Source organism: Aegilops tauschii, chromosome 5 (genome assembly GCF_002575655.3).
Source record: "Aegilops tauschii subsp. strangulata cultivar AL8/78 chromosome 5, Aet v6.0, whole genome shotgun sequence".
Lineage (NCBI taxonomy): Eukaryota > Viridiplantae > Streptophyta > Magnoliopsida > Poales > Poaceae > Aegilops > Aegilops tauschii.
The window spans coordinates 303,313,293-303,385,381 of NC_053039.3; the positions used below are offsets into that span (position 1 = coordinate 303,313,293).

Sequence of the window (72,089 nt, forward strand, 5' to 3'; positions counted from 1 at the left end):
CAGCGGCCGACACCTGAACCGGTGGTGCGTCTTCATCAGTTGTAGGCTTTGCCACTGGCTGCTTTGGGTCGGAGGATGACATGGCCTGTATGCCACAAAGTCGGGCCGGTTGATCACAGGTTGATGCATCAGTCCGTTAGAGCTGCTGTGGCAAGGAGAGCCTCATCGGTTGAGGGGCGACAGTGGTTGCTCTTGGCGGGGCTTCAGGGATCTCATCAATGAACTCTATTTCCTTTCGTGGCCACTGGATGTGATGTAACATTGTTTCTCCCAAGGTCCTTTGCTCATCGAAGTCTCCTAGGACATTGTTCAGGGCAAATTCATTAAATCCAGGCTTTACTTCAGTCACGTAGCACTTCACACAACCCGACTTCAATGGCACATTGTCCAACAAGAGGCCATCTTCCAAGAAGGGTGGGCAAACCCAAGTTGTTGCACATTTTAATGTACCTTCATAATGTGTAAGCACGCCCTTCAGTCTGTCTTTCATTCCAGATAGATCAGATATAGCATCATCACGAGCAGCTGCAGTCTCAGTGTCGCTGGGGTCAATTGATGCACAGCTACTCTTGTGCAGTGTTGTCGCGCAATAAGCAACATCCTCCATGCCCGCCTCCCCTCCCATCTGTTGGCTATCTGTTAGTGTTAGAGTCTTCCGCATCATCATTGACTCCTCAACATCCTTTCGAACAGCCGGATAAATCTCCTTCCTCAACCTTTCATACAATGCATTCTGCTTCATTTCACTCCTCGCTTTTTTCATGCCGAGCCTCTCTTCTTTGTTGAGTGTGAAAGCCCTCTTGTGCGGGACATTAACACCTATACCCCTTGCACGACCAGGGGGCTCTTTTGTTTCGAGAGCAACGGACAAAATGTCACATGGCCCTAAGTTCCTGTAGAATCTTCCAGGGATCGTGGAAGCCTCTGACATCACTTGATACAGTTCGGCGTCACGTGAGTTTTCAAAGTAATAAGTTCCGTCATCACGCCTCTTTGCACGTGCCCGCAAGTAGTCTCTGGCGAGTTGGCCCCAGATTTCACTAAAGGCCGAATTCCCACCCGCCGCTACTGCTTCTTTGTCCTCCTGGTCCCATATCAGTTTCATGCCCTAGTATCCTGCCACACCCATACGGTGGGGGTGTATGTTCTTCTTCTGAACTTCCGATTGCTTGAAACTCTTCTCAGCAAACTCTTTAGTTGCCCTGACCCTTTTGAATTATGCCCAGTCTGCCTTTGTAATTTGGGGGTATGCAGGGATTGGGTCCTTGCCTTCACTCAAGTACTTCTTGTACAACACGTGCTTCCAGTTTCTCCAAGCATCCCTAGCCTTCTTCAGTGCAGCGTGTTCCACCTGCATTCTCCACTGCTCTAGAACATTGAAGTGATCCATGACCTCCCGGACTATCCTTCAGCGTGTTTCTGTGTCAGCCTTCCAAAACCCCGGCAGATTAATGTTGAGCCTTGCCCTGCCAACAAATCCACACACACTCCTGAACCTTGTTCGTGCTTTATCTGGTTTAGTTGGAGCCCAAGACTTTAAATCAATCTCGGTTACTTCATATACACCTTCAGGCTGGTGTGTGGGCTTCCTTGGAGCATTCCTCCATGTCCTGACCGGAAGGGTAATTACTGCAGCTCTATCCCATTCAAGATTACTTGATCCCTCACAATCTGCTGAAGACCTAGGTTGTCCGAATCAGATGAAGATACATCACCTGAAGCATGAGTGTTGTCGCTGCTACTCGGCATCTACAGAGAACACATGCGAAACTCAGGAAAGGAGGATACGCATAAAACTAACAACTTGGTATCAAGCTTTCTAAACATGCCATGCGATAATTTAGAAAATGTACGGCTAATTTGTTAAGTTTGTGTGAGTCGGGCACCCGCGATCTATAAATAGGCAGTAACTTATTGGAACAAATACAGCTTATATGTAGTAAGGATGGTAGATAATGAACATATATACGCTCTCCGTTATTTTATAGCCAATTTGGGAACATACGGAACGAAATAGGAAGGGGATTGCGAGGAAATATGCCTCACCGCGATGGAGAGCAGTAAGCTTCTTAATGCAAACCCGGCCGGACCACAGGAGAGGCGAGGGTTACTGCATCGATATGCTCGAGGGTGGCTGATACGTCTCCAATGTATCTATAATTGTTTCTTGTTCCATGCTGTTATATTATCAATCTTGGATGTTTTATAATCATTTTATAGTCATTTTATATCATTTTTGGTACTAACCTATTGACATAGTGCCAAGTGTCAGTTGCTATTTTCTGCATGTTTTTACATCGCAGGAAATCAATATCAGACGGAGTCCAAACACAACGAAACTTTACGGACAATTTTTTTGGACCAGAAGGAACGTAATGGGCCATGGCTGCGCCTGGGGGGTGCCCCGAGGGAGGCACAACCCACCAGGGCGCGCAGGAGGCCCAGGCGCGCCCTGGTGGGATGTGCCCACCTCAGGTGCCCCCCGGACCGCCTCTTTGCTCTATAAATACCCCAATATTTCTAGAACCCTAAAGGCATCGATGAAATATTCATCCAGCCACCGCAGAGTCCAAAATCACCAGATCCAATCTAGACACCATCTCGGATGGGATTCACCACCTCCATTGGCGCCCCTCCGATGATGCGTGAGTAGTTCTTTGTAGACCTTCGGGTCCGTAGTTAGTAGCTAGATGGCTTCATCTCTCTCTCTCTCTGAATTCTCAATACAATGGTCTCTTGGAGATCCATATGATGTAACTCTTTTGCGGAGTGTTTCTTGGGATCGATGAACTTTGAGTTTATGATCAGATCTATCTTTTTATATCCATGAAAGTATTTGAGTTTCTTTGATCTCTTTTATGCATGATGTCTTATAGCCTCATATTTCTTCTCCGATATTTGGGTTTTGTTTGTCCAACTCGATCTATTTATCTTGCAATGGGAAGATGTGCTTTGTAGTGGGTTCGATCTTATGGTGCTTGATCCCAATGATAGAAAGGGAACCGACGCGTATGTATCGTTGCTACTAAGGATAAAATAATGGGGCCTATCTCTACATAGATAGATCTTGTCTACATCATGTCATCGTTCTTATTGCATTACTCCGTTTCTCCATGAACTTAATACACTAGATGCATGCTGGATAGCGGTCGATATGTGGAGTAATAGTAGTAGATGCAGGCAGGAGTCGGTCTACTAATCTTGGACGTGATGCCTATATAATGATCATTGCCTGGATATCATCATGAGTATTTGAAGTTTTGTCAATTGCCCAATAGTAGTTTGTTCACCCACCGTCTGTTATTTTTCTCGAGAGAAGCCACTAGTGAAACCTACGACCCCCGGGTCTCTTTCTCTTATATTTGCCTTTGCGATCTACTTTTTCCTTGCATTTATTTTTAGATCTATTAAACCAAAAATACCTTGCTGCATATTTTCCTTATTTATTTTCTTTGGCGTTCGATCTATCAATCTACTACAAATTTATCTCACGTCTGTTTGCCTACTTGAGGCGCCGTACCCCGGAAGGGATTGACAACCCCTTTAACACGTCAGTTGCGAGGATTTGTTATCTGTGTGTAGGGGCTATTTACGTTGTGTTGCTTGGTTCTCCTACTAGTTCGATAACCTTGGTTTCATATCTGAGGGAAATACCTACCGCCATTGTGCTGCATCATCCCTCCCTCTTTGGGGAAAAACTGACGTAGCTTCAAGCGACATCAGTGGCTGGAGAGCAAACGAAGACGGCGAGGCGCGGGCCGCCGCGTGTTGGGAACGGCAGTGGAGGTAGGCTTGACGCTGAAGAGCGGGCACATGGTCGGGGTGAGCACGGCGGCGCCGGAGAGGGTTCTGATGTGGATCTGGGGGAGAGGGGAGCTAGCGATGGAGATTGGGTGGACTAGTTGAGTGAAACGCGGGCGGGCGGTGGGGGCGTTGGCGGCCTAGGTGAAAGGGTGAAAAATATCCCCGGTCGCCACGCGGAAAGGCCTATGCCAACGGCTACCTCTAAGCGCTCATGTGCACAAAGAGAATAATTTCGTTTGAAATGAAGACGTGAGTTCATCGTTTCGCCTCTAAATTTTTCCCATGTAAAGCAATCACAATTATACCACGGGTTTGATTTGCTGGCGCATTTCAGGTCTCGTGTGCTATATGTAAGACATTTTTTGGCATTTAGTGTGCATTTTGGCATATAAATCAATTCCTAGCCGGACTGCATTTCCTGTCAAAAGGGATGAGGATTGCCGTTTGATCTGAGAGCATCCAACAGTGCAGACGTACGATCCGTGGGGTTTGGGTTCTGCCCAATCAGAACGCATGACTTAGATCGCGCACGCAGCAAGGGGGGCATCGGCCACGGTTTGGTAGGCACACGGCTTGTGAGTGAACCGTGTGCTATTTGAAAACATTTTTTTGCGAGGGGCTATTTTAAAACATGTACATGTGCTGTTGAAAGGGATGAGGATCACCGTTCGATCAAGGAGAATCCAACGGTGCAGACATACGATCCGTGGGGTTTGGGTTCTGGCCAATCAGAACGCATGACTCAGATCGCGCGCGTGGCAGAGGGGGGCATCGACCACGATTTAGTGGACACACGGCTTTCGTGAGTGAACCGTGTGCTATTTGAAAACATTTACATTACCTAACATCATATTTTTGTTTGAATGAAAACATGAATTCATCGTTTCGCCTCCAATTTTTTGCCACGGTAAGAAATCATGATTGTACCCTATGGTTTGATTTTCTGGTACATTTTACCAGGCAGCAGGCCTCGCTAGCAATCTCAAACTTTGAATATGCAAAAAAAGAGATCTCGTTTATATATATATATATATATATATATATATATATATATATATTCGCAACTAGACGTGCGTGTTAGCACGATCATTTGTGTGTCGCATTGCGAGTTTTCATTCATTGTGCGAGAAACGAGAAAAAACTTCAAATAGTTCGGCCTCAGGGTGCGGCCAGAGGCGTAGGCCTTGTTGGTATTTTAATTTCAGGAAATGCATATAGAGTCCGAAAAATAACAAAAATCATTGTGTCACTGTCGCGTGCTCTCACGATCGCATGGAAAAAATTTGGTAAAGTTTGGCACAAGTTTTGGTGCTCGCACCTTCCATACCGTGGCATCTCACAAGAAGGATCATAGTTTTCAAAAGGAGATGCGGCACTTCGGACTACAAATCGCCAATTACTAGCTACATCGTTCCGGCCCATTTCAGGTCGTCTGCTATGTTTAAGTCATTCTTTGCACTTACCTTGCATTGCATTTTGGTGCATGTAATTAATTAAAGTCAAAAACCCTACTACAACTACATGTGGGTGTTTTAGTTAGCCTATATATACTTAGGCTACACATAGTGGAGTGTGTCATATACTAGTATCATGCATATATATATGATACTAGTGTATGATACTACTACCTTTAATTAATTATAGCGCATAGTATAATACATAGAGTATAGTATCATAGATCATATTTATTGCCATGCATGACACAAATTAGCATCGCATTTCACATGATACGGTATCTACCTATATGTTACTCTAACCCTCTATATATATTTAATTCTTTGCCACATCAGCATACTTGCTATTTCCGAGTGCATGATATCATCGGCTATGATACCACCACTATGGCCAGCCTTATATAGTGGGGAGTATCATATACTATATATAGTATCATGCATATGATACTAGTGTATGATACTACGTACGTACCTTCATAGTGCATATATAGTATCATAGAGTAGTATGTATCATAGATGACCATATTTATGGCCATGCATGACACAAAGTAGTATAGCATTTATTATATATGTTACGATATCTACGTATGTTACTGCTTCTTTGCCACATCATCATATTTGCTATTCCCGAGTGCATGATACTGGCTATGATACCCCCACTATGGCCACCCTAAGGCTGGTCGTAATATGGGAGTATTAAGCGGTATCATGCATGCCAACTAGACTTTTTGGATGATGTGGCACACAGTTAAATGAGGAAAGAGAGGGTGTGGTATCATATCATGATAACGTATCATATTAAATGTTGTACTACTTTGTGTCATGCATGGTAATTAATAAGGCAACCTAAGATACTAACTTATGATAATATGCATGCACGCATTACGGAGGTATTACCGATCATATACTAGTATCATGCATATATATATACTCCCTCCTTTCCGGTTTATCTTATCCCAAAATTTTAGTTTTTTCATTTTATAAGGCTCAATTTGGTTGTTCCCCATCACATGTTCAGATTCCAAGGTGCATTAAATCATTGCATGCAAGTATTAAGAGAAAATTGACCAATGCATGTACTTTATGCATGCATGTATTGCAATTAATACATTGGTAAATGTCGTGGAATTGTCATGGCAGATGTCCTCGAGCTAGGACTTAGTCGTGGAGCCATCGCTACTAGGAAGCTTGAAGGGGTTAAGCGGAACAAGGAACACGAGGGTTTATACTGGTTCGGCCCCTTATGGTGAAGGTAAAAGCCTACGTCCAGTTTGCGGTGGTATTGATTAGGGTTTCGATGACCAAGGAGCTTAACTGCTATGCCTGGCTCTCGACGAGATTGTTCTTGTTTCTAAACCGCTGCCGGGTCGTCCCTTTATATAGGGAGGCTGACGCCCTGCAGCTCTCAGAGTCCCGGCCGTCTCATAAGAGTGTCCGGCTCGGACTCTTAACTATTCTTGCCTTACACTACAAGTTCTACCATAATAATGATTGTAACTACGGGCCTTAAGCTATATCCGGGTCTTAAGCCCATCTTCGGCCCACCGTCTTTAAGCTTGGCGTCGGGCTTCTGGCAATGACCATTAGAGTAACCCGGCCCCTCCTGGCGGGTGACTCTAAGGTCTATATCCTCAACATTAGGCCCCCGATTGATTTGAGCCGGCTCATGTCAATCTTCAATCCTTTTGACAGAAAATCGCTGGCTTACAATTGTGTGAAGGCCATAACCCGGCGTGACGTCATCCTCTGGACTCCGGATAATCCGCCGTGACATCATCTTCCATTAAGCCCGTTTTTTACTCCGCCAGATCCGCAACGGATCTTTACCTTTACTGTCATCCCGAAAATCGAGGCGTTTTGTGGGGAGATAATCACGCCGTGGTCTCCTTGATTCTCGCGCCCACTTATGAGCTCGCCCTTATAAATAGGCCGGCCCGACGGGCCTTCAGCCACGCTTCTTCCTCCTTGCGCCGCTGTTCCTCTACTCGAGCTCGAACTCCGCCGCCGCCGCGCCCCCGGTCTTCATCAACCTTGGCCGCTGCATCACCCTGACTTGGTCCAGACAAACGGCGGCCATCTCCGCATCTCTCCTGCACCAGTAAGTCCTCGATACTCCATTGGGCTGATCCACATTAGGGTTCCGTAGTTCATCCTCTGTTCTTCGTAGTTCGTTGCGGCCCTTGGTAGATTTGGTTTTTACTGCCCTTTTTTGATCTTAGCTCTGTATAGAATCACTGCGGTAGATGTTTAAGACCCATTTCACATGCAAATAGCCCTCTTTTCACTGCATAAGAGCCTTGTTCGAGCTCAAGAACTTCCTCGCGTCTGTTTCTAGGTCTAGAAACTTTTCTTTTGCCCGACCATTTTGATCCAAAATAGTTACTGCAATGTGTGAAACCTGTTTTACCACACTTAGTAAAAAATTGCAATTATTGAATCACGGCGGTTTATGTTTCCGGTTTAAAGAAACCACGCGCCGTAGAACCTTCCGGCTTAAAGAAAACCATGCGCCATAAAATTTTCCGGCTCAGCTGTGATAAGGCCGTAGACAATCAAATTACTCTCAATCCCTCTGCGGCTTAAATAACCCGATGCACTTAGGTGTATACCATTAGTCCCCTTCATAAGCCGCCACTTTGACATTGAACTGTAGATTTCCTCCGGCTTATAATTAATCCGGACGTTTTCCTTTTATCATAGACTGCCGACTTTCACCATGCCTCCCAAAGCTCCTAAAGCCTCCATCACTTGCAACTGGATGAGGTCCAACGCCACCAATGAGACCCTAGCAGATTTTGTCAAGTCAGGATATCTGCCCAAGAAGGACGTCATGTCCTACTGTGCCCCTGACCCGTCAGAAGAGAGACCACAGCCAAAAGACGGGGAGGTAGTGATTTTTGCGGATCATATGAGCCGGGGCTTCGCACCGCCCGGCTCAAAGTTTTTCAGAGACGTTCTGAATTTCTTCGATCTGCGGCCTCAGGACATAGGACCCAACTCAGTGTCCAATATCTGCAATTTCCAAGTGTTCTGCGAGGTTTACCTTGGAGAAGAACCTAGTCTGCTGCTCTTCAGAGAGCTTTTTTACTTGAACCGTCAGAATGAGTGCACCAATGGGCCAAGTCTGGAGTTAGGTGGCATCTCCATCCAGCGGCGAAGGGACTGCCTTTGCCCATACGCAGAGCCGCCAAGCCACCCCAAAGATTGGAATCTGACGTGGTTCTACTGCCAAGACACGTCGCCGGCTGATGAAAGTCCGTTGCCCGGCTTTCGCCCCTCTCGTCTGGAGTCAACACACCCACTGTCTGACAAACTGACGCAAGCGGAGCGCCAGCCTTTGCTCCCCACCATAAACAAGATCAAGGCTCTTTTGGGCAATGGTCTCAACGGAATCGATCTGGTCCGGGTCTAGATCTCCTGGCGGGTGATCCCATTAAGCCGCCGCCCCGCCTTAATGTGCGAGTACACGGGACGAAAGGATGACCCCCAGAGACACAGCCGCAACGATCTTCCGGAAGATGTTGCAGAGGAGATGACCAAGGCTCTCTTGAACGAGAGCCTGGCAGACTGCGGGAGGACCGGGTTAGCCCCCTTTTGCAGGACCAACCCAGCCCCAGCGGTAAGTCACTGATTTAAACATTTTATCTTTGTCCACAGATAACCTTCATCTGACTCTTTAAGAAATCATCATTGTATTTTTCAGGCTGACGACAAGTTCTGGCGGGTCAAGTATGACCATGACGCGGCCAAGAAGGCCAGAAAGGCAAAGAAAGCCGCTCCCCGTAAGAAGGGAAGTAGGCCCACTGCTTCGGAGCTGTTGCAGCTAAGTGACAGCTCCGAGTCTGAGGTAATTCCTAAACCTGTAAGCTCTTGTTATACTTGTTGTTTATTTCTGTCCGCCTTATCAATGCTGTTTATCAACAGGAGGACACCGGAGCCAGTAAACCGGTGGTTGAAGAGGTAACAATACTTTCCTCCGACTCGGAGCCCTTGCCAAGGCTGAAAACCCGAAGAGTAACTCGGAAAGTAAGCTTTTCCCATCCTTTAGCTTACCAAGATCCTCAATTTATTTTGAAGCGACAGGTTCATGAGAGCCGGCGGCATACCCGGACCAACAAGGACACTGACCTCTCCTCCGGGTTACCTGATGCATCAAGGAAACGCCGGACCGAGGTGATCGCAAAATTGTACCCTTTTCATCCTTTTGCGGGTGTTATACGCCAACCGCTTAATTCTTCTGACTCAAATTATCAGGAGACTTCCCCTTCTTCCGGCGATTCTATGCAGTCGAATCTGCTGGCTTTCAAGACCGTGCCCGGGTAATGATAATCATCTCATGTTGTTCTGATCTTTACCCATACTTTTTGTACTAACCTTTGTTGTTCTTTCAGTGCCCAGGCAAAGCTCACCAAGAGGGCGAAGAAAACCAAGTCGGCCGGAGAGCCGGATTTGCCTGAACCGGAGGTGGCGGTTCAAGAACCGCCAGCTGCCTCCGCCCCCGAAGCCACTGCTCCAATCGACAAGGCACCTGTAGAAGCTTCTGCTGACCCGGAGGCCTCCGGCTCGGCTCAGCCAGCAAATGACCCGGACGTGGAAATCACCCGGACGGAATTTGTTGAGCCGGGGAGGCCTACGGCACTGGCCAAGTGCTCTGCCAAGGGGGAATTACTGCAGCCCCGCCGGGTCAGTCTGGATCTAACTGACTATGCCAACCTGAGCATCGGAGAGCTCGTCTCCGGCTATGTCAGCCAAGTGCACAAAAGCCGGGACACAGAGGTTGCCATGGTGACCCAGATCCAGCAGAAATCTGAGGTATTATCCTTCTGTCCTCTTACTTACTGCATAGTTACCTTTACCATGCTAGCCCCCAAGTCGACAACTTATGAGTGAATATGTTGTAGACTTAGATTCCGACTTGCTTCCATGAACCGGTAATTTGTAGATAGGAACAGTCGATACACATTAGCCCCCAAGTGCCAAGTATCTTTGCTTGGAAAACAGTTGGGACTTATCTTCCGGCTTACTCGCATGAACCGGAAATTGGTAAATAGAAAAGTTGAACATGCATTAGCCCCCAAGTGCCAAGTGTCTTTGCTTGGAAAACACTTGGGACTTTAAATTTGTATAGTAACTGTTCATGCCATAACCCGGACATTTATACAGGCTGCTGGCAAGAAGCTTGAGGCTGACCTCGCTGATCTCAAGAACCGGCTGAAGATGCAAGCGATGGAGACCCGGAAGGCAAATGCCAAGTTCGTGTCCAGCATCGCCGCGCAAGAGAAGCTGAAGACGGAGTTTGACGCTGAGCGGAAGGCGTGGGCCGAAGAAAAGGCCGCATTGGTGAACCGGGCTGAACAGGCGGAGAAGGCTCTCTCCGAGAAGACCGCCGAGCTCTCCAGCCTAAAGCGCCAAGTGTCTCAAATGGTTGCTGCAATCTTTGGTAAGTCATCCGCCGGCTTTCATCCAGTTTAAAATTTTGATGCCTCATAACTCACCCTTGTCGGCGGCTTATCCTGTTCTATGAAACAGGTTCCAAAAGTGCCAACCTCAACCAGAGTGTGGTAATCAAGCTAAAGGCCGTGTACACCCTGGTGGAGCAACTCTACACCGGGTCACAGCGTGCCTTAGCCGTGGTGGCCTTATCCAACGAGGTGCCGACTCACCTGGCGGAGGTTCTTCGCCGGCTCGCCGTTCTGCCTCAACGTATCCAAGAACTGCGACGGGCCTCTGCAAGATCCAGAGCGATCGCCGCGCTGAGCCGGGCCAAGGCTTTCTTGCCGGAGTTAGACCCGGCAGACATCGCCCTCGGCTATCCAAGTCTGAAGGAAGACGGCACGGCTTTCGACCAAAAAGACTTCGCCGCCTGCGTGAAGATCGTGCGCCCGGTGGCAACTCTTATTGGAAACGATACGGATCTGACCAAGTACCAGCCAGGTTATAATGCGGAAAATCAAAGGATCCCGACCCCTCGCTATGAAGCCCTGAGTTTAATCCCGCCGGCTCGTCAGCACACCTTCGCCCCGGAGATTGACCCGGCCGGGTTAATTGACGAGGAAGCCCAATTCGAAGCGCTGAGCGGCATCGACTGGAAGTCGTCGACCTTCCAGACCTTGGGAACAGCCGGAGGAGAAGAAAGAGATGAGCCAGAGACTTCCACCCAGCAAGCGTCTTAACTTCTGCAGCCGGCTTACCAAACAATGCTCCACCCTTTTGGACTCGATGAGTCTTGTAATAGAGTAGGTGCAACACTTTATCTTTGCCGTGCCATCATGCACGTATTGAATGCTAAAGTCTATTGAAGTTGTCTCTTGATATTTCTCCGGGTCATTCATTCTCCTTAGTCTCAAATAATTGCCTTGAACTATCCTGCATAAAAAGACAAATCGCAAGTCTCTAGGCGGCTTACCGCGCTGAGAATCATAGGTTTTAGATATATAACCCGGATATGAATCAAAAAAAATTGACCCTTAATCATGTCCTTAATATAGCCGTGATAACACACTTAGCGGCCCGCAAGCATATTTCCGGTTTAGATAACCCGGGTAATAAGGTTGGTACCTCAACTCCGGTGTACCTGTCTTAATGACACCCATTGTGTTCAACTAACACTGAAAATCAAAATTTAAACCGGCCAAGCGAGACCCGGCTGTACACACTTTGAAATGATCAGAAGAACTCTTCAATGAAGCAGAAGAACTTAGGGGCTTCCGGTTCGAATACAACCAGAGACCCGGCCCAAAGGGGTTAAGCAAAGGTTCGGATACGATCATATAGCCCCCAGCGGGTGTGGCGATGCCAATCAAGAGGGTACCGACAGCTATGTTCTCTTTGGTTCGAATACGACCCATGTTTGAACAGGAAGCCCCCAAGTGACTTTAAGAATTGTTTAACGATGCTGATTCGAATACGATCCACGTCGGTTCTCAAAGGGGTTAAACTATGATTCAAATATGATCAAAGAAAACCTCCCAATGAGCTCGGCACTTTGCCAATCAAATGGGTATCGACAGCTATGTTCTCTTTGGTTCGAATACGACCCATGTTTGAACAGGAAGCCCCCAAGTGACCTTATTACATGCGGCTAGATTTGAATATGATCATAAGACGGATCCTCCTTCAAGTTATCATGTTAGTCTTGCAAAGAAAACAAGCACGTGCACATTTGGAGGAGAAAAAGGACAGAGGTCCTGCTTTATTGCTTATCATAATATATACATGGCTGAGAGAAATATGTACATTATGAGAGCCGGTGGCTCAAGTGTAGTAAGACCGAAGCTGAGCTATGTTCCACGGTCGACAGGTCTCTTCCTCCGACTTACGTGAATCTTTGTGCTCCCGAATGTCAATGAGGTAATACGACCCGTTGTGCAAGTTCTTGCTGACCACAAAGGGCCCTTCCCAAGGCGGGGATAGCTTGTGCGCATCAGTTTGATCTTGGATGAGCCGGAGCACGAGATCCCCTTCCTGGAAGACCCGGGATTTAACCCGGCGGCTATGATAACGGCACAGGTCTTGTTGGTAAATCGCTGAACGGGCTGCTGCCACATCACGCTGTTCGTCCAACAAGTCAAGAGCATCTTGGCGCGCCTGTTCATTATCCGCCTCAACGTAAGCCGCCACTCGAGGTGAGTCATGACGGATGTCACTGGGGAGGACTGCTTCTGCCCCATAAACCATGAAGAAAGGTGTAAAACCTGTAGACCTGTTAGGAGTAGTGTTGATGCTCCATAACACGGAGGGCAACTCCTCCACCCAACAACCCGGCGTCCGTTGAAAAGGGACCAAAAGCCGGGGCTTGATGCCCTTCAGAATCTCCTGATTAGCTCTCTCAGCTTGACCATTGGATTGAGGATGAGCCACTGAGGAAACATCAAGTCGGATATGCTCTCGTTGACAGAACTCTTCCATGGCGCCTTTGGAGAGATTGGTGCCATTGTCAGTGATAATGCTGTGCGGAAAACCAAAGCGAAAGATCACCTTTTTCATAAACTGAACCGCCGTGGCTGCATCGCACTTGCTAACTGGCTCCGCTTCAACCCACTTGGTAAACTTGTCAACTGCCACCAAAAGGTGGGTCTTCTTATCCTTGGACCTTTTAAAAGGTCCAACCATATCAAGCCCCCAGACCGCAAAGGGCCAAGTAATTGGGATCATCCTCAGCTCTTGAGCCGGTACATGAGCCCGTCGCGAGAACCTCTGGCAACCATCACACTTACTGACCAAGTCCTCTGCATCAGCATGAGCTGTCAACCAATAAAAACCATGACGAAAAGCCTTGGCCACAAGAGACTTTGAGCCGGCGTGATGGCCACAATCCCCTTCATGGATCTCACGCAAGATCTCTTGACCTTCCTCAGGGGAAACACAATGCTGAAACGCTCCCGTAACACTGCGGTGATGCAACTCACCATTGATAACAATCATTGACTTAGCCCGCCGGGTTATTTGCCTGGCCAAAGTTTCGTCCTCGGGCAACTCGCCCCGGGTCATGTAAGCCAGATAGGGCATTGTCCAGTCCGGTATGATATGGAGCGCCGCCACCAGTCATGCCTCCGGGTCAGGGACAGCCAAGTCTTCCTCTGTAGGCAACTTAACAGAAGGGCTATACAGGACGTCCAGGAAAGTGTTGGGCGGCACCGGTTTTCGCTGAGAGCCCAGCCGGCTTAAAGCATCATCCGCCTCATTCTTCCTGCGATCAATGTGTTCCACTTGGTATCCCTGAAAGTGCCCAGCAATGGCATCAACTTCGCGGCGATAAGCCGCCATGAGAGGGTCCTTGGAATCCCACTTTCCTGATACTTGTTGAGCCACCAAGTCTGAGTCGCCGAAGCACCTTACCCGGCTTAAGCTCATCTCTTTAGCCAGCCGAAGACCATGGAGCAAGGCCTCGTACTCAGCCGCGTTGTTAGTGCAAGGAAACAGCAGCTGTAGCACATAATGGAATTTGTCACCTTTAGGGGAAGCCAACACAACTCCAGCCCCCGAGCCCTCCAACTGCCTGGACCCATCAAAGTGAATAGTCCAATATGTGTTATCCGGCTTCTGCTCGGGCACTTGTGACTCTGTCCAATCATTGATGAAATCCACCAGGGCCTGAGATTTAACAGTAGTGCGTGGCACGTACTTGAGACCATGAGGTCCAAGCTCTATAGCCCACTTAGCCACTCTCCCTGTGGCCTCTCTGTTTTGAATGATATCACCAAGAGGGGCAGAACTGACCACAGTGATGGGATGACCCTGAAAATAATGCTTAAGTTTCCGGCTCGCCATGAACACACCATACACAAGCTTCTGCCAATGCGGATACCGCTGCTTGGACTCAATGAGCACTTCACTTACATAATAAACCGGCCGCTGAACCGGATGCTCCTTACCCTCCTCCTTGCGCTCCACCACCATAGCCACACTGACGGCTCGTGTGTTCGCCGCCACATATAATAATAAGGGCTCCTTATCAACCGGAGCAGCAAGGACTGGAGGCTCTGCCAGCTGTTTCTTAAAATCCTCAAAGGCAGTATTAGCTGCATCATTCCAGACAAAGCTATCAGTTTTCTTCATCAACTGGTATAATGGCATGGCCTTCTCATCCAAACGGCTTATAAACCGGCTTAAAGCAGCGATGCGACTCGCCAAGCGCTGAACATCATTTATACACGCCGGCTTAGCCAGGGAGGTGATGGCCTTGATCTTCTCTGGGTTAGCTTCAATGCCTCTGTCAGAAACCAAAATACCCAAGAGTTTGCCTGCAGGAACACCAAAGACACACTTGGCCGGGTTAAGCATCATCTTGTAGACCCGGAGATTATCAAAGGTTTCTCTCAAATCATCTATCAGGGTTTCCTCCTTTATGGACTTAACCACAATATCATACACATAAGCATGAACATTGCGCCCAATCTGTTTATGAAGGCAGTTCTGCACGCAACGCTGATAAGTCGCCTGTGCACACTTGAGTCCAAAGGGCATGGACACATAGCAGAAGGCTCCAAAGGGAGTGATGAACGCCGTCTTCTCCTGGTCCTTAACTGCCATCTTAATCTGATGATATCCGGAATAAGCGTCCAGGAAACTTAAACGCGCACAACCGGCCGTAGCATCAATAATTTGATCAATACGGGGAAGGGCAAAAGGATAAGCCAGACACGCTTTGTTCAAGTCCGTGTAGTCTACACACATCCGCCAAGTGCCGTTCTTCTTGAGTACGAGCACCGGGTTAGCTAACCACTCTGGGTGAAAGACTTCAACAATAAACCCGGCCGCCAAGAGCCGGGCCACCTCTTCACCAATAGCTTTCCGCCTCTCTTCATTAAACCGCCGAAGGAACTGCCTGACCGGCTTAAATTTCGGATCAACATTGAGAGTGTGCTCAGCGAGTTCCCTAGGTACACCTGGCATGTCAGAAGGTTTCCACACGAAGATGTCCCTATTCTCACGGATGAACTCGATGAGCGCGCCTTCCTATTTTGGATCCAGATTTGCACTGATGCTAAACTGCTGAGATGAATCTCCTGGAACAAAATCAACAAGTTTAGTTTCATCAGCCGACTTAAATTTCATCGCCGGATCATTTTCCGTAGTCGGCTTTTTCAGAGAGGTCATATCTGTTGGGTCAACATTGTCTTTGTAAAACTTCAACTCCTCTGTTGCACAAACAGATTCTGCATAAGCTGCATCGCCTTCCTCACATTCCAAGGCCACCTTCCGGCTGCCGTGAACCGTAATGGTCACATTGTGACCTGGCATCTTGAGCTGTAAGTACACATAACACGGCCGTGCCATGAACTTGGCGAAAGCCGGCCGTCCAAATATAGCATGGTATGGGCTTCTTATCTTGACCACCTCAAAGGTCAATTTCTCCACCCTGTAGTTGTTCTCATCTCCAAAGGCCACTTCCAATTCAATCTTGCCGACTGGATAAGCCGACTTACCAGGTACCACACCGTGGAAAATAGTGTTGGACTGGCTGAGGTTTTTATCAATCAACCCCATACGACGGAAAGTCTCATAATAGAGGATGTTGATGCTGCTGCCTCCATCCATGAGCACCTTAGTGAACTTATATCCTCCCACCTGAGGAGCCACCACTAGGGCCAAGTGACCCGGATTATCCACCCGTGGAGGGTGATCCTCCCTACTCCACACTATAGGATGCTCAGACCACCGCAAGTAGCGTGGAACCGCCGGCTCAACAGCATTCACAGCCCTCTTATGAAGCTTCTGATCTCGCTTACACAAACTGGTGGTAAACACATGATATTGTCCACCGCTAAGCTGCTTTGGATTGGTCCGATAACCCCCCTGCTGCTGTTGATGACCCTGGCCGGACTGTTGATGAAAGCCCCCTTGACCGTTCTGAGGACCAGGATTTGAGCCGCCACCCGGGCCATGAAAGCCGCCGGCGCCTGAGCCGCCGCCCGGGCCATTGTAGTTCTTAAAGGCCTTCATGATTGCACAATCCTTCCATAGATGAGTCGCTGGCTTCTCTCTAGAGCCATGCCTTGGACAAGGCTCATTCAACAGCTGCTCCAGTGTCGGTCCTGACCCGCCGCCTCAGGGAGGGGGCCTCCCCTTGCGTCGCTGGTTATTACCTTGTGCGTTGGCGTTGGCTACAAACTCTAGGCTGCCATCAGCCTTGCGCTTGCCTCCTCCTTGGTTCCCCGGGTTATGCTGAGGACCCTTGCCATTGCCATTCTTCTTTCCCTTCCCTGCCCTTTCATCATCTGAAGGGGGATCCTTGGTACCATCAGAATCGGCGTACTTGACAAGAGCCGCCATTAGTGTACCCATATCACTGCAGTCGCGCTTAAGCTGCCCGAGTTTCATCTTCAGGGGCACAAAACGACAATTCTGCTCCAGCATTAAAACTGCTGAGCCGGCATCCATCTTTTCTGACGAGTGTATGATCTCCTTAACCCGGCGAACCCAATGTGTCGTAGACTCACCCTCCTGCTGCTTACAGTTAGTCAAATCCACAATTGACATAGACTGCCTATAGGTATCTTTGAAGTTTTGGATGAACCGGGCTTTCAGCTCAGCCCAAGACCTGATGGAATTCGGCGGTAGCCCTTTTAACCAAGTGCGGGCAGTCCCATCCAACATCATGGTGAAGTACTTGGCCATTGCCGCCTCACTGACCTCCAGTAGTTCCATGGCCATCTCATAACTCTCGATCCAGGCTGCGGGTTGTAAGTCAGCCGTGTAGTTGGGCACCTTCCTAGGGCCTTTGAAGTCCTTGGGTAAACGTTCATTGCGGATAGCTGGCACTAAACAGGGGACACCTCCCGTCCTGGTAGGGATACCCACGTCGACGGAAGTCGTCGGATAAGCCGGGGGGGTCTGGTAAGCCGTCAATTGAGGCACCTGCTCTGCCTCTTGCCACGCTCTATCTTGGTCTGCTGCGTGACAGGCTCCGTTATAAGCCAGGCCATGGCCAGGGGGCGGGTCATGGCGTCGGACGTTACTTGAGCCGGTCGCTGAGACCATGTGCCTGCTGTAACTCGGGCTCCGGCCCGGACGAGGGGTCGAGTGGATCCTATCCCGGCTGTAGGAGTACGCCTCTTGCTGCGCCAGTGCCGTCTGAAGGAGTTCCCTGACCCGGCGGGTTTCAATAGCCGTCGGAGAGTCGCCAGCCGTGCTGCCGCAGCGACCATGTTCTCCAGCGGGTTATTATAATGACCCGGGGGTGTTAGCACATACTGAGGCGGGGCAGGGGGCACCTGGGGAGGCCCCATCACTCGTGGCTGAATAGGGGCCCCAGACTCGGGTGCTATGACCCCTGGCGGGTTACTAGACCCTGCACCTGGCGTGTTGAAGAGGTTGCGTGGATCGTAAACCGGCGGGAGCCGAGATTGGGTCTTTTGATGCCTCCTTCTCATGACCTCATTAGACGCGTTCTGATCCATCGTGAGTTGGAAGGACTGTGCCTGGATCAACTGAGTTTGGGCATCGAGAGCCGCCCTCTCCGCAGCCATCCTGATCCCTTCCGCTGCAAGGTCCTCCTTAGCTTTCACTAGATCCAATTTTAACTGTGCCACCTCCGCATCATGCTGAGCTTGATCCGCCGGGTCAACCGTGGCGGTTAACAGGGCCGTCATCTTGTCCGTGAGATCCATCAGTACCTCAGCCGGAGAAGGCACCTGGTTTCCCGCTCTAGCAGCGGGGTTCTGAACAGGCTGTGCACCGGCCATAAAGATTCCCACCCGGCTTGGCGGCTCAAATAGGTCCGGAATACTGTCACCATCGGAACAACCCATGAGCTTGCCATCTTGAAGTTGATACAACGAGTTTGACTCATCGGTGGCCGACTCGCCATCAGAGCCGGCGGCCGTCTCATCACCAGATCCAGATCGATCAGAGAGTCCTCCGTGGATACACCCCACAAAAGCATGCCTTAAGGCAGGCCGGGCCCGGGCGGGTCGTGCACGCTGAGCCGTCTCGATGGGATCGGCGCAGAGATCCGGCTCAGGGCCCGGCTCACCAATCTTGCCAATGAAGACATGAATTCCGCCGAAGGGGACCCGGTACCCGTACTCAATTGAGCCGGCGTCGGGGCCCCAGTTTGCATCGTCGATGTAGATCTTGCCGTGACAACTCTTGGTCATCCGGCCCACTGCGTATCCCTTGAGCCCTTCGAAGCTGCCCTTCAAGAACTCAAATCCACCGTGCGCGAGCCCCACGGTGGGCGCCAACTGTCGTGGAATTGTCACGACAGATGTCCTCGAGCTAGGACATAGTCGTGGAGCCATCGCTACTAGGAAGCTTGAAGGGGTTAAGCGGGACAAGGAACACGAGGGTTTATACTGGTTCGGCCCCTTACGGTGAAGGTAAAAGCCTACATCCAGTTTGCGGTGGTATTGATTAGGGTTTCGATGACCAAGGAGCTTAACTGCTATGCCTGGCTCTCGACGAGATTGTTCTTGTTTCTAAACCGCTGCCGGGTCGTCCCTTTATATAGGGAGGCTGACGCCCTGCAGCTCTCAGAGTCCCGGCCGGCTCATAAGAGTGTCCGGCTCGGACTCTTAACTATTCTTGCCTTACACTACAAGTTCTACCATAATAATGATTGTAACTACGGGCCTTAAGCTATATCCGGGTCTTAAGCCCATCTTCGGCCCACCGTCTTTAAGCTTGGCATCGGGCTTCTGGCAATGACCATTAGAGTAACCCGGCCCCTCCTGGCGGGTGACTCTAAGGTCTATATCCTCAACAGTAAACATAATTTTTTGAGGAAAACAAAAGCATTAATTTGGTGTTTTTGCAAACAACAAAAAGTATTCCACCATTCACCATCTACCTTGGTTGGTGAGATTTTTGAATTGAGCCATATAAACAGGAAAGGAGGGAGTATGATACTAGATAGTCTATGATATACTAGCTACCTCACTAAGAGCATGGTTAATAATACAGCCAATGGTCGGCTATAAGAAGTTGCCATGTCATATACAGCCAACCTCTTAGCCGGCATGTATAATAATAAGTTTTAAATACATACTAGTTTATCAATTGTTGGCCCACCTTACATCCTCACAAAGTATCTTCGATCTCGTGTTGCAGCTCGCTCTACTAACCAAGAGCCCGCTTCTCTTCTCTCTCCTCTTCTCTTTCTTCCAACTAATAAGAACATATATATTATTCTATTCCTTATAGCCTGCTTATGTCACTCTATTGTACTTGCTCTAAGACTAGCCACAATGAAGAGTAACATACACATATCGCTGGACTATGTTACTACCTTTCATAGTGGGTAGTAACATAAGTATGGTAACATGCAAAGCCTCATTTATTAGGTTATAGACTCATATTGCATTGGGACATGCGATGTTACAGTAACTAGCTAAGTTACTAAAACTACCTCTCTCCTCATTAACTCATTGCCACATAAGCAAATTTGTTGAGTTGGACTCGATGTTACTGCTGAAGTTACTCCCACTGTGGCTAGTCTAATGCATAGTATCATAGAGTAGTATCATATGTAGTACTTTATTTATTGTCATGCATGACACATAGTAGCATAGCATTTATTATAATACGATTTCATGATATGATACTTAACACTCTCTTTCTTCATTTAATTCTATGACAGCTCATCAAAATTGCCTAGTTGGCATGCATGATACTAGCTATGATACCCCCTTACTATCAGCCTAGCAAAGAAGGTGTACAGATCATTTGTGCGTCGCTTTGTGAGTTTTCATCCGTTTGTTCGAGAAGCGGGGATAAGTTTCAAACATTTCGGCTGCGAGGTGCGGCCACTGGCATAGGCCTAGTTGGTATTTTAATTACAGGAAATTCAGATGGAGTTCGGACATCATCAAAATTGATGTGTGCCTGTGGCTTGCTCTCACGACCCCGTGGAAAAAAATTGGTATAGTTTGGCACAAGTTTTGATGATCGCTCCTTCCAAACCGAAGCATCTCACATGAAGGATCATGGTTTCCAAAAGGGGACGTGTCAATTCAAACTCCTGTGCCCGGTGACTTCATCGTGTGGCCTCATAAAAATTTCCACGATACACAATCACCATTATACCACGGGTTTGATTTTCTGGCGCATTTCAGGTATTGTTAGCTATATTTAAGACATTTTGAGATTAATGTGCATTTTGTGCATAAAATAAAATTACAACCAGAACTGCATGTGTTGTCGAAAGGGATGAGGATCGTCGTTCGATCTGGGAGCATCGAATGGTGCAGACGTACGATCCGTGGGGTTTGAGTTCTGGCCAATCAGAAAGCACGACTCAGATCGTGGGCGGGGTCTGGTCGGCACACGGCTTTCATCAACGAACCGTGTGCTATTCGCAAATCAGATTGCACATTTTTTCACACATACTGTAGTGAGATCAATTGCGTGTGCTACCTCTATGATATAATAATGACAACAACAAAAAACAGTTCATATTCATTGCCTGAGCTGACAGCATATCAAGGTCAACATATTGAAGGTTCTTACATCAATAGAAAACCAGGCATAACTCACATATTCAGTACACACGACAGTTCTAAATTGAACAAATTAAGTTGCAGGGTAGGCATTAAGACTAGTTTTACGGCTTAATTCCCATGTACATTGGGGAACTGGGATCATTACGTTGGCCCCGAATGAACTTGGGTTTTCTGATGATTTTACGCTTCTCTGTTACACCGCTGGGTGATCCCTTGGCTGGAAACTCATCAAATTCATCGTACTCATCCTCATCGGCAACATCGTACGTCGACACCCAGTACCCTTCTCTTCCCATGCATCACTACATGGCAGTTCTTATGCAAGGGGTCTTCCACAAAGAAAATCTGGGTAGCATCGCTGGCAAGAATGAATGGGTCCGCATGATATGCCATCGTTGTCTTGTTAACACAGGTCTTCCTGTACTCATCAATCCTTAACTGACCAAGAGGGATCCATGCGCACCTGAATAATGCCACCTTAACTTTCACATAGTCAAGCTCCCAAATCTCTTTGATGGTTCCATAGTATACCCTTTTATCAGCTTCATTTACAGTCATGCATTCTATTCGAACAGAGCTATTCTGATATGAGGTGTTCTGATCACGTTCCTCAGTGTAGAACGTGTATCCATTTATGTCATATGCTTGGTACGTCAACACCGTAGTTGATGGCTTTTGTGCCAACCATGTAGCAATGTCATCGATGGATCCTTGTGCCAAACGATTCTTCAGCCATTCGGCGTAGTTCTTAGTGTGTTCCTTCATCTCCACATCTGATGAAAGCACCATTGGTAAGAAGCTTTGGCGTATCTCCGCCAAGTGTTCTTCGGTATAAGCGCTGAGAACTGGGCTGTTAAGCAGTACCGTCAAATGGGCTTTCTCTGCTAATTCTCCGGGTGCAGCCATTTGCATGCCAGCAAGGACCGGCTTACCTTTCAGCCTTCCCTCGTGGCCAGTGTCGGTGTCAAAACCGACCGATCTCAGGTAGGGGGTCCCGAACTGTGCGTCAGAGGATCGAAGGTAATAGGAGGCAGGGGACACGATGTTTACCCAGGTTCGGGCCCTCTTAATGGAGGTAATACCCTACTTCCTGCTTGATTGACTTTGATGAGTACTGGGATTACAAGAAGTTGATCTACCTCAAGATCATAATGGCTAAACCCTAGATGTCTAGCATTTATGATCATGATTGCCTCTACGGACTAGCCCCTTCGGTTTATATAGACATCGTAGGGGCCTAGGGTTGTACAAAGTCGGTTTGCAGAGAAAGGAAACTACACATCCGAATGCCAAGCTTGTCATCCACGCAAAGGAGAGTCCCATCCGGACACGAGGAAAGGCCTTCTATCTTGTATCTTCACGGCCCACCAGTCCGGCCCATGTCACATAGCCCGGACGCCCGGGGACCCCCTAATCCAGGACTCCCTCAGTAGCCCCTGAACCAGGCTTCAATGACAATGTGTCCGGCGCGCAGATTGTCTTCGACATTGCAAGGCGTGTTCCTCCTCCGAATACTTCAAAGTAGTTGAACAAGAGAACTATATCCGGCTCTGTATAACAGCTACAACCCCTCAACCACCAGGACAAAATACTTAAACAAAACAAGTCATGTCTACTGACAGCTTTTTCGGCGAGGCGTTACGTCCGGCCTTATTATTATTTCGAACCTTTTTTGGCCCCCCGCTTCGCGTTTCGAGGCGCGACCTCCATTGACACGTCTTGTCAAAGCAGAGATCGTGTCCCCTTATCGCGGGATTCTCATCAATACGGGTTTGGGTAATCCAACCGTGCCGTTCGCACAACCCCTTGGGAATAGGCGAGTTTTAAGGCTTGTGAGGGGGCGCTTGACATTCACTGCCTTTATAAGAGGATAATGACCCATCTTTTTACCTCACGCCTTCTTCTTCATCAGCCCTTCCATCCTCGAGCTCCAGCGCCCAAGTTTCAATCTTTTCCATCACCACCAAACACTCCAGCCATGTCCGGATCCGGCTCGCAGGGCAAGTGGATGGCTTCCTCCGTCACGGAGAGGAACGTCAGGGAACTCCGGGAAGCGGGGTACTTAGCCGTGGACATCACCCACTGGCTCCCTGCCAAAAAACAGATCATCCCCACTCTGGAGCCTAATGAGAGGGTAGTGTTCATCCCCCACTTTCTCTGCGGATTAGGGTTTCCCCTCCACCCTTTCGTCCGCGGCCTCATGTTCTATTATGGGCTAGATTTCCATGATCTAGCCCCAAATTCCTTTCTCCACCACTACAAGAAATATGTCAACTTGTGACCTTCTCTCAGTGACCGTGGATGAATTGGTCGTAAATCTACGACCATCTAGAACCAATTGGTCGCAAGCTGTTTGGGAGGGTCCAAACCCTAAACCACATCGGCCATTTTGATCAGATAGGTCGTAATTGTCTTACAAGAAATGGTCATAAAATAGATAGTTGTGGCCGGCGGCCTTATTTTGGCTCATTAGGACTTATCTCGATGGTCATAATGTTGTAAATATAGGTGCATTAATGTGACTAGATGTCCACGTCATGGCTTTTGCCTACGTGTCCTATCTAGTTGTCATGACTGGACTGTCACATCATCATTTTCGCCTACATGTCCTATCTAGTTAAATTTTTTGCTTATGTGTCACTTGATTTGAAGACTAAACTTACCTGTGGGGCTACTACTTACACACGGGACCCACTAACATGTTGTCCCAACCACACTATGACATGGGACCCGGCACACATCGGCTAGACCTAGTCTGAGTTGTGCGACCTGCTAAATGACATGTGGGCCAAGCTGACACATAGGACCAAGATCCAGCGCCATGGTAGCGATAAAATGCAACAGAAAGTGTCCTACGGGGGGTTCGAACGCGCGACCTGCCCATGTAGCACTTCGATCCTGACCACCACGCTACCACTTCAGATGTGACACAGGAACACACCGGTGGCCTTTAAACCAATTACGTCGCTGGGCCAGGACCGCGATGAGTGGATGAAAATGGGCCTTAAGTCGGCCTGGAGAGCGAGCGCGCGCGCGCTGACAGCTATGTCGTGGCTGTGGATTTGTTTTTTTACTATTTTCATTGCTAGAAATTAAATTTGGCCTCCAAATTGACAGAAAGCAATTTTCAAAAAAATGTAAAATTAGTCATAGTCATTATAGACCATTTGGAACCATTTTGTACAACGAAAATACAATCTTTCCCATGAGTATATATTGCTTTGATAGGGACTTTAGGGGATTTCGAATTAGGGTTTGGGGCTTTTGTCTTTTTTTAAATGGACCCGCATTACTGACTAGTGGGACACGCCATGTGGGATCCGCCCTACTAACTAGTTTTAAAAATGATAATCAAATATTTGAAAAATGTTAAATGTGTAAAGAAAAATGTTAAATGTGTATACAAAAAATGTTGACCATGTATTAAAAAATTATGAGAATAGAGAAAATGTGTCTCACATATACGGAAAATGTATACCAAAAAAATATAATGTGTATGAAAAAAGTTGCTCATCTATGTTTAAAAAATGTTAATCCAGGCATTCGAAAAATATGTTAAACAATTTTTTTATTAAATGTAGACCATGTTTTAAAAATGTTAAATATATATACAAAAATGGAGTGGTTCCATTTTACAACAAATATTTTCCATTGCAAGATACATAATAGCTCATTTTTTAGAACATTTCTTTCAATATTTGTCGTATTGCAAGTTGGTTATTTTTCCCGGAAACTAGGTCACATATAATGAAACAATGTGAAGGTTTCTCATTTCTTTGATTTTTTTTAATTTTTCATGCCCGTTTCAAAATGCGGCCAAAATGGCAGGTAGGATCGTTTGTAGCTAGGGGTTGAATCTTGCAAAACACTTGGTGTTTCTCTGGAGAAATAGCTATTTATGTACCTAGAAATCATTTTTGGAAAAAATTAAGAGCAACCTATAAGGCAGGTGCAGTTCATATTTGACCCGGTTCCAACTAAATCGGCAGAAATTTGTCTTTTTCACGAGAGGTGCATCAAAGCTTTCCACATGCAACCATTTGGTCAATTGTACACTAAATATGGTCTAATATTTTAGAAAATTGATTTGGTTCAATTTGCAACAAATATATAGTAGGTCTTTGACAAAAAAAACTCATTTTGGGCACTCGAAAAATGGAAAACGAATTTTTTGTCCAAAGAAAATGAAAATTTCCTTAGGCAACATTGTTTGGAATTCCAAGATGCACCCTTGTGCACAATATGAGATCATTTGAACAAACTATCCCATGAATGTGGCCATAAGATTCATCATTTGGCTTCAAAGCAATGAATCTTCACGCATGATAGCTCATTTTTTAGAACACTTTTTTAATATAATTGTCGTATTACAAGTTTATTATATTTCCTGGCAACTTGGTCACATATAATGGCACAATGCGAAGGTTTTCCAATTTTTATTTTTTTTATTTTTTATGCCCGTTTCAAAATGCAGTCAAAACGGTGGGCTTGACCGTTCCTAGCTAGTGGTTGAATCTTGGAAATTTTTTGATGTTTCTCTTATTAAATAGATACTTATGTACCTAGAAATGATTTTTGGGAAAAATAAAGAGCAAACTATGAGGCAGCTGCAGTTCAAATTTGACCCGCTTCCTTCTGAATAGGTGGAAATTTGTCTTTTTCACCGGAGGTGGATCAGGGCTTTTGACACCCAACCATTTGATCAATTGTGCATTAAATATGGCCCAATATTCTAGAAAATTGATTTGGTCCAATTTTGCAAGAAATATATGGTAGGTCCTTCACAAAATAACTCATTTCTGGCACTCGAAAAATGGAAAATGAATTTTCTGTGAAACTAAAATGAAAACTCCCTTAGGCAACATTGTTTGGAATTCCAAGATGCACTCTTGTGCAGAATATGAGATCATTTGAATAAACTATGCCATGAATGTGGCCATAAGATTCATCATTTGGCTTGAAAGCCATGAATCTTCACGCATGATTGCTCATTTCTGAGAACACTTTTTTAATATAATTGCCGTATTACAAGTTTATTATTTTTCCTGGCAACTTGGTCAGAATATAATGGCACAATGCGAAGGTTTTCAATTTTTTGATTTTTTTTGAATTGTTTATGCCCGTTTCAAAATGCGGTCTAAACGGTGGGCTTGACCGTTCCTAGCTAGTGGTTGAATCTTGGAAAACTTTTGATGTTTCTCTGATTAAATAGATACTTATGTACCTAGAAATTATTTTTGGAAAAAATAAAGAGCAAACTATGGGGTAGCTGCAATTCAAATTTGACCCGCTTCCTACTAAATCGGTGGAAATTTGTCTTTTTCACCGGAGGTGGATCAAAGCTTTTGACACCCAACCATTTGATCAATTCTGCATTAAATATGGCCTAATATTCTATAAAATTGATTTGGTACAATTTTGCAAGAAATATATGGTAGGTCCTTCACAAAAAAACTCACTTCGGGCACTCGAAAAATGGAAAATGAATTTTCCATGAAACGAAAATGAAAAATCCCTTAGGAAACATTGTTTGGAATTCCAAGATGCACCCTTGTGCACGATATGAGATCATTTGAACAAACTATTCCATGAATGTGGCCATAAGATTCATCATTTGGCTTGAAAGCTATGAATCTTCACGCATGATAGCTCATTTCAGAGAACACTTTTTTAATATAATTGCCGTATTACAAGTTTATTATTTTTCCTGGCAACTTGGTCACATATAATGGCACAATGCGAAGGTTTTCCAGTTTTTTGATTTTTTTTTGAATTTTTTATGCCCGTTTCAAAATGCGGTGAAAACAGTCGGCTTGACCGTTCCTATCTAGTGGTTGAATTTTGGAATTTTTTTGATGTTTCTCTGATTAAATAGATACTTATGCATCTAGAAATGATTTTTTGAAAAAATAAAGAGCAAACTATGAGGCACCTGCAGTTCAAATTTGACCTGCTTCCTACTAAATCGGCGGAAATTTGTCTTTTTCACTAGAGGTGGATCAAGGCTTTTGACACCCAAACATTTGGTCGATTGTGCATTAAATATGGACTAGTATTTTAGAAAATTGATGGAGTCCAATTTTGCAACAAATATTTATAGGTTCTTCACAAAAAAAAAACCATTTTTACCACTCGGAAAATGATTAAAAATAGCTAGAAAGATCAGAAATGCATACAAATTGGTGCTCATCCATAAAATGTGGTCTAACTCTAGTGAAAATTTGTGTGGTGCCCTTTTGTAAAATATTTTTGATAGCTGCTTCACAAAATCCCCCTATTTTTAGTACTTGGAAATTATTTTAAATCACCAATTTTCCGAACCAACCAGAACACTTCCCATGGATCACCCCGTTGTAGCTGATCTGAACCGTCCATATCCAGCAGATCCAACGCCTCTGACACTTCTCACCCCATTGTTGCCCAACCCAAACCCTAGCAGCCCGAGGCCGCCTCTCTCTCCCCTTCTCCCCCAGAACACACCCGCCGGCGCCTCTCTCTCCCCCTCTCCCCGATCCAGATCGACGACGACGGCCCCCCATCGTTGCCCCCTCCTTCCCCATCCCGTCGCCGCCTCTCTCTCCCGCCCACCCTGATCCATCCCCTCCCCACCCATCCTTCCCCTTGTCTCGCTCCCACCCACAGCCGCCGCCGCCCCAAGCCAAACCCTCTCCCTCCCACCTCAATCCGCTATCACACCCACTGTCGATGACCCAGATCGAGCAGACGAGGCGGTGCTTCCAGACCCGCGACAACGGCAGTGGGCTCGTGACCCAGATCACAAGGACGTCCCCTTCCTCCCTATCTCATCGTGCTCCTCTCCATCCCGTCCCCTTCCTCCCTGCAGTGGAGCCTCGATTTTGACCCATCTCATTGTTGTGTGCAGAAGTCCGTGAGGCACAGGGCCAGGGACGTGTGCCAGATCTGCGCCGACGGCCTGGACACCACGATGGACGGTGAGGTCTTCACCGCCTGCGACGTCTGCCACTTCCCGGTCTGGCGCCCAAGCCTGCCTCTAGTGCACGAGCACAAGGAGGGCACCTAGGCCTGCCTCCAGTGCAAGACTAAGTACTAGCGCTTCTGCCAGCTCGGCCGCATCGCTAAGGGCTTCGTCTCCGAGGACGAGTTCCTTTCCATCCCAGAGTTCTCCACCAACCCACTTTCCCAGGTTCTTCTCCCCTCCTCCTCCTCTCGTCGATGAGACGGCTAATTTTGTTCCCAGTATTTGAATATCATCATCCTCTGACAGTGTTGCTCATCCCCACCGCCGGAGCTCTGCTTTCAGTGATGTCATTCAGATTCAGAGATGCAGGAAGAACAGCTGACAGTAAGTTTCTGAGCAGAATCACAAAATCTTTTGTTCATTTTATTATATACATGCTAGAGCACACCTCACGATGGATGGAGGGATTTAGTCTGATTTTAGTGATGCTAGAGAGAATTTGGTTAGAATTGATGGTGTTAGATAGCACTCCAGTGTTACCTGACTTTGAAATAGGTAGATGGCGGCTTGGATTGATTTCATCCATGCCTACTTGACGAACTGAGATGTTCTACAGCCAGCTGCATTTGGTGGTGCAGTGCAGACACTGAAGATACTGAATTCACATGCTTGTTAACTGAATATAGCCTCTTGTTCTGCAACCTGCTTGACTAACTCACACTGTTAGGATTGACAGGGCTGGCATGGAGTTCCCGGGCTTACAAAAATAGAGTTCAGTGGTGAACTACCAATGGAAATTTCAGTAGTAAAAGCTGGGACTCTAAATTTCAAATTTCCATAGTACATCGGTAGGAACTTGGGTTCTGTATGTTCAGATAGCTATTATGCAAATATGCACCCTTATTTCAAGTATTTTCGGACGGAGGGAGTGTTTTTACATAGTATACTTCTGACCATGGCTCGTACTCGGTAGCCCTATTCGCCGCGGCTCTCTGATGGCCATTGCAAATTCCTAGCTTCGGTATGCGTTCACTGTGTTGTGTGTGTGTAACCTTGTGTAGATCACAAAATGGCTATCAAAACAGGAACAGTACCATGAAGCAGCTCAGTTTCTTGTTATCTGCTCTGCTTTCATGGGCATGCCTGTGTATCTCATTAAATTCGGCCTCTGAAGCAAAAGTTGCTTCCATGCTCTGCTTCAGATAGCACACAGACAAGATACTACTCCATATACTACTACTGCTACTGTGTTTCATTTCATAGTTCAAAATGCTCGTACTGAGTAGGACATATTTTCATTTCTAATGAGTGATGTTTTTCCTAGGAGAGAAAATAGCAGTAGCCATGTTCTAGGAGTGCATTTTTTCTAAGGTGATTGATCTAGTGACTGCATTACTTTTGTCCCACTTTTGATAGGCCCAAGTAAATGAGTGCTCGAAAGCATGCCCATGCTTTTGCCCCCCTTCTCTTGGGCCTGGTCTTCTCCCCCTTTATGCCCTTTTCTTTTGAACAGGAAAAGAGGCCATAACCCTTGTAATTATGCACAAGCTCTTTGCTTTTTACCTGCAAAAATTGTTAGTTCTTCTATAAAAAATTGTTAGTTGATGGCTGGCTAACTGCAGGTCTAGCCAACTGGTAGGTAGGTGTAGATGCTTGAATTGCATAGGGCCAACTAACTGCCCCTTGCGGGCGGCAAACAAGATGTTGATACATAAATGTGTCAACATTGACACCCCAACTCACAATTTTTCCCCCTTATGTAATGAGTTCATCTTGCATTGCATCTACCCATGAATGAGAATTGTACATACTGTAATTTTCAATTTTAACTAGGCTGAAATGTGCATGTTTTATCTTCTCAGCATTGTTTTTCTTATTTAAATGCAAATTTTTGCTATGCAATGTTCAGTCATGCCATCTTTGCTTGTACTGCATGTTAATGTCCTTTTACGAAGCATATGTTCCATTCAAATGGCATCCCGAGTCAGGAGGGCCAACCCCGAGGCTTTACTTCAGAACACCAGTCGGTAGATTATGGGGAAGAGCAAAATTGCGGTAGTAGATTAGTTGTTCCATCAGTCGGAAGCAATAATAATGTACATGCAAACATCTGACGTTTGATTTTTGCCTACAAAAACGACGAATGAAGGTCCGTATATGTTACAGCTGTATGGTGCTGTGAAACGCCAATCCAATCAGTGCCTAAGTATCCATGATTTTTGTGCTATATACATTAGTATTTAGTAATCAAGTACAGGTTCAGATCATCCACGACTTTTTGTGCCATGCTTTTTGGTAGTATACTAGTACAGGCTGAACTTGCTGACTGATAGGTGGATTGGTTTGTCCGTGTTGTGCAGGTAAGGAGGAGGAGAGGAGGGCAAGATGGTGAAGCACAACAACGTCATCCCCAACGGCCACTTCAAGAAGCACTGGCAGAACTATGTCAAGACGTAGTTCGACCAGCCCGCCCGCAAGTAGAGGCGCCGCATCGGTGAGCACCCCCAGCTCCTGGCTGTGATGTCTCTGTTTTCCCTTTCTGCGCGAGGATCTATAATTTTAGCATCGGTAGTTTGGTATCGCTTATGATTATGGTGATGTACATGACTGTAAAGGATGTGGTTGGGAGTTGATCTATAAAATGCTATAGAATGTCATCTATGATATCTGTTAAGCCTCTGGGTCAGTTAGTTTTTTCTAGTACATCTGCCATGAATTCAATGTATGCACAATATGAAATCAAGCAAAAGTTATCTTGCAACCATCTAATATGCAATTCTAATAATATTTCATATCCTGTTTTTTAGTTGTATATGTCATTCGAGCATGAATTCCTTTTCTTATGTACCAACTCCCTAATCATGTTTTTTGTTTTTTGGGTTGCTATCTTAGGAGAGAACCTGGTGTTCTATATGGGGAAGCAAAGAAGCAGCTCAAAACTCCGACCCGCAACTCCCAATGAAGGCACAACGACTCACCATGCTGCTCCTTTGGAAGGTCGACTCCTGGACCGTAAATTTCTCTCAATTTGTGCTCTGCTTGATACCAGCTCTTTGTATTGTTACTGCATTAATGCTGAACAATATGTTCTTAATCTGTTGTTATATTCTCACCAAATGCAACTTATCATTTGCCCTTTTACAAATATATCTCAGTTTTGCTGTTATGTGAATGTTATATGCACGGTTTCTTACTAGATCTCAACTTCAGCAACTATTTTTCATTGTTAGGAGAATGTTATATGCACGGCTTCACTCGATTTCCTAACTTTTTTGATTTATAACCTGCAGATGCTAGCCTTCATTCGTCAAAAGTTGGTGTACAAGACCTCCAGGAGAAGAATCCTGAAGAAAACCAGCACCCAACTATGTGTTTTAGCTCCCTGGAGCTGGCCATGTTAATACTAGGTGTATTTTATAGTTGAATACCTGATTTGTACTTCCATGACTATAAAGTACTTTGTTTGGCTGTTGTTTGAAATTGTATGTATTATTGGCTCTGTTTGAATCAAGTTATTGGTTATTGTACAAATAGTGAACTGACGTGCGGCACCTAAACAACACCCTTTAAAATGGGAAACAAAAAAAGAAAAACCGACAAGTGGGACATAATTGGATGATATGACTAGTGGGACCTGGTCTAAAATGGAATGTAAAAAGGCCAAGGACCAAACAAGAAATGGAAGCTAAAAGGCCAAAGGCCTAGAAAATAAAAGGCCGAATTGCTGGGCTAGGCCCACGTAGCTAGCGAAAATTAATAGAAAAAAATATTGAAAAGGCTAAATTAATGGGCTCGGCCCATGTAAAACACTGAATTGGACCGGGCTGATTCATATCCACGTCAGCTTGCCACGCTGGATCCTACGTGGCCTGGGGAGGCTGCCCGTGACCAAAAATTTGGCAGTGGAACCAATGACCTTTTACATATCACAAAGAAGGTCGTTAATTTCAGTTTACGATGGCCAGCTTTTGACCATCTGTTTTTGGTCTCAAAAAGGTCGCAAATGAAAAACAATGACCATTCAGTGACCAATAGTGATGGTCGCAAGTTGACATATTTCTTGTAGTGCACATTTCGGCATTCATCGTCGTGTGTGAGGCGCTCCTCCGCATTCCCCCCACTTCGGCCTATGGCTTAAGGTCTTAAACGTGAAGTCGAAGGTGGTTGACAGGCAGCATGCAGACTGCGGAGGCGCCATGGTGAGGAAGCTTCCGAACGTCACCTGGCCAAAAGGGGCCTTCGTGGAGACTGTCAAGATATGGCAGCAAGAGTGGTTCTACATCACCGAACCCCGCAGCGCCAACTGGGCGGCCGCTCCTGAGTTCAGATCCGGACCCCCGATGCGGCTTGCATCGTGGATTAACAAGGGCCTGGATTGGGTGTCCTCCGATGAGGTGATGCTGCAGAAGTGCATCAAAAATATAATGGAGAAGAACACCAGCCTTGCTGATGTGGTCCAGGTGATGCTTTTTTGCCGGACTTTCCCCTGCCAGCGCCGGGCTCTCCACATGTAGGAGTTCAATCCGGTTGTCCCTCGGACCCTGCAGCGATTCTTCGACACGACGCACAAAGAGATCTGGAAGCTGCTTCTCAAGGCCGAGAAGTTGTGGCCGGAACCGACCGAAGACGTCGGCCTCGACTGCGCTCATCCGGCCACTCCAGTAAGTTTTCTGATTTCCAAATCATAACTTCAACTTGTAAATCTAAGGGGTATGTTGAGCCTTCCATTCTTCCTTTAGGGCTGGACAAAGAAGGCGGAGCGGATGCGATGTCCGGCTCCGCTGCCCGAGGACCCAGCCATTCCTCTACTAACGAAGATGCTGGTCCCGGCACCGTACCAGGCGCCGGAGAAGAAGGCCAAGAAGAAGGGCAAGGCGGCCAGAAGTGGCCTTCGCCGTAAAGGTACTTCAGACGGTGCGTCCGGAGATACCGAAGCTCTCTCCTCCCACGAGAGAGATGAAGACGAAGAGGAAGAGGAGGAGAGCAATTCTCCCCTTAAGGGGGGAGAAGAAAAGGGCGGCTTCCAAGGGACTAGAGGCGGAGGCGTCCAAGAAGGGGGGATCTCCCTTTCGGACGATTCAGAATCAGACGCTGAAGCCATCCCCGAGTGGCACACCAGGCCGAAGCTGCTGGCCGGATCGTAAGTATTCCAAAACACTATACACATATCTGGCCTTTTACAAGTTGTAGGGTAACATATCATTTACATATTTCAGTCCGGCCCGTGATTTCCCCCAACAATCATCATCTTCGGGGAACTCTTTGGCGCCGGAGATGATGGACAGCGAAACGCCCCCGCGAGCCTCTCCGCCACAGGCCGCGGATGACACCGAGGTGTTATCCCAAAGGACCTCTCTAGGCCAGGGAGAGGTGCGGAAGGCCGCCGAAACGGCACCTAAGGGTAATGCCGCTGCTGCCGAGAACATGGGGGACACAACCCCCATGAAAACTGACGGCGGGGACCCAGACCAGTCCAGCCCCCAGCCGAATACCACTCCGGAGACCCAAGCAGCTCCAGAATCGAGCGAGCAGCCCCCTTTAAAGGAGGGGGGGCTCTGACTCCACCGACGACCTCCATCAATCTGGAGGCGCCGAACACTTTAAGGGAAGCACTTCGAAGTGCTTCCATCGTGGAGGAGCAACGTACCCTGATGGGTACGGTGGTTCAAAAGGTTCAGTCCGCAAAACGCGGGCTGAACGAAGCTTTCACCAGCCTGCTAACAGGCTTTGAGGTATGCGATGTAATATTCTTAGCCGCTTTTGCATGTGTAATAAATATGCGTGTGTATAGATAGTAGCCCCTGAGACTCTGTTCGGCTTTTTGAAAAAGGGGCCGGATAGAGGATCAAATATTCCAGAGATAACATACTTGTCTATTTTGATAAACAGGCTTCACTGCTAGCAGCTTCAGCCAAGGACGCGGAAGTTTCCGAACTCTAGCGGAAACTGAAGTTGGCTGATGATGAGATCGACCGTATTAACAAGCGGTTCGATGAGGCCCAAGGTATGCTTTTAAAAGACCCCTTACAAGCCTGAATTTTAATGCAAACTCAGAGTTTAAGCTCATGTGATGCTATGTGTATGATTGTAGGCAGCGCGACCGAGGTCGAGACCCTCAAGAGTGCCCTTGCCGAAGCCAAGGAGGAGGCGAGGGCGAGCAAAGTGGCCGCAGACAAAGCGGGTGTGGATTTAAAGGCCGAATAGGTCGCCCGCCGCCAGTATGAGGAGAGGGTGACCGAAGTGGACCAAGCGCTCGAGGATGTCGTCAACAAGTGTGAGTCCTTAGAGGGGAGTAATAAGGCCCAAGTGGCCGAACTCACCAAGGCTCTTCAAGAGGCAAAGGAGGCGCGGACTGAGTCCCGGGCTGCTCGCGAGGATATCAAGCAAGCCGAACAGGTAGCGGCTGGTAAGCCTTTTCTTTTACAAAGTATATTTGGCAGTCGAAGATTGCTTTGCTAAATCGACTATGGAGTGATCCAGACAGCTTTGGGGATCTCCCGAGGAGTGCTGCCGACGCCGCCCAGTATTTTCGGGCCCAATAAGGGAACACGAAAGAGAAGCTCTTCTGGTCGTAGTACTTGGTGCCGGAGCAGCCAGCGCTGCTAAACAACCAGATGATGCAACTGGCAGAGTTGCATAGGATGTCCGGTTTGGCCATGAAGGACATCATAGTCCGGCTATGGACAGCCGGACCCGTTCTGAGCTGCTACTTCGGCCTGGTCAAGCAGCTCGGCGAGGCCTTGCCCCGAGTTGAGGCTATGAAACGCTCGACGTGCATAGAAGGTGCATGGATGGCCTTTGCCCGTGTCAAGATGCACTAGGCGAAGATGAAGGCTGCTGTCGTGGCGGTTGAGGGTCCGCCCGGAGGCAAGGACCACCGCAAGCCGGAGCACTATTTTGAAGATGTCCTCGAGGGTGCCCGTTTGATAGAGGGTCAATGCTCGAAGGATATTATGTTTGAATGAATGTATCCGGGCTACCTAGACTTTGTATTATAAACCAAGGCTTTGTAACATATTTATCCTTTTATCCGAACTACATACCTCCTGTGCGGCCGTATTTTTTTATTCTTGAAAGTTTGCCAGTCGTCGGCTTCAGCCCCCACGTAGATGCTATGGGGGTATTCGTAATAACGTGTAATCACTCTTGACCCAACGTCTTGGTCTGTAAAGGAGGTGACTTACGTAACGAACCAGGCAATCAGACTATGCGGCTTTAACACTTTCACTTAGCCATATGAGTTTGACTGTGGGGCTAATAACTAGCCCCTGGTGCGCGTGCGGCTGTCCGAACTGGGATACCTTAGGCACGTGATCGAAACGAAGTCAGTCCTTCGTATAATACGGAAAAAATCGCAAGAGATTTACGGTAAGTCGCCGAATAGCCGACCAGCTCTCGCATACCATGACATTCAGTTTTCGGCTTTCTCTACTGAGGTGTTTGACCGGATGAACCAGAAACACAATCGTAGTAGTTCTCCCTTTACTACCTTATCCGAACAAGCGGAACATAAGGTGGTAACCACAGGAGCCGGGCAACCCAACTATTGACCAAAGACATGATTCGGAGCCGATGCACATAATGCCATATTCGGGACGCCAAAGTATACTATAAAAGTGTTCGGACTTCTCTTTTTTTTGAAAAAATAATATATGTGGCTGACTAGAGCCCTTGGCGGTTTAAATCGTGCTGAGGTGTATATGCCAATCTGACGCAAAGAGGGAATACAGACTAGGATATAAGCCAATACCAAACAGGGTTGGGCGAAACTGTTTCCATTATAGTTTGATTGATATGTCAAAACGCATTTTTACAGTGAATGCCACATTTTACATGCTCAAAATTTGAGAACAATGGAAAGCTGTATACCGGTCCTAAAAAGGGAAAAAATGATCTTGAAGATCCTTTGGACACTCTGCCGCACGTCTGCGCTGCTTTTTGCCTTGGGGTAGGATCTTTTGAGAGGATCAACGGTCGGGTATGCTTAAGGGGCCTGGAAAAGGGGCCTAGGTACCATTTTAAGGCGATGTTGGTTGTGAAGAACCTGAAAAATAAAAATAAGAAGAAAAAGGGAAGGATATGAGGGTCCGAATAGGGTCGAGCTGTATTGTGGACTTTGTTTTTAGTGTGGCTCCGTCCTTGCCCATGGTATTTTTAGTGCGTAATTATGTACGCACGGTACATATGCCGCAACCAAGTTAGGGCTTTGACGGAGGCCGAATTGCTAATCTAGCTTTGGACGAGCCGGACTGTCAATCTCCATGGTAGACTGGACTCGTTTGCGGTGTCCGGCGGCTTGACCACCGATGTAGTATTCGGCTTGATAAGGACGGCCTGTACTTCGGCTGCGCGGGCCGCGGTATGATCCTCAGTACGGAGGGAGCGCTCCATGTTTCCATTGACTGTTATAACGCCATGTGGTCCAGGCATCTTGAACTTTAGATAAGCGTAGTGCAGGACTGCGTTGAAACGGGCGAAAGCGGTTTGTCCGAGCAGTGCATGATAGCCACTGCGGAAGGGGACGATGTCGAAGGTCAAGTCTTCGCTATGGAAATTATCCAGTGAACCGAATACTACTTCCAGCATTATGGATCCTGTGCAACAGGCCTCTACACTGGGTATCACTCCTTTGAAGGTGGTTTTGGTGGGCTTGATTCTTGACGGATCAATGCCCATTTTGCGGACAGTGTCCTGGTAAAGCAGGTGAAGACTGCTACCGCCGTCCATAAGGACGCACGTGAGATGGAATCCGTCGATAATTGGGTCGAGGACCAATGTTGTCGATCCTCCATGACGGATACTGGTCGGGTGGTCTCTACGGTCAAAAGTGATCGGACGGGCTGACCATGGGTTAAATTTTGGGGCGACTGGCTCTATGGCATAAACGTCCCTTAGTGCGCACTTGTGCTCCCGCTTGGGGATATGAGTGACACAGATCATGTTCGCTGTTTTTACCTCGGGGGGGAATTTCTTTTGCCCCCCTGTGTTCGTTGGGCGAGGCTATTCATCGTCGTCCTCGCTGGGCGGCCCTTTCCCCTTATGTTCGGTGTTTATTTTACCGGCCTGATTAAAGACCCAAAAATTTCTGTTCGTATGGTTGGCAGGCTTGTCAGGGGTGCCATGAATCTGGCAAGGCTGATCGAGTATTCTGTCCAGACTGGATGGACCATCTTTGTTTCCTTTGAATGGCTTCTTTCGCTGACCGGGTTTAGAGCCACTGAATCCGGTGTTGACTGTCGTATCTTCAGTATCTTCATTGTTGCTTTGACGCTTGTGTTTGTTGCACCGTGGCTTGCCATGGCCATCTCTGGCTTCGGAGGTGCCAGGGTCATTGGTGTTGTTGCTTCTACGAGCTAGCCAGCTATCTTCTCCCACGCAAAAGCGGGTCATAAGTGCGGTGAGAGCTGCCATAGACTTCGGTTTTTCTTGGCCGAGGTGTCGGGCGAGCCACTCGTCACGGACGCTGTGTTTAAAGGCCGCGAGGGCTTCGGCGTCCGTACAATCGATAATTTGGTTCTTTTTAATTAAGAAACTGGTCCAGAGTTTCCGGGCTGACTCTCCGGGTTGCTGGAATATTTGACTAAGGTCATCGGCGTCTGGAGGCCGAACATAGGTTCCTTGGAAGTTGTCTCTAAAGGCATCCTCCAAATCTTCCCAGCTACCAATAGAGTTTTCTAGGAGGTTGTTTAACCAGTGTCGTGCTGGTCCCTTGAGTTTTAGGGGGAGGTACTTTATGGCATGGAGATCATCACCGCGAGCCATGTGAATGTGGAGAAGAAAATCTTCGATCCATACTGCAGGATCCGTCGTACCATCGTATGATTCAATGTTCACGGGTTTAAACCCTTCTGGGAACTGGTGCTCCATTCCTCATCGGTGAAGCATAAGGGGTGTGCGGCGCCTCTGTATCGAGCGACGTCACGTCGTAGTTCGGATGAAGTCCGTATGCAGTTTTCGGCCCGGGTGAGGTTGGGCCTGTCGCGCCAGGCCTGATGGTCGTCTTCTCGCATTGGGGCACGCCCCCTTGATCCATAGATTGATCTGGCTTGGCCTGCTCTATTGTCCAGGTCCTGCCGTAGGTCGTAGGTGTATCCTGGAGCCGCCGTTTCTCTGCCTCTACGGCGAGGTGGTGTAGGTTGGTGTTCGGCATAGGTGACCGCTTTATCTCGCCCACGTGGTGGCCGGTCTGGTTCATCAGCACGGTCATGCCTTGACGGTATGGGCTCGAGGGCCTCGTCGTCGAATTGTGGTAGTAGCCGACACTTCGGATAACTCCTTGCTGGGCGTTGAAGGCCATACTCTTCGGCAGCCAGGACCTGGGTCCATCTGTCATTGAGTGTATCCTGTTCGGCTTGGAGCTGTTGTTGCTTCTTTTTTAGGCTTCTCGCAGTGGTGATTAGCTGGCGCTTAAAGCGCTCCTGCTCGAGTGGTTCCTCTGGCATGATGAAGTCTTCGTCGCCAAGGCTCATATCATCCTCGGAGATTGGTAGATAGTTACTATCCTCCGAGTCCTCATTCCCGACTGGATCATCAGGGTTAACTTGCCCATCCTCCCAATTATCCTGTTCGGATGTTGGCTCAACAGGGGCTTCGGGGTCTTCGGCGTTCTCCAGAGTGTTATTGTCTCCGGTGCCGGTATTGCTGTCTTTTTCGCGACGCGATTTTGAGCAGCGCCGCTGACGTCGATGCTTTGGAGGTGCCTCAGCAGGCTTGTCCTCAACCGGATCCTTCCTGCCGTCATCGTCATTCTCTTTGGGTGTGTCCACCATATACACGTCGTATGTGGAGGTGGCCGTCCAACGTCCGATGATCGGCGGGTCTTGGCCTTGTTTGTCTCCGGCATCGTCATCCATGCCGTTGATGTCCTCGGAGGCGTAGTCCAGCATGTCGGTTAAATCCTTGACAGTGGCTATGAAGTGGGTGGTGGGTGGGACGTAAATTCCCTGCTTTCAGCCCCTAGTCCGGGCTGGGCATAGTTCGGCAGTGATTCCTCTATAATGGCGAGGGATCGCATTAAGTCCAGAGCCTCGTTTAATAGCGAGATTTGGACGGGGAAACAAGAGTCCCCAGGGCTGGCCGGGGCGAAGGCCTCCTGGCCATGCTTGCTTGGTGCGGACTTCGAGAGTCCGGATCTGGAGTCCGGGGGCGAGTCTGGCCTTTCAATGGTAGGGGGAACCCGGTCCAATTCCGAGTTTGCCCCGGACACAATTGCCTCCTGACCCTCTATAATGCGGTTTGAAGCGGAGAGTCCGGTGGGCTCCAAACTCCCTTCTTCGGACCCGATGGTTTGCTCCGAATCTAAGGCCAGAGCGGTGGTCGAGGCCGCCAACCCTTCGAAGATCAAGTCTCCTCGGATATCAGCGACGTAGTTTAGGTTCCCGAAACTGATCTGATGACCAGGGGCATAGCTGTCGATCTGTTCGAGGTGGCCAGTTGAGTTGGCACGCAGAATGAAGCCGCCGAACACAAAAATCTGGCCGAGGAGGAAATCTTCCCCGGAAACGGCATTGTTCTAGATGATCGAACGAGCCATCGAGCCTTCTGTTGACGACACAGTGGAACTCTCAATGAAAGCACCAATGTCGGTGTCAAAACCGGCCGATCTCGGGTAGGGGTCCCGAACTATGCGTCAGAGGATCGAAGGTAACAGGAGGCAGGGGTCACGATGTATACCCAGGTTCGGGCCCTCTTAATGGAGGTAATACCCTACTTCCTGCTTGATTAACTTTGATGAGTATATGGATTACAAGAGTTGATCTACCTCGAGATCGTAATGGCTAAACCCTAGATGTCTAGCATGTATGATTATGATTGCCTCTACGGACTAGCCCCTTCGGTTTATATAGACACCGGAGGGGCCTAGGGTTGTACAAAGTCGGTTTACAGAGAAAGGAAACTACGCATCCGAATGCCAAGCTTGCTATCCTCGCAAAGGAGAGTCCCATCCGGACCCGGGGAAAGGCCTTCTATCTTGTATCTTCATGGCCCACCAGTCCGGCCCATGTCACATAGCCCGGACGCCCCGGGACCCCCTAATCCAGGACTCCCTCAGCGAGAGAGGGGCAAACCTATAGGTCTTTGTTTCATGTATTCGGTGCAATACTCAACAACCTCCTCCGCGGTATAACCTTGTAGGATGCTTGCCTCTGGATGGTTTCGGTTCCGACAAAAGCGCTTCAGTATTCCCATGAACCGCTCGAAGGGGTACATGTTGCGAAGAAACACAAGACCACAATACTTTATCTCATCGACAAGTTGCACAGTGAGATGGACCATGACATCAAAGAATGATGGTGGGAAAAACATCTCTAGGTTGGACAATATTCTTGCAATATCATCCTGCATATGACCCAACTCTTCAGGATCTACAACTTTCTGCCATAGTTGGTTGAAGAAATCACAGAGGTCAATGAGTGTGTTTCTTATATCTTTGTCCATCAGATTCCTGATGGCCACCGGGAGGATTTGTGTCAACATTACGTGGCAATCATGTGACTTCATGTGTCCCAACTTCATTTTACCTGTGCTCACATCCATGAGACTTCTGATGTTTGCGCAGTAGGAAGAGGGTGTCTTAACTGACAACAAATACGTGAAGAACTGTGTTGCTTCTTTTGTACTGAAATTGTAACTCTGGCGAGCTTTGATGAATTTGTCATCATCTTCTGCTTCACTCTTGCGTCTTGATTGATCAGCAAGCATATCGAGCCGTGAACCGTCACCATCCTTTCTTTTACCTTTAATCTTGAGCAGAGTACCAAGGATGCTTTCACATACGTTCTTCTCTACGTCATGACATCGATGCAGTGACGTACATGTAAAATCTCCCAGTAAGGTAATTTACAGAACACCAATTTCTTCTTAAACACTTCACCCTTGGGTGTTTGTTTCACCGTCAAAGGGTGGTTCTTGCCAAGCACAACATTAATTTTTTTAGCCATGTTGTGGACCACATCCCCTTCATAGGGTCTTAGGCCCACACCTGCCTCTGCCGTACCATCAAATTCAGCTATCATCTTTCGGTATGGGTGAGTTTTCTGTAAGAACCTACGATGACGCAAATACATGGTTTTGTGCGAGTGGGGAAGTCTTCTGCTAGCTGTCCTATCCATGCATGTGACACACCCTACATCTCCCTTTGTTTTCTGCCCCGATGTGTTGCCTAATGCCGGCATATCTTGAATGGTGTGCACCAGCATCGCATGTAGATTGAAAATCTCCTTTCTGTAAGCATCATAACATTTTACAGCAGGCGCATCTATCCACACTGTCAGCGGTTCTTCTACCAGTAGCTGAAAGTAAATGTTGATGTCATTTCTAGTTTTCTTTGGGCCTTGGATAATCATTGACATCATAATGTATATTTTCTTCATACACAACCAAGGAGCTAGGTTATATATGCACAGAAGCACCGGCCATGTGCTGTGATTGGTGCTCATACCGCCAAAAGGATTCATCCCGTCAGTACACTCCCTGAGCCTTATACTTCTAGGATCCTTGGCAAAGTCTACATACTTGTTGTTGATTAATTCCCACTGATCCCCATCTTTCAGGTGCCTCATAAACCTATCTGCAATTCGCTCATCATGATGCCACCGCAACCTCTTTGCCTCTCTAGGGTTTGCAAACAAATGCCTCAACCTTGGAATTATAGGCAAGTACCAAACAACCTTGAACGAGATTCCTGTCTTGATCTCGTTGTCCAATTTGTACTTGTCCTTTGCTCTCCTGCGCTTGTATCGTGCATGCTTGCATGCGGGACATGCACGCAGATCTTTGTACTCACCACGGTACAATATACAATCATTCACACAAGCGTGTATCTTATGTACTTCAAGTTCCAATGGGCAAACAATTTTCTTCGCTTCATTCGTGCTTCCGGGGAGCACATTATCTTCCGGAAGAATTCCTTTGAAAATACCTAACATCTCTGTGAAGCCCTTGTTTGATAGACCGTTTGCTACTTTAAATCTGAGAAGCGCTAGGGTGGCACTCAACTTGGAATATTTCTTTTTGCAACCTGGATGCAATTCTTTCTTGGAGTCCGTATCAATGGTTGACAGATCCTTGTACCCAACCATATCCTTTTTTGGGCCCTCAAAATCTGCAATCATAGCAGCAAAATCTGGCATATCAAGATCGTCGTCATCTGCGTTGACGTCTTGGTTTTCCAGTGGGCATTTCGGTTTTCCGGTGTTCCGTTGGTAGCTTGACGCCTCTACCCTGATGTTAGATTCAACATCCATGTGACACTGATCGGGGTTTGGCATCTCGCTGCCTGGGTATCTTCATCCATGACCTCCTCTTCACCGTGTCTGGTCCAACGTGTATATCCATCCATGAATCCCCTAGAGACTAAGTGCAACTGGACATCTGCAACTTCACGTGACTCTGTATTGGCACAATCAGTACATGGACACAGGATGTAATCCACATCACCAATTCTCCTCTTTGTACTTTCAACCAAATTCATGAACTCTGTCACGCCACTGATAAAATCTGCGGTTTTCCGATTCTTCATCCATCGAGATCATTCCATCTGCAGCACACGAATGGTAATTAAAAAAACAACAACATTAATACACGGATTAACTGCTGCCCAAAGATGCGTGCATAAATCACAAGGTTTTATTTTCATAATTACTGAGGGCGCTCCATGTTGTTATCTAGATGTGCAATGACAAAAATTAATGGCCAGTCAATTTACACGCAGAGTACTAGTACAACACTACCCTTAGGAATTGAATACCTTAATTAAGCCAAAAATAATAACTTAATTAATTAGCCGCGCGGCGACCTCCACCCAGTAGACAGAGAAGCACGATGCGGCGGCACGCCGAGACAGCAGGGTCGAGGAGCAAAGCTTAGTGTGGTTGTCGCCTGAAGTTCGACCTCCACTATCCCGCCATCGACTGCGATGGATGTGCTCGAATCACGCCGCCGCCGACCTCGATGGGTGGGCTCCTCCTATCTCCCGCCACAGACCAAGGATTGACCTCCTATGACGCCACCACCGCCCATCGACCGAGGATTGACCTCTTCTCTGGTAGCCGCTGCCTAGGCCGCCGCCGCCATCTCTATATGCAGAGCAGCTGTTTTTTTACGAATATTCGCAGAGTGGCTGTTTACATGGTATCACTGTAACTCAATTATATGGACATGGTAGTACATCACATACGGTTATGTAACGGCAACCGTGTCTAACCTATGTTGTCTTCTCACACGGTTTGGTGCGGAAATCGTGTGTGACGTTGTAATACCTAACACAAATGACATGTATAAATAGTGTGCCGTATACAACAAATAGTGCCATAAGTAGTTCCCGACCGTTAGCTTATCTCCAAAGTTTCCCCATTTCCCCCAAATCCCTACATAGCCTCCAAATTCCCTCGCGTGGCGCTGACATTGGGGGAATGTGGACGAGTGGTGTTGATGGTTTCGGTGCGGCTGCTCCTGCTCGTATCGCTGCCACGACGGCGATCGTCGCTGAGCACTTGCCTAAGGTCATCAGAAGGCAGGTGTACTACAGATCCGAATCGTCCTATCAGGTTCCAATCTATCCCGATCTTTTTTAGCATTTCCGAAGTATAGCTCCATGCCGAATCCGTCCTGAATGACACCCCCTCCCCCCCTAGGAAAGCGATCTGCCACTGGATCCAGAGCATGACTCCAGACTCCCGCAACACGAGTTCGACTCCGAGTTTTGCGCCACCGAGAAGTACCAAAAGCTGAGTTGTGTGCACGGGCGCACTCCCGCTCGACGTGTATGCACGGAGGGATTCGACATTGGTAGGCGGTTTCTCAGTTGCCCCTTAGAGGTTGCTAAGTTCATCATTTTACTTCAGTTAATGCCACCGCTCATCCTGAATACTATTTAACATTGGCAGCGACATGAGGCTTGTGCCTTTGTTAACTGGCTGGATGAAGAATGGCATGGCAGGGCTCGGAGTGTTATCACCAAGCTCGCAGAAGATAACGTAAAGCTGAAGAAGAAACTGGCTGATCTGAAATGTACAATCGGTACGATGAAGCAAGAAAGAATCAATCACAGGCAACAGATGAAAGCAAGAGACAAGATGGAACTAGCATGTGTAGTTCTGGTTGTCGCATTAGCCATGTTCTATGCGCTGTTTGTAATGATGATTAGGGGTTTTGTTTGACAGTATTGCTAAAGCACATCTAGATGTGCTCTAAAGTAATGCACATCTAGGTCCTATGCCATTGATGTTACGCGAAGATTCGTGCAGATATTTTCCTTTGTCTTTTTTTTCTTTTCCTTTGTAGTTTGATTATTACTGGCTTTATCAATAAGAAGAGCTCAATTTATTGCTTGCCAACTGTCCTACTCCATTCGTACCGGTACCGGTGCATAATCCCAAAACTCATTCCTTCTTTTTGTCCTTAAAAAATAAACCAGCCAATAGGAGTCATGCGCAACCCCGGGAATTTGGAGCGACTGGGTACAAATAATTGCGGTTGATTATATCAGCGGTTAGATAATACGTCAACCCCTGCTTCAATTGGCATTTCCTCTTCTCTGCATACCCCGCTTAAGTGTCCATCGTCTTCATTGTCCCCGGCAGGCCGCGCTACACACTGGCACACACTCTGCAGCCATGTCGAGCGACATCGAGGACGACAATTCAGCCAGCAGTCTGGCGCCCGATGATAGGTCAACATCGGAATCATCCCGCTCGTCTTCCATGAGTCCGGTGTCGAGCGGGCAGACCTCGATTACATCCGGATCATGGAAGGGACGCCTCCTTCGGAGTTGTCAGACGACAACCAGATGGACGAGGAGCAGTCGGAGGACGAAGAAGAGGATGACGATGATGATGAGGAGGAATGGTCGAACAAGGAGGAGGACAACAACGATAGCAACGACGATGACGACGGCGGTGGCGATGAAAAGCCAACCGTCAGTGGCAAGAAGCATCCTCGCCAAGACGATGTCGCGGGGCCATCCAACAACAACAACAACAAGGACTAAATTAAGCAGACTATACATATCTCTATTTCCATTTGCTCATATTAATTCGTTATCTCTGTTTATCCTGTCAATCTCATTGTAGACGGTTAGTAGTAAGTATTCGACAGAGATCTTCTACATTATCGCCCACAAGTTGGTTTGTTGAACTGTGTGCCCTGACGAGCACACAATTCACAAAAAAAGTCCGTATGGGCTGTCTATAATGATCGCACATAATTCTAATTACCGACTTGTTTGCCGGGTATAACACACATCTTGTTACGCTGAATCGTTTGTGTTCACCTCGATCATCGCAAACAGTTCATCGGAGCGAACTGTATGCTGTATATCGCGCACACACTACAAGAAATACGTCAAGTTGCGACCATCACTATTGGTCACTGAATGGTCATTGTTTTCCATTTGCGACCTTTTTTAAGCAAAAACAGATGGTCAAAAGCTGGCCGTCGTAAACTGAAATTAACGACCTTCTTCGGGATAAGGTAGTGGAAGGGAATGACCAAAACAAAAGGTTGTTGATCCTATGACCTTCTATTTTGGTCGCTAGCTCTCTGCCCAGGCCACGTCGGATCCGACGTGGCAAGCTGACGTAGCAAAATTGAGACCAAATGAAAAGGTCGTTGACAAGAATCAGCCCGGTCCAGTTCGGTGTTTTACATGGGCCGAGCCCATTAATTCAGCCCATATATATATATTTTCCTATCAATTTTCGCTAGCTACATGGGCCTAGCCCAGCAATTCGTCCTTTTTATTTTCTGGGTCATGGCCTTTTATAGGCTATTAATTTTCTATTTTCATCCATTATATATTCAAGCTGGTCCCACTAGTCAGATGGGTCCCACTTGTTATGTTCATCTCTCAAATTGGTCCCACATGTCAGAAATGTACAAATTAGACAGATTATTTTCATAAGTAGCCCCGCTGGTCAAGTTTCCATTTCAAAAGTTTTCAAACCACATACATAATCAATATTTAAAATAGAACAAAGAACACATAAAATCCATCAAATATACCACTAAATAAATCTATTACAATCTTTACAACACACATATGCTACAGTATGTATGCTGCTCTTCACTGAGTAGTACTTCACGGCTTCACACTTGCTTCACACTTGCTTCACACTTCACTACTTCACACTTCACGTTTGAGCTTCTTTAAAAGAGGAACCACCACAATTTTAAGTCTACAATACAACAATTGATACTAATCAATGAAAAAACAAAAACAAGTAATAGATTCAAATGTGAAGGCAGCATGAAACTAGTGATACGACAACATGCAGAAAAACACCACAATGTAATACTGTTGCAAGTTCATATCAACACAAAATCAGCACCAAATTGTAGTGTATGCTAGTGACAGAACAAGGGATAAGACTGATATGATGTGCCAGATTGCCAGCAACAGTGCTTACATGCATCTTCATATTTCAAAACGCCCAATAGACTAGTTAGCTGGCAAAACACTAAAGAAGGCATAGACAGAAACGAAGGTAACATGCATGGCATCAAAAAATAGTAAGCACTAAACCTACATCATATCTACAGTAACATCACCAATCAGGTTGCATGTGTATGCTAGAAATCAAGAATCAAAAGGACTTCAGCTTGTTTCAAATATCTTGCCTCTGTCTGCCTCTGTTGCTTCTAGTTCAGTAAAGAAATGGTCGAGTAGTGAGCGTTTCGCCTCATGGACTATGATGCCCGGGTAATTAAGCTACAGTAATCCCACGTTAACGGTGCCACGTCACCCCGGTTACTGTTGATAATATCACGTTTGATCAAAACCGATTCAAAATTCAATTTCAAATTAATGTCAACAATAAAGGTTTTTCAAAATTTAAAACAAAAATGTTCGGGAGGTGCCATATTTTGCATAAGTAAATATGGTGTAATAAACACAATTTTATAAAATGCCTGGATAGCTTAAAATGATTTAAAACAAAAAAGAAAATAAATAAAAAGGAAAGAAATTACAAAAAAACAACAAACAAACAAAATAAAAATAAAAAGGGAACACCCCCCACTAGGCTTCGGCCGAGCAGGGCACCAGCCCACCTGGCCCAACCAACCGGCCGGCCCACCCCCGCACCCCATAACCCCCCCACTCCCCCACTCGCCTACCGACACCCCCCACACTCCCCCGAAATATCTCCCCCCTCTCTCCCCAAATTGGATCGGGATCGAGAGGAGGCCGCCGCCGTACGCCGCCGCCTCGTCATCGTTCGCCACCGCCCGGAGCCCATGCCGCCTCGCCGGACCTCCCTCACCGGCCTACTCCGACTACGCACGTCGTCCCCGTCTCCCCACCTCGACCCCCGCTGCCCCCGTCCCTACGAATCGCGATGAGGCCCTGCCTCCCTCCGCTTCCCCCCGCTCACCGCGCTCACCTCCCCCTGCCCGCGATGGTCGGCGCCCCGCGCACCCTTACACGCGCCCGGGCGCGCGAGCCCGTGTCCCTGGAACCCCGTGCGTAACCGCTGCTCCCCTCCTCGCGCTTGCTCGCGCCCCTCGCGCGCCCATGGCCGCGCGCGCTTGCGCCGTTCGCAGCCGCCGCTGCCCTTACCCATCCCCGCTGCAGCTACGCCTCCGCCTCCGCTACAGCGCCGCCGTCGCCCCTGCCACAGACCTCCGGCGGTCGCCCTCGCATCGCCGCGGCCGCACCGCGCCCCGCCGTCGCTTGTCGTCGCCCCGCGGAGTCTCTGCCTGCGCTGCAGCCGCCCCGCGCCGTGACGCTCCTCCCGCACCGCCAGAGCTCCCGTCTCCGGCCCCCTGTCGCCTCCCTCTGCGGCTGCCGCCGGCACCACCGCCGCAGCCACCTCGCTCGCCTCCGCCCCTGGCTTTCGCCGCTCCGGCCACTTGCCGCCGGAGGTGGCCAACCTCCGTCTCTGCGGGCGGGCGTCCAGGCGCCCCACGCTCGATCCATCGCCCAGCGCCCGTTAAGGCCACGGGCCTTTGACAGCTGGGCCCCGCCCCATGTGTCTATGATAAGTGGGGTCCACCCCCAGAACGTTTTAGATAAAATAATGATAATAATAATAATAATAATAAATTTAATTAATTAATTAACTAAATTAATTAATCATGTTTAATTAATCTAATTAACTAGTTAGTTTAATTAAACCGTAATTAGATTAGTTAAACCCTAATTAGACTAAACAGTCAACGACAAACAGGACCCACATGTCAATTGACCAATCAACTCTTCTGTTGACTGCTGACGTCATGCTGACGTCAGCGTGCACTGTTCTGGATAATGTTGTTTTAAAATAATTAAATAAATCCTAAAAATGATTTAAATCTTTTAAAATTAATATAAAATAAACCGTAGCTCGGATGGGAAAACTTTGTACAGTTGCTCAGAACGACGAGACGAATCCGAATACGCAGTCCGTTCATCCGCCACACATCCCTATCATAGCGAACACGCAACTTTTCCCCTCCGGTTCATCTCTTCGAAACACCGGGGATACTTTCCCGGATGTTTCCCCTTTTGCCGATATCACCTACTACCGCGTTAGGGCACATCTAGCACCACATTTGTCATGTTATGCTTTGAGATGCTTTGATTGCTCTGTTATTTACTGTGTTCCCCCTCCGTTACTTCTTTCCGGTAGACCCTGAGACCGATGTCGGTACCCCTATGATCGACTACATCGACGACGAACTCTTCTCTTGCCAGAGCAACCAGGCAAGCCCCCCCCCCTTGATCACCAGATATCGCCTATTCATTCTCTCTACTGCTTGCATTAGAGTAGTGTAGCATGTTACTGCTTTCGGTTAATCCTATTCTGATGCATAGCCTGTCATTGTTGCTACAGTTGTTCCCCTTACCTGCTATCCTATTGCTTAGTTTAGGATGCTAGTGTTCCATCAATGGTCCTACATTCTTGTCCGTCTGCCATGCTATACTACTGGGTCGTGATCACTCGGGAGGTGATCACAGGCATATGCTATATACTTTATACTGTTACATTACTTATGATACTGTTCGAAGATGGGGGGCTGAAGGGGCAGGTGGCTCTATCCCGGTAGAGGTGGGCCTGGGTTCTCGACGGCCCCCGACTGTTACTTTGTGGCGGAGCGACAGGGCAGGTTGAGACCAGCTAGGAGAGAGGTGGGCCTGGCCCTGGTCGGCGTTCGCGGATACTTAACACACTTAACAAGATCTTGGTATTTGATCTGAGTCTGGCCACTGGCCTATACGCACTAACCAACTACGCGGGAACAGTTATGGGCACTCGGCATCGTGGTATCAGCCGAAACTCTTTTTGACGTCAGCGACTGAGCGGCGCGCAGCGCATTGGACCGTAAGCTCGCGCTTGTATTAAGGGGGCTAGGTCTGCTTCCGGCCGCGTACGCAACATGCAGGTGTGCAATGGGTGATGGGCCCAAACCCCTGCGCGCATAGGATTTAGACCGGCGTGCTGACCTCTCTGTTGAGCCTAGGTGGGGCTGCGACGTGTTGATCTTCTAAGGCCGGGCATGACCCAGGAAAGTGTGTCCGACCAAATGGGATCGAGCGTGTTGGGAAATGTGGTGCACCCCTACAGGGAAGTTTATCTATTCGAATAGCCGTGATCTTCGGTAACAGGACGACTTGGAGCTGTACCTTGACCTTATGACAACTAGAACCGGATACTTAATAAAACACACCCTTCCAAGTGCCAGATATAACCCGGTGATCGCTCTCTAACAGGGCGACGTGGAGGGGATCGCCGGGTAGGTTTATGCTATGCGATGCTACTTGGTGAACTTACCATCTACTCTCTCCTACATGCTGCAAGATGGAGGTGGCCAAAAGCATAGGCTTCGACATGATTAGCTATCCCCCTCTTATTCTGGCATTCTGCAGTTCATTCCACCGATATGGCCCTTTACACATATACCCATGCATATGTAGTGTAGCTCCTTGCTTGCGAGTACTTTGGATGAGTACTCACGGTTGCTTTTCTCCCCCTTTTCCCTCTTTCCTTTCTCTCTGGTTGTCGCAACCAGACCGGAGCCCAGAAGCCAGACGCCACCGTCGACGACGACTCCTACTACACCGGAGGTGCCTACTACTACGTGCAGGCCGCTGACGACGACCAGAAGTAGTTTAGGAGGATCCCAGGCAGGAGGCATGCGCCTCTTTCGATCTGTATCCCAGTTTGTGCTAGCCTTCTTAAGGCAAACTTGTTTAACTTATGTCTGTACTCAGATATTGTTGCTTCCGCTGACTCATCGATGATCGAGCACTTGTATTTGAGCCCTCGAGGCCCCTGGCTTGTATTATGATGCTTGTATGACTTATTTATGTTTTAGAGTTGTGTTGTGATATCTTCCCGTGAGTCCCTAATCTTGATTGTACACATTTGCGTGCATGATTAGTGTAGGATTGAATCAGGGGCGTCACATGGACCTATGATAGCGGCCCATCCAAACAACAGACAATGTAGGAAAAAAGAGGGTCTCAGGAGAATAATAGACTAATCGAGAAGCAGAATTTCGCACCTACACAACCTAACTAATAATGCTTGCAAGAACAACCAGACAATGATGGATAAGGACATATAATCAACAGATATCCAATAATCCAATCACAGGCATTCACAAACAGTACGTGTCACATTCCCATGACATTTTTTTTACCACAGGGTTTACTCATAAACTATTATCAACAAGACTCCCATGACATTTGTAGCAACAACAAAAGCAAATTCATGTTTACCTTGAGTCGAAGTCTATGGGGAGGTCAATCAGAGGTCCAACCAAAGCCCCTTCCAGGAGGGCTCACATAGCTCTTGACACTGTATCAGAATTAACACATATTTTAGATGACAGAAATAGAACCCTGAACACACCAGCAATAATCGACTTCTGACTAGAAACGACAAACAGATTCAGATACAAGCAATTCTATAGCACGATGAAAATTCTATGTGCAGAATTCATGAATGAAATTATAGTAGTAGCACAAAGGACCCTCACAGACATTTGTAATACTACGCAAATTGACCTTGTGCATTGTACATGTAGGGTAAGGTAAATAGAGTTCCCAGCAGACAATGTATTCTAGTTATTAAACAAATGCTTGCCAAGATAATCAGTACAGTGGTGAACCGAACGCAGTAATAATCCAAAGGTGATACTAATAAGCAGCAGGAACCTCCCTACTTTTGTGATATAAAACTAATATCAGACCAATTTTGTACCAAGTTAAAGTTACTTCAGATTGTGAACGGTTAGCTCGACTAACATTTTCTAAACCTTCTAATTATAAGTTCCACAACCTAAACACACCATGAAACCATTTCTGTACTCTCTGTCAAACTGAATTTATGTCTTTCCTTGGGAGGAGAGAGCATAGACTCGATCACCTGCCTTGTGCCAAATCCCCCACGCCTTCCCATGGCGGCCTTCACAACAATGACCTGCAAGCAAAACACACCAAAAACTAAGTCACACATGCATGCTACTAATCCACTGTCCTGTAGTTGTTTGGTTATTATTTTAGATTAATATGAATAGTTCAATATGTATTATCTGTTTTAAAAAATGAAGTAAACAAGTTATCCATTATTTCCTGGAATAAAATACGGCTGGCTTGAGAACCTGCTATCAGAAATGTCTAGACAGTGAAAAAGAAGCAGCATTATCATTAACCAGCACAGAAATTTAGTAAAGTGGGAACCCAGTAAGGAGCTATGTGTCTTTGTTCTGATAATTATCTCTGTATCTTCAGAGATTTCTCTAAATTCAGGATGGTTCAGCTTTCATTCTAAGATATGTGCAACATTGCCATCCTTCAGAAGGAAGCTACAGGGAGTCTGAAGGAAATTGAACCTCCAAAGAGGCCGTGATGGAGACACACGGAAATTGGGCAGAAAATACTACAACCACATTTCCTCATATCACCATCACATATCCACGTCCCCTCTGCAGGTGGAATTTGTCTTATCCATATTCATAGTGTCTCCCTTACATGCCAACCACACTCGCACCAATAAACCTTGACACAAATATGACTGGTAGCATATACTCTATACCACAGTAGTAATCAGCGGCAATTGTGGAACCAAGTTGAATAAACTGGAAACCCCTCAAAATTATCTGTAAATGGAACCCATGATCGTCATAGGCTCCAACTTCTCCACACGTGTGCCTCAACTAATTCTACGCACCACAGAACTAATGGCACGACTAAGTAAGGCCCAAATGAGGCTTCGATCTGAATTTGGGAGCAGTAAAATGCTGATTCCAAACGAGACGCGTGCACACATAGCTCAGTGGAGTTGAGCTACGCGGGACTCAAATCCGCACGTCGCGACCACCAGCAGTGACGGAGAAATGCATGTAGCGCTTATATGAGATGGGGGGTGAGCTGGGCGGGCGGGCGTACCTGGAGCGCGTGGTGGGCGGGACGGAAGGAGTAGCAGGGGCTCCTCATCTCCATGACCCCGTAGCGGCGCGGCTTCTTCGGCCGGTCGCCGCCGGGGCCGTGCGCCTCCAGCGATAGTGGTTTCCCTTGACGTAGCCCTTGACGGGGAAAGGCGAGGAGAGTGGGGGCGGTACCAAGGCGGTGGTCCCCTTGACGTAGCTGACGACGCCTCCGTCGTCGTCGTCCTTCGCGTCCCCGAGGCCCGTGCAGGTGAGCGAGAGCATCGCCGAGTCCATGCCGCTCCGCGAGGGATGACTCCCTCCGATTGGGGTGGGTGGGACGAGGAGCGGGTCGGGGTGGCGGATCTGGCTGTGGATCGATGGGATGCCGACCTGCTCGACTTGATCTGGGGCATAGGGTAGGGAGAGATGGTGAGGGGAGGGAGGGACGAGGTCGGCGGCGATGGGTGAGGAGGACGGCGGTGGGTGGGAGCGGCGGGGAGAGGACTGAATGGGGAGGGGGACAGGGAGGAGGTGGCGGCGGCGAGGAGATGGGGACGAGGAAGGAGGGGTGCGATGGGGGAGGGGTCGATGGGATCTGAGCTAGGGTTTGGGCTGCGGGTGGGAGTATCTCTTTTTCTTTTTTTCTGTAGATAGATGGATGGATGGATGTGGGATGGAGAGATGGATGGATGGATGGATGGATGGCCGCCATGTCATCAATCTGTGGGAAAAGTTTTGATTGGTTCGGAAAATCAGTGATTTAAAATAGTTTTCAAGTACTAAAAATAGAGGGATTTTGTGAATCAGTTATCAAAAATATTTTTCGAAAGGGCACCACGTAAATTTTCACTAGAGTTAGATCACACTTTATGGATGAGGACCAATTTGTATGCATTTCCGATCTTTCTAACTATTTTTAATCATTTTCTGAGTGCCCAAAATGAGTTTTTTTGTGAAGGACCTACCATATATTTGTTGTAAAATTTTACCAAATAAATTTTCCAAAATACTAGGACATATTTAATGCACAATTGACCAAATGGTTGGGTGTAAAAAGTTTTGATCCACCTCTAGTGAAAAAGACAAATTTCCGTCGATTTAGTTGGAAGCGGGTCAAATTTGAACTGCAGCTGCTTCATAGTTTGCTCTTTATTTTTTCCAAAAATCATTTCTAGGTACATAAGTATCTATTTAATCAGAGAAACACCAAACAAATCCAAGATTCAACCACTATCTAGGAACGGTCATTCCCGCCGTTTTGACCGCATTTTGAGACGGGCATAAAAAATTCAAAAAAAATCAAAAAACTGGAAAACCTTCGTGTAAGTGCATCTAGTGCCACCCCTAGTTGGTTTTGGAGTATTGACGACAAACTTGGTTGAGGGACTAATGTGTTTGTGAGAATTGCAGGATAACACAGGTAGTAGTCCCACATTGATTCGGTTTACCTACCAGAGATGACCTCTAAAAATGTGTGAAGACATTGAAGTCAATGGTGGTTTGTGAAGATATACACAACGAAGATTATGACTTGAGAAGACATTCATGTGAAGACTATGGAGTGTGAAGACATAGTTATTTCGTAGTTTCCTTTTCTTCTTTGTTGAGTCATAGGAACCACCGCACTGTTAAGTGGGGTCCAAGTGAACAAAGTTAGAGTGGTTGAAGTGATGCTCAACCAAATCCTAAGTCTTCAAGCAAAGACAATGAGAGCAAATCTTATCCAGAGCTGGATGAGTCAGCTTTACTTGTAGCCCAAGTCAAGCTACCGCGTGTGTTTGAAATCTGACCGTTGGACACGTGTCAGTTCCTTAGCGACCTAGGGTCATTTCAGGCCAATCAGGTCGGGTTGCCTCCTGGCTATAAATAGCCCACCCCCTACACCATAAATTGGTGGCTGCTCAGAGTTAGTGCACGAATTTTCTCGTCTGAGAGCAACCCACCTCCGAAGCATTTGAGAGAGAGATCCTTGCGAGGACAAAGCCCAAAACACCCAGAGCCAAAGAGTGTTAGGCATCTAAAAGATCGTGGATGTCGCCTAGAGGGGGGGTGAATAGGCGCTTTAAAATAATTACGGTTTAGGCTTGAACAAATGCGGAATAAACCTAGCAGTTAATTTGACAAGCACAAAACCTACAACAACTAGGCTCACCTATGTGCACCAACAACTATTGCTAAGCAAGATAAACAACTAAGTGATAGCAAGATATATGACAAGAAACAATATGGCTATCACAAAGTAAAGTGCATAAGTAAAGGGTTCGGGCAAGAGATAACCGAGACACGCGGAGACGACGATGTATCCCGAAGTTCACACCCTTGCGGATGCTAATCTCTGTTTGGAGCGGTGTGGAGGCACAATGCTCCCCAAGAAGCCACTAGGGCCACCGTAATCTCCTCACGCCCTTGCACAATGCAAGATGTCGTGATTCCACTAAGGGACCCTTGAGGGCGGTCACCGAACCCGTACAAATGGCAACCCTTGGGGGCGGTCACCGAACCCGTACACTTTGGCAACCCTTGGGGGCGGTCACCGGTACCCGTCAAATTGCTCGGGGCGATCTCCACAACCTAATTGGAGACCCCGACGCTTTCCCGGAGCTTTACACCACAATGATTGAGCTCCGAACACCACCAACCGTCTAGGGCGCCCAAGCACCCAAGAGGAACAAGCTCAAGGGCACCAAGCACCCAAGAGTAATAAGCCTCTCAACTTGTAACTTCCACGTATCACCGTGGAGAACTCAAACCGATGCACCAAATGCAATGGCAAGGGCACACGGAGTGCCCAAGTCCTTCTCTCTCAAATCCCACCGAAGCAACTAATGCTAGGGAGGAAAAAGAGAGGAAGAACAAGAAGGAGAACACCAAGAACTCCAAGATCTAGATCCAATGGGTTCCCCTCACATAGAGGAGAAAGTGATTGGTGGAAATGTGGATCTAGATCTCCTCTCTCTTTTCCCTCAAAAACTAGCAAGAATCCATGGAGGGATTGAGAGTTAGCAAGCTCGAAGAAGGCCAACAATGGGGGAAGAACACGAGCTCAAGAGATAAGGTTCAATGGGGAAGAAGACCTCCTTATATAGTGGGGGGAACAATCCAACCGTTACCCCCACTTCAGCCCCGCAGAGAGCGGTACTACCACTTGGCCAGCGGTACTACCGCTTGCCCCTATAAGCGGTACTACCGCTCCCCCTCGCGGTACTACCGCTGGGCCCAGAGCGGTACTACCGCGGTGGCAGGGCGGTACTACCGCAAACGAGCGGTACTACGGCCCCCACTACCGTGGCTAGTACCGTAAAACCCGACATGAAAAAGACCCCTCGAATCGAGGCGGTACTAGTACGAGACCGCAGCGGTACTACGACTGGGGCTACCAGCGGTACTACCGCTCTGGAGCGGTACTACCGCTCTAGAGCGGTACTACCGCTTGTAGCACCCAAGCGGTACTACCGCTCCGGCCCGCGGTACTACTGCTGGGACCAAAACTGCCATAACTTCTGCATATGAGCTCCGAATTGAGCAAACTCAAGCTTGTTGGATAGAGGAAGACGAGTAGCATCAAAACAGCGACAAATAGAGGAGTGAAACCTCCAACCGAGAAGAACCGGCATAACCTCCAACATCGAAAACATCATAGAAGATGCGAGTGAACTCCGTTTTCGATGAACTCGAGCTTGTCATCAAGATGACCATAAGCTCCAAAACTCACAAAGAGAAGAACCAAACAAGAACCAATAAAGATGATGCAAGGATGCAATGGTTTGAGCTCTCTATGAACGATACGATCAAGCTACTCATCGAGAGCCCCCCTTGATAGTACGGCAATCGATCCTATAACCCGGTCTCCCACCTACCATCATGAGACCGGTAAAATAGAAAACCCATCAAGAGCAAACCTTTGCCTTGCACATGGTCCACTTGAGCTAGATGATGACGATCTTGACTCCCTCAAGTTGGACCACCTTTCTTGGTTGCGTTGGCTCGATGAAGACTAGTTGATTGCTCCCCCATGCTCCACTATGGGTGAGCCACTCTTCCGCACATCTTCACAAGTCCATTGTCACCACAATGGACGGCAAGCTTCAAGCATTTGATCTCTTCATGATGCTTCACTTAAACTTGCACACCGCAACATCTTCACAAGTCCATTGTCACCACAATGGACGGCAAGCTTCAAGCATTTGATCTCTTCATGATGCTTCACTTGAACTTGCACACCGCAACCTAACCCCACAAAGAACTCTCACGAAGATCATGGGTTAGTACACAAAGCGTAATTGACAATGCTCACCACACCATGGGATCGCTTGATCCCTCTCGGTACATCTTCTACGCTTTGTGAGTTGATCAAGTTGATTCACTCTTGACTTAGTCTTGATCAACCATGACTCTTTCCAACTCTCTTCATTTGGATGATATCTTGAAGGTAAACATGAATGATCACACAATCTTCTTCTTCAAGACGTGCTTGCAATAAGCTCAACTCTCACATGACCAATCTTTGGATAATTCCTTAATAACACCTTGGTCACCACATAAACTCCTTGAAACCAACACATGGACTTCAAGAAATGCCTATGGACAAATCCTTCAAATATAACTCAAGGCAACCATTAGTCCATAGAGATTGCCATCAATTACCAAAACCAAACATGGGGGCATCACATGTTCTTTCAGCATCACTGAAGTCTTTCTGTCTGAGTGATCTGAAGACTTGTTACACCTGAGGACTGTGAATCCTCCAGCCGGTTAGGCGTCGCGTTCTGAGCATCCAAGAGTCATTGTGGATTGCCGGTGAACGAAGTCTGTGAAGGTTCGGAAGTCTACCTTGAAGACTTACCAGAGTGATTGGGCGAGGACTAAGTGTTCTTAGCTCAAGGGGAATAAGGTGAAGACGTGGTCTTCTGAGTTGAATCTCAGCCTCCCTAACCAGACGTACAGTATTCACAGCAACTGGAACTGGTCCAACAAATCCATGTACTCACCAAGCAACTGGTTCTATCTCTTACCTCCCTTTACTTACACTCTGTCTTTGAGAAGTCATTGCCTGCTTGCGTGATGTGATTGTCTTCATTGTGTAAAGACTGTTGTTGATTGGCTTCATACTATCTTCCATCCTGATCCATACTACCTAGCTGCTCATAGTCTTTGTGCTTTCACTTCATTGCTTACTTGACTATGGCTTGTCTAGTGTAGTCTACCTTCTGCTGCATATTAATAGGTTTATTTCGTCTGTTTGTCTTCAAAGCCCCCGTGTTTTGAAGACTTTCATAAAAATCGCCTATTCACCCCCCTCTAGTCGATGACTAGCACTTTCAATTGGTATTAGAGCAAGGTGCTCCCTTGTTCTGTGTGATTCGGTTTAACCACCTGGAGTTTTAGCTACTTCGACTGTAGGGATAATCAAAGTCTCCGCTGCGTGCCCTGTCTTCGATGGCACTGATTACCCCTACTGGATGAATAAGATGCATATGCATCTTGAAGCCATTGATGTCGACCTCTGGTATGTCGTCAAGAACGGCGTTCCCAAGGCCGGTGAAGGTGTCACTCCTGCTGATGTCAAGAGGTTCATTCAACTGGATTCGACTGCCAAGAACATCATCTGTGGTCATCTGACCAAAGGACAGTATGGTCGTGTGAGTGCTCTAGAAACTGCGAAGCTAGTCTGGGACTGGCTCTCCAAGGTCAACGAAGGCGTCTCAACCCAGAGAGACTCAAGGATCAGTGTTCTTCGCAATCTCTTCAACCGCTTCAAGAGAAATGACAATGAGAATGTCCGGCTCACATTTGATCGCCTCACTGATATCACAAATGAGCTTCACGCACTCGGCGCCACAAAGATCACCAAGCACGAAATCGTCAAGACACTTTTGAGATCGCTTGACAGCTCATTTGATACCCTGGCCCTGATGATTCAAGAACGCCCTGACTTCAAGACTCTCGATCCGTCTGACATACTTGAGAGGCTCAACACACATGAGTTCCAGTTATCTGAGAAAAGAGATATCTATGGTCCCAACTATGGTCGTACTCGCGCTTTGAAGGCAAAGGTTGTTTCCTCATCTGAAGAAGAATCTGACTGATGTTCCGAGGATCCTAAAGACATTGGAAAGGAGCTTCTTATGCTTGTGAAGAAGTTCCAGAAGTTCACCAAGAAGAAAGGCTTCGGAAAGTCTTCAAGATCCAGCTCTAGAAATGATGAAGCTTCCACACGTGATCACAAGAAGAGAACATGCCACAAGTGCAAGAAACCTGGTCACTACATCTCTGAGTGTCCACAGTGGGACAATGAGACCAAGAAGAAGAAAAAGAGCAAGGAATATGATTCTGATGACAAGAAGAAGAAGAAATCCTCAAAGTCTTCGTCAAGGTCTTCATCACACAAGAAGAGCTCATCTGGCAAGGCTCGTACTTTTGTTGGCAAGGAGATGGATTCAGAGGAGGAGTCTGCTTCTGAGGAGGCAGAGGTGCAATCTGAGGAGGAGTCCGATTCAGGCGTGGCCAGCTTGGCTCTGGCTACTGCCGATGTTGCCAAGTCCATCTTCAACTCTGAAGACAATGGATCCGCCACCAACGCTGATGCTGATGATAAGGACGACTCTGCTCCCACCTACTGCTTCATGGCACGCGGTGCCAAGGTAAACTCACGCGATGCTTACTTTCAAACATCAAGTGAAGATGACTCTGAATGTGAATCTAAACCTAGCTACAAAACACTTGCTAAAATTGCAACTGAACAACTGAATGTCATGGAACATATTCAAAAATTTCTAGACAAAAGCGATGACCTGTTGGACGCGGAAATGACCTGATCTCAGTCCTTAATTGAAAACATCAAAAATCTTCATGTTAAGTATGAGGAACTTGAAAGTCGTCATGAAACGCTCTTAACAACTCATGAAAAGCTTTCCTACGATTATCTTCAAAGGAAGCAATAACTTGATAACTTGACAGCGGCTCATGAAGATCTTCAAAAAGGGAATGAGTCACTTCGCGCTCAACAGATCAGTTCCGCTCAGGAAGGATTTGAACCACCATGTCTAAAATGTCTTGAGCGTGATAACGATGTCTCTATTGCTGAATGTTCTACTATTGCTACTGTTGCAATATCTTCAACTGTTGATGTGGTAACTAACCCCTCTACTGAGGATACCACCACTATTGCTGATGAGAATGCCAGGTTGAAGACATTGCTTGAGACAGGGATGTACAAAAGTCTCAAAGGGCATCAGACACTATGTGATGTCCTTAAAAGGCTGATTCTGAACCGAAACCCTAGGAAAGAGGGTGTTGGGTTCGAAAGGAAAATGAATGTTGATGGTACTTACTGGAAGCCTGAGTAGTACCCCAAAACCACATGGGTTGCTGCAAAGGGACCTTTAGTGGATCCATCTACCTTATCTGTCTTCACTTGTGCTAACCCTATTATCACTGATGAATCCTTTCATGCAAACTATAAACTGTTTAAGAATCAGAATGGTGAAGTGTTTGCCAGTTATATTGGTACTAACTACAGGAATGGACCACCTATGAAGAAGACATGGGTACCCAAAAGTTGTCTTGAGAATCTTCCTGTGAATGTCATCCTGACACCACCTGGGAAGAAGACAAACCCCAGACCAAAGGCTTCATATGGTCCTAAGGCTTCATACAGACAAAGGACTCACCAGAGTCACCCTAACGCCAATGTTTTGCAGGGAAATCATACTCAGACTTATGAATATGGGTGTGTTTCGTCAAACCGCTATGTTCATAAGACCAAGAACTATTCTGCCTATTCATATGAGTATTATTCACCTCCTGCAAGGCTATTTGCTAGGGCTCCAAAGCCGAAGTTCTCAGTTGCTGCACTTAGACTCATTGCTTCTAAGCCACCCCTGAAGATGTGGGTGGTTAAGAAAAATTAACTCTCTTTTGCAGGGAAAGGTCTCCAGCCGGAAATCAAAGGCGTCTGATGCTTATGCTGGGGACCTAAAACATCTTGTGGGGCGCAAGATAAAATGCCCAAATGGTCTTACTATGTATTTTGTTCCTGGATTCCTTGACAGTCATCCTATCTGCCCTAACCAGGATCTGAACTTTGATAATATGCTTGTTCGTCAAATGTTTATGCTTCACATTTCCCTTGGTGAAGCATATCCCCCTAACTGCACTGTAGGGTACGATACCAAAGGCTTATGAGTGGATTATGGACAGTGGATGCACTAGCCACATGACTGGTGATCGAAGTCTTCTCCTGGACTCAACCTTACGTCCATCTGACAAAAGTCACATCAAATTTGCTGACACTGGTAAAAGCAAGGTATTGGGTCTACGTATAGTTGCAATCTCAAAGGATCAGCACATGGATAAAGTGATGCTTGTTGAATCCCTTGGTTTCAACTTAATGTCTGTCTCAATGCTTTGTGACTTGAACATGATTGTGATATTTGGAAAATATCGTTGCCTTGTTCTTATGGAATCTGACAAGTCTCTAGTCTTTGAAGGGTATCAGAAAGATGATCTGTATATGGTAGATTTCTCAGCAGGACCACAGTTGGCCGTCTGTCTTCTCGCAAAAGCTTCAGAGTGCTGGCTCTGGCATCGAAGGCTAGGGCATGCTAGCATGAGGAACTTGTACACACTTGCAAAGAAGAAACACGTCATAGGCATCGAGGGCGTCAAGTTCAAGAAGGATCATCTGTGTGGTGCCTGCGAAGCTGGAAAGATGACAAGGGCCAAGCATCCCTCGAAGACAATCATGACGACATCTCGTCCCTTCGAGCTGCTTCACATGGACTTATTTGGCCCTACTCACTACTCTACTCTTACTACCACTGCTTGCCTCTATGGCTTCATCATTGTTGATGATTATTCAAGATATACATGGGTGCATATAATCCTCTACAAGAATGAAGTGCAGGATGTCTTCAGACGATTCGCCAATCGTGCCATGACAAACTATGGCATCAAGATCAAGCACATCAGAAGTGACAACGGCACAGAGTTCAAGAACACCGGCCTCGACACTTATCTTGATACATTGGGCATCACTCATGAGTTCTCAGCTCCATACACACCTCAGCAGAATGGCATCATGGAGTGCAAGAACAGAACCCTCATTGAGATGGCTCGGACGATGCTTGATGAGTACAAGACTCCAAGGAAGTTCTGGCCTGAAGCCAGATACTACATGCCACGTCATCAACCGTGTTTATCTTCACAAGCTTCTAAAGAAAACATACTATGAGCTTCTAACTGGTAAGAAGTCAAATGTCAGTTACTTCAGAGTATTTGGTGCTAGGTGCTGGATCAAGGATCCGCATCACACTTCAAAATTTGCACCGAAAGCACATGAAGGTTTTATGCTTGTCTACGGAAAGGATTCGCACTCCTACAAAGTCTTCAACCTCTTTCACTATAAAGTGGTTGAAACTGTGGATGTGCGATTCGATGAGACTAACGGCTCGCGAAGAGAGCACCTGCCAAATGTGCTAGATGAAGTCCCACCTAGTGAATCGATCAAGCTTATGGGTACTAGAGAAATCATACCTTCAGAGGCACAGGCTGAAGAGGAACTTATCATTTCTGCACCTAGTCAACCTGAAGATACTGCTCAGCCTGAAGCCAATGGTGAAGGTGAAGACAATGATCAGCAAGGGCAAAATATTCGTCCAGTTCATCCTCGTGTTGCAAATGAAGTACAGATTGAGAAGATAATTGATATCATCAATGCACCTGGTCCACTCACTCATTCAAGAGCGACACAGCTAGCAAATTTTTGTGGGCACTTTGCATTTGTCTCTATATCTGAACCCAAGAAAGTTGCTGAAGCCTTCATGGAACCTGAATGGATTCAAGCTATGCAAGAAGAGCTTCAATAGTTCGAGCTGAACAATGTATGGGAATTGGTCAAGCGTCCTGATCCTCGCAAGCACATTCAAATCTGTCAGCAGAGCAACAACATCTTCATATCTCAAGATAAATACCTCAAAGATTGCCTGAAGAAGTTTGGAATGCAAGACTGCCAAGGGTACACGATGCCAATGCCAACCAAAGGTCAATTGGGTCCCGACGTCAATGGTAAAGAGTTCGATCAAAAGGTATACCGCTCCATGATTGGTTCTTTACTCTATTTATGTGCATTTAGGCCAGATATAATGCTTAGCGTTTGCATGTATGCCCAATTCCAAGCGGCACCAAAGGAATCGCATCACTTAGCTATGAAGAGAATTCTTTGATATTTGGCTTACACTCCAACACTAGGATTATGGTATCCAAAGGGCTCAGAGTTTGATCTAGTTGGATTCTTAGATGCTGATTATGCTGGTGACAAGGTTGATCGCAAGTCCACATCAGGCACATGTCACTTTCTTGGACGATCTCTTGTCTGTTGGTCTTCAAAGAAGCAGAACTGTGTATCTCTCTCCACTGCTGAATCTGAATACATTGCTGTTGGATCTTGCTGCGCTCAGCTTGTATGGATGAAGCAAACTCTCAAGGACTATGGCATCCATCTGAAGCAAGTGCCACTATACTGCGACAATGAAAGCGCCATCAAGATTGCCAACAACCCAGTCCAGCACTCGAAGACAAAGCACATCCAGATCCGTCATCACTTTCTCAGAGATCATATCATGAAGGAAGATATTGATATCATTCACGTCAACACTGAAGAGCAATTGGCAGATATCTTCACAAAGCCCTTGGATGAGAAAAGGTTTTGCAAGTTGCGGTGTGAGCTAAATATCTTAGAATCCTCGAATGTCCTGTGATTGGACACACATCCTAACGCTTATGCATGTTGATGACTTAGATGTGCAACACACAAAGTAACGTATATCTTCAATCAATGAACACATACACTCTAAGTGTGAATATATTAATGTGGAATTTGACTTCAGAGCGCCATGATAATTGTGCGCCGTGTCTGGGTCTAATACTTCCTATACGGTGGGTAACACCACCACCAAAGTCTTGTTTGAAGTGTTTCAATTGGCGTCATAATTGCAAAGTCTTCACATTTGGTTTGTCTTCAACATTGATTTGACTTCATGTTTATCTTCACAATGTTGAGTTGGTCTTATTCTGATATATACATATTTTCGTGTTCTGTCCTCTACAGCATTCACTTATAGCTATGTCTTCAAGTTTGAATTGTTCTCAATCTGAGTGAATGTGATCGGACCCTAACCCCCTCTATGCTTCTACCTCAGATTCTATCTATCCAAATCATATGCATTCTATTGAAACCTGTCAATTGTCTTCTCTGAATCCTTGTCAGCAGAAGACAAAGTGACAAAAGTTTAAATCTGTTTTTAATACTAGATCCTTATTGCCTGAAAACCGGAGAAGCCAGAACGACCACCCGACAATCCAGGCGTGCGTGGGAACATGGAACAATTTCCAATGAGTTGCATGCATGCCACGTGTCCTTCAGATGTGAACCACCAGGGGCACCTGCATAATTACGTTGTGATGTCCCTCTCCTTATAAATACACAACTCACTGCGGTCATTATCTCTTCTTCCACCTCGCCACCTCGCACAAACCCTAGCGCCTCCGCTAGCTCGCGTCGACGCCGGAGACGAAGCGCTTAGCTTCCGCGACTTCTTCGACGCCATCCTCACGCCGGCCGCGGACCTCGTCCTCTCCGCCGTCGCCATAGGTGTCTTCTGCCGCAAACTTAGGGCGCGGGAGATTGAACTGCTCGGCCTCCCTCTCAACCTCGTCTAGCAGTTCGTCAGCGGTAAATAAAACTTACTTTTTACTGCCTTTTTGATCCGTCAAATCCATCCACTTCAACCAAGAGTGGTTTCTTAACTTCCAAATCTGGATCTGTCTTCTTCTGCATCTCACATTATGCCAAGTATATTCACTTATGCTTCATAACTAGTTAGATTCCTCACTTGTAATTATTCATGGATTCGTACAAATCTGGAACCAACTCTCATCAAAAGTGAATGTCTTCGCATCATGAGGTCAATGTCTTCAAACTGATTTATCTTCAAAATCTTCTGAGAATGCATATGACCTCTTCCCCTTCCCTCGCACCTCTAATGCTGTCACAGGTACATGTCCGTGGGAGAATCCCTTGGTTCTCATAGTCTGCATTCATTTGCAGCGTTCTTACAACATCACATCAACTCTCCTGAAGCCAGTTCCTGTCTGACCAGCAAAAGGAAGCCATTTCGTTTGAATATAATGGCAACTGAGAAATCAACAAGAAAAGGCGGCAGGCAGCGCCGTGGAGATACAGCTAAGGATTTGCCTCCAGATCTATTTGAAATGTACAAGACAGATCCTGAAGAAAGCTATGGCAAGTGCAAGACTCGAATCCAATGGATTCGAACATATTGGGCAGAGGAATGGTTCAAACACAGATTTGTGACCCCTGAATATGCAGAGAAGAACACAATCAAGCGCCCATGGGGAGATATTATGTACAGAAATCTGCAGCCCAAGTCCAAGTCCGAAGCCATTGCTCAAGGCTTCTACCCATGCATGATCCGAGGCCCGAAGCCAGAGAATGCCGACCCATCATCTATGTTATGTTGTCGTGAAGACAATCTTTTCAAGCGCAACTATCAGTTTGCAAAAGATTCTGCTGTCAAGAACAAGAAAGATCTCGGCCTCAACTTCAACCCTGGTCCTTCTGCTCCAAGGGCTGATGGCACACGCGATGCCAATCCCAATGTTATCGGCCCCTTCGACAACTTTGATGGCCTCCTCTCTCATATCGCAGCTCAGAGGGCCACAGTGGATCAATCTGCTAATGACGCTGACTCTGAAGACGTGCCAGCACCACCAAAGCCGTAGAAGAAGAAGACAAAGGCTTCGAAGCCCTCTGCCGCACCAAAAGCTTAGGTTGTGAAGCCATTGGCCACTGCACCTCCTGAAGCTAGTGTGCAATCTGAAGACTTATCTCGTGTCTCCAAGAAGACTGGGAAGTCCAAGAAGAAGAAGAAGCCTGAAGAGTTCTGGGCATGAACTTGTTGGAAATATGCCCTAGAGGCAATAATAAAATGGTTATTATTGTATTTCCTTGTTCATGATAATTGTCTATTGTTCATGCTATAATTGTATTAACTGGAAACCGTAATACATGTGTGAATACATAGACCACAACATGTCCCTAGTAAGCCTCTAGTTGACTAGCTCGTTGATCAATAGATGGTTATGGTTTCCTGACCATGGACATTGGATGTCATTGATAACGGGATCACATCATTAGGAGAATGATGTGATGGACAAGACCCAATCCTAAGCATAGCACAAGATCGTGTAGTTCGTTTGCTAAGAGCTTTTCTAATGTCAAGTATCATTTCCTTAGACCATGAGATTGTGCAACTCCCGGATACCGTAGGAATGCTTTGGGTGTACCAAACGTCACAACGTAACTGGGTGGCTATAAAGGTGCACTACAGGTATCTCCGAAAGTGTCTGTTGGGTTGGCACAAATCGAGACTGGGATTTGTCACTCCGTATGACGGAGAGGTATCTCTGGGCCCACTCGGTAATGCATCATCATAATGAGCTCAATGTGACTAATGAGTTAGCCACGGGATCATGCGTTACAGAATGAGTAAAGAGACTTGCCGGTAATGAGATTGAACGAGGTATTGGGATACCGACAACCGAATCTCAGGCAAGTAACATACCGATAGACAAAGGGAATTGTATACAGGATTGATTGAATCCCCGACATCGTGGTTCATCCGATGAGATCATCGTGGAACATGTGGGAGCGAATATGGGTATCCAGATCCCACTATTGGTTATTGGCCGGAGAGGTGTCTCGGTCATGTCTGCATGGTTCCCGAACCCGTAGGGTCTACACACTTAAGGTTCGGTGATGCTAGAGTTGTTATGGGAAATAGTATGTGGTTACCGAAGGTTGTTCGGAGTCCCGGATGAGATCCCGGACGTGACGAGGAACTCCGGAGTGGTCCGGAGGTGAAGATCGATATATTGGACGAAGGGTATTGGAGTCCGGAATTGTTCTGTGAGTACCGGGTGACGACCAGCGTGACCGAAAGGTGTTTCGGAGGCCCCGGCAAGCGTTGGGGGCCTTATGGGCCAAGGGGAGGGGGCACACCAGCCCACTAAGGGGCTATGCGCCCCTCCCAACCCCTCTCACGTAACGTGGAGAGGTAGGGGCGCCTCCCCTAGGGCAGCCACCCCTCCCGGCTTGGGGGGCAAGTTTCCCAGGGGTGGGGGCACCCAAACCCATCTAGGGTTTCCCCTGTGGCCGCCGCCCCTCCCCTAGGGAACCCTAGGACGCCTCCTCCACCCCCTTCCCCCTATATATAGTGAGGGAGAGAGAGGGCAGCCGCACCCCTTGCCTGACGCAGCCCTCTCCTCCTCCAACTCCTCCTGCTCCTCCGTAGTGCTTGGCGAAGCCCTGCCGGAGAACCACGAGCTCCATTGCCACCATGCCGTCGTGTTGCTGGAGTTCTCCCTCAACTTCTCCTCTCCCCTTGCTGGATCAAGAAGGAGGAGACGTCCCCGGGCTGTACGTGTGTTGAACGCGGAGCCGCCGTCCGTTCGGCGCTAGATCGGATCTTCCGCGATTTGAATCGCCGCGAGTACGACTCCATCAACCGCGTTCTTGTAACGCTTCCGCTTAGCGATCTTCAAGGGTATGAAGATGCACTCCCCTCTCTCATTGCTAGCATCTCCTAGATTGATCTTGGTGACACGTAGGAAAATTTTCAATTATTGCTACGTTCCCCACAGTGGCATCATGAGCTAGGTCTATGCGTAGATTCTATGCACGAGTAGAACACAAGTAGTTGTGGGCGTTGGTTTGTTCAATATGCTTGCCGTTACTAGTCTTATCTTGATTTGGCGGCATCGTGGGATGAAGCGGCCCGGACTGACCTTACACGTACACTTACGTGAGACAGGTTCCACCGACTGACATGCACTTGTTGCATAAGGTGGCTAGCGGGTGCCAGTCTCTCCCACTTTAGTCGGATCGGATTCGATGAAAAGGGTCCTTATGAAGGGTAAATAGCAATTGGCATATCACCATTGTGGCTTTTGCGTAGGTAAGAAACGTTCTTGCTAGAAACCCATAGCAGCCACGTAAAACATGCAACAACAATTAGAGGACGTCTAACTTGTTTTTGCAGGGTATGCTATGTGATGTGATATGGCCAAAAGGATGTGATGAATTATATATATGTGATGTATGAGATTGATCATGTTCTTGTAATAGGAATCACGACTTGTATGTCGATGAGTATGACAACCGGCAGGAGCCATAGGAGTTGTCTTAATTTATTGTATGACCTGCGTGTCAATGAAAAATGCCATGTAATTACTTTACTTTATTGCTAACCGTTAGCCATAGTAGTAGAAGTAATAGTTGGCGAGACAACTTCATGAAGACACGATGATGGAGATCATGGTGTCATGCCGGTGATGAAGGTGATCATGCCGCGCCTCGAAGATGGAGATCAAAAGGCGCAAGATGATACTGGCCATATCATGTCACTTTATGATTTGCATGTGATGTTTGTCATGTTTACATCTTATTTTCTTAGAACGATGGTAGCATAAATAAGATGATCCCTCACTAAAATTTCAAGAGATGTGTTCCCCCTAACTGTGCACCGTTGCGAAGGTTCGTTGTTTCGAAGCACCACGTGATGATTGGGTGTGATAGATTCTAACATTCGCATACAACGGGTGTAAGCCAGATTTACACATGCGAAACACTTAGGTTGACTTGACGAGCCTAGCATGTACAGACATGGCCTCGGAACACAAGAGACCGAAAGGTCGAACATGAGTCGTATAGTAGATACGATCAACATGGAGATGTTCACCGTTGATGACTAGTCCGTCTCACGTGATGATCGGACACGGTCTAGTCGATTTGGATCATGTATCACTTAGATGACTAGAGGGATGTCTATCTAAGTGGGAGTTCATTAAATAATCAGATGAACTTAATTATCATGAACATAGTCAAAAGGTCTTTGCAAATTATGTCGTAGCTTACGCTTTAGTTCTACTATTTAAGATATGTTCCTAGAGAAAATTTAGTTGAAAGTTGACAGTAGCAATTATGCGGACTGGGTCCGTATACTAAGGATTGTCCTCAATGCTGCGCAGAAGGCTTATGTCCTTAATGCACCGCTCAGTGTGCTGAACCTCGAGCGTCGTCTGTGGATGTTGCGAACATCTGACATACACGTTTTGATGACTACGTGATAGTTCAGTGCGTAATGCTAATGGTTTAGAATTGAGGCGCCAAAGACGTTTTTGAAACGTCGCAGAACACATGAGATGTTCCAAAGACTAAATTGGGATTTCAGACTAGTGCCCACGTCAAGAGGTATGAGACCTCTGACAAGTTTCTTAAGCCTGCAAACTAAGGGAGAAAAGCTCAATCGTTGAGCATGTGCTCAGATTGTCTGAGTACTACAATCGCTTGAATCGAGTGGGAGTTAATCTTCCAGATGAGATAGTGATGGTTCTCCATAGTCACTGCCACCAAGCTATTAGAGCTTCGTGATGAACTATAACATATCAGGGACAGACATGATGATCCTTGAGCAACTCGCGATGTTTGACACCGCGAAAGTAGAAATCAAGTAGGAGCATCAATTGTTGATGGTTAGTAAAACCACTAGTTTCAAGAAGGGCAAGGGAAAGAAGGGATACTTCATGAAACGGCAAATCAGTTGCTGCTCTGGTGAAGAAACCCAAGGTTGAACCCAAACCCAAGACTAAGTGCTTCTGTAATGAGGGGAACGGTCACTGAAGCAGAACTACCCTGGATGCTTGGTAGATGAGAAGGCAGGCAAGGTCGACAGAAGTATATTGGATATACATTATATGAATGTGTACTTTACTAGTACTCCTAGTAGCACCAGGGTATTGGATACCGGTTCGGTTGCTAAGTGTTGGTAACTCGAAATAAAAGGCTATGGAATAAACGGAGACTAGCTAAAGGTGAGATGACGATATGTGTTGGAAGTGTTTCCAAGGTTGATGTGATCAAACATCGCACGCTCCCTCTACCATCGAGATTGGTGTTAAACCTAAATAATTGTTATTTGGTGTTTGCGTTGAGCAGAGACATGATTGGATTATGTTTATCGCAATACGGTTATTCATTTAAGGAGAATAATGGTTACTCTGTTTATTTGAATAATACCTTCAATGGTCTTGCACCTAAAATGAATGGTTTATTGAATCTCGATCGTAGTGATACACATGTTCATGCCAAAAGATATAAAATAGTAATAATAGTACCACATACTTGTGGCACTGCCATTTGAGTCATATTGGTATAAAACGCATGAAGAAGCTCCATGTTGATGGATCTTTGGACTCACTTGTTTTTGAAAAGATTGAGACATGCGAACCATGTCTATTGGTAGATATGCATGAAGAAACTCCATACAGATGGATCATTTGGACTCACTTGATTTTGAATCACTTGAGACATGCAAATCATAACACATGGGCAAGATGACTGAAAGGCCTCGTTTTCAGTAAGATGGAACAAGAGAGCAACTTGTTGGAAGTAATACATTTGATGTGTGAAGTCCAATGAGTGTTGAGGCACGCAGTGGATATCGTTATGTTCTTACTTCACAGATGATTTGAGTAGATGCTACGAATATTTACTTGATGAAACACAAGTCTGAATTATTGAAAGGTTCAAGTAATTTCAGAGTGAAGTTGAAGATCGTCGTGACAAGAGGATAAAATGTCTATGATATGATCATAGAGATATCTGAGTTACGAGTTTGGCACACAATTAAGACATTGTGGAAATTGTTTCACAACTAATACCGCCTGGAACACCATAGTGTGATGGTGTGTCCGAACATCATAACTGCACCCTATTGGATATGGTGCATACCATGATGTCTCTTATCGAATTACCACTATCGTTTATGGGTTAGGCATTAGAGACAACCGCATTCACTTTAAATAGGGCACCACGCAATTCCGTTGAGACGACACCGTATGAACTATGGTTTAGAGAAACCTAAGCTGTCGTTTCTTAAAAGTTTGGGGCCGCGACGCTTATGTGGAAAAGTTTCAGGCTGATAAGCTCGAACCCAAAGCGGATAAATGCATCTTCATAGAATACCCAAAACAGTTGGGTATACCTCCTATTTCAGATCCGGAAGCAAAAGTGATTGTTTCTAGAAACGGGTCCTTTCTCGAGGAAAAGTTTCTCTCGAAAGAATTGAGTGGGAGGATGGTGGAGACTTGATGAGGTTATTGAACCGTCACTTCAACTAGTGTGTAGCAGGGCACAAGAAGTTGTTCCTGTGGCACCTACACCAATTGAAGTGGAAGCTTATGATAGTGATCATGAAACTTCGGATCAAGTCACTACCAAACCTCGTAGGACGACAAGGATGCGTACTACTTCAGAGTGGTACGTAATCCTGTCTTGGAAGTCATGTTGCTAGACAACAATGAACCTACGAGCTATGAAAAAATGATGGTGGGCCCAGATTCCGACGAATGGCTCGAGGCCATAAAATCCGAGAGAGGATCCATGTATAAAAACAAAGTATAGACTTTGGAAGAACTACTTGATGGTCGTAAGGCTGTTGGGTGCAGATGGATTTCAAAAGGAAGACGAACAATGATGGTAAGTGTCACCATTAAGAAAGCTCGACTTGTCGTTAAGATGTTTTCCGACAAGTTCAAGGAGTTGACTACGATGAGATTTTCTCACTCGTAGCGATGCTAAGAGTCTGTTGGAATTATATTAGCAGTTACTGCATTATTTATGAAATCTTGCAGATAGGATGTCAAAAAATTGTTTCCTCGACGATTTTCTTGAGGAAAGGTTGTATGTGATACAACCAAAAGGTTTTGTCAATCCTGAAAGATGCTAACAAGTATGCAAAGCTCCAGCAATCCTTCTAAGGACTGGAGTAAGCATCTCAGAGTTGGAATGTACGCTTTGATGAGATGATCAAAGATTTTGGGTTTATACAAAGTTTATGAGAAACTTGTATTTCCAAACGAAGTGAGTGGGAGCACTATAGATTTTTGATGAGTATATGTTGTTAACATATTGTTGATCAGAAATGATGTAGAATTTCTGGAAAGCATACAAGGTTATTTGAAAAGTGTTTTTCAATGGAAAACCTGGATTAAGCTACTTGAACATTGAGCATCAAGATCTATAAGGATAGATAGAAAACGCTTAATAGTACTTTCAAATGAATACATACCGTGACAAGATTTTGAAGGAGTTCGAAATAGATCAGCAAAGAAGGAGTTATTGGCTGTGTTACAAGGTGTGAGTATTGAGTAAGACTCAAGACCTGACCACGGCAGAAGAGAGAGAAAGGACAAAGGTCGTCCCCTATGCTTTAGACGTAGGCTCTACAGTATGCTATGCTGTGTACCGCACCTGAAGTGTGCCTTGCCATAAGTTAGTCAAGGGGTACAATAGTGATCCAGGAATGGATCACATGACAGCGGTTGAACTTATCCTTAGTAACTAATGGACTAAGGAATTTTCTCGATTATGGAGGTGGTAAAAGAGTTCGTCGTAAGGGGTTACGTCGATGCAAACTTTGACACTAATCCGGATGACTCTGAGTAGTGAACTGG

General features: G+C 46.8%; 1 long non-coding RNA gene across 2 annotated transcripts; it reads right to left on the bottom strand.

Moving 5' to 3' along the window:
* Positions 1–46,032: 46,032 nt before the first annotated feature.
* LOC109735938 (uncharacterized) lies at positions 46,033–53,107 on the bottom strand. Of its 2 annotated transcripts, none has more exons than XR_012184709.1 (4): positions 52,516–53,107; positions 51,498–51,547; positions 50,845–50,923; positions 46,033–46,318 (listed from the first exon to the last, which is right to left on the bottom strand). It is a non-coding gene; the product is annotated as an uncharacterized lncRNA (long non-coding RNA). The 2 variants fall into 2 exon arrangements; XR_002226279.4 differs by having other exon boundaries at positions 51,494–51,547; positions 52,516–53,090.
* Positions 53,108–72,089: the final 18,982 nt, after the last annotated feature.